Raw genomic sequence first — 71,493 nt, 5'->3', positions numbered from 1 at the left:
TCGAAGTAGCAGCGTTTCGAACGAGAACTCATCTCTTACAAATGGATTTCATTTTTTTGAACTTATTTGAACTCCATACTTTTTGTGTGTTCAAAATGCACCATTCAAAGGCACATCACAAAATTTCAACAATTTCTGACTTCAATTGGTATATTTCGTGCATTTACTTATTTTTTTGAGCTAGTTGACCCTGAAATTGAAAAGCACTACAAATGAACTCTGAAAATGTTGAAAGTTGGCATGCTATCATCATTTAACCCACATAGCATGTGTTAAAAAGTTGAGAGGGCTACGACAAAAACTGGATGCAGTTCGTGTATAAAACAGACAATCTCTCTCGAAGTAGCACCGTTTCGAACGAGAACTCATCTCTTACAAATGGATTTCATTTTTTTGAACTTATTTGAACTCCATACTTTTTGTGTGTTCAAAATGCACCATTCAAAGGCACATCACAAAATTTCAACAATTTCTGACTTCAAATGGTATATTTCGTGCATTTACTTATTTTTTTTGAGCTAGTTGACCGTGAAATTGAAAAGCACTAGAAATGAACTCTGAAAATGTTGAAAGTTGGCATGCTATCATCATTTCACCCACATAGCATGTGTTAAAAAGTTGAGAGGGCTACGAAAAAAACTGTGTGCAGTTCGTGTACAAAACTGACAATCTCTCTCGAAGTAGCAGCGTTTCGAACGAGAACTCATCTCTTACAAATGGATTTTATTTCTTTGAACTTATTTGAACTCCATACTTTTTGTGTGTTCAAAATGCACCATTCAAAGGCACATCACAAAATTTCAACAATTTCTGACTTCATTTGGTATATTTCGTGCATTTACTTATTTTTTTGAGCTAGTTGACCCTGAAATTGAAAAGCACTACAAATGAACTCTGAAAATGTTAAAAGTTGGCATGCTATCATCATTTCACCCACATAGCATGTGTTAAAAAGTTGAGAGGTCTACGACAAAAACTGGATGCAGTTCGTGTACAAAACTGACAACCTCTCTCAAAGTAGCAGGGTTTCGAACGAGAACTCACCTCTTACAAATGGATTTCATTTTTTTGAACTTATTTGAACTCCATAATATTTTGTGTGTTCAAAATGCACCATTAAAAGGCACATCACAAAATTTCAACAATTTCTGACTTCAATTGGTATATTTCGTGCATTTACTTTTTTTTTTTGAGCTAGTTGACCCTGAAATTGAAAAGCACTATATATGGTGGACACTAGCTCACCTGATTTTTCAACCGTCGATGATGGTCGCTACTCTGACTTCCCCTAGTGCATAACCAATATCTAGCACAAGGAGAAGAAGGAGAAGCGACCCCCACAACAAAAGTGGTTCCGCGGCACGCCACGTGGTTCCGCTGCATGCCACGTGGGACTAACGGTCTTTCATTTTTAAATGATTGTTTTAATCAAAAACAGATCTGTTACAAAAGGGATTTTATTTTTTGAACTTATTTGAACTGAAGACTTTTTGTATATATATGTGGTTGAAATGCATGATACCATGAAGTTAGAAAGGGCTAAACCATTCAAAAGTAGCAAATGAAGTTAGAAAGGGCTAAACCATTCAAATTTGGAAACTGTAATGGCACAAACAGAAACTAGACATATATAAATTGGTCCAAGAAGTACATGATACTAGTCCAAACAGTACATAATAATAGCTACAATAGATATATATATACAAGTGTTCGACGTTAAGAACACTACTCGTCTAAATCATCTGAATCAGAATGTCCACCTTCCTCGAGGTGACGCTGGCCATAGTGGACGACTCGAATCTTGCGGTACAACTCGTATGAAACATATGCATCTTTTGTTGCATACTCAATGTTGATATCATCAAGTGGGCCCTTCTCCCAAAGTCTGTGCTGAGACTTTGGGAAACTGGTCTTCATATCAGCATATGAATCGTCGATCAAGGCAACTATCATATGAGCCATCGAAGTCCTGTCATGTCGAAGCCTGAATATCGTTTGGATATCAACGAGGCGACCAGCTGGTATCTCAATACCGAAGTTGTGCCTCATCTTCAGCTTGTCGTTCCTTATGTCAACGGAAGCAAAAGTGATGCCGCTGCGAAGGAAGTTCATGAGTTCTGGACAATGCTTGTCACTCCTGCAACAGAAACAAATTAAAATGGAACAAATGTTACATACTGCTGCAATAAGGAAACATGTTTCACTACAACTAAAGAGAAACTTATCTTTAGGATTCAAATAGAACATATGCAATGGAACCTAGAGAGATCACTATAGCTATCCAATGGAACCTAGAGAGATCACTAGCTATATGCAATTTTCATGACTATGACATATCATATTGCTATCCAATGGAACCTAGAGAGATCACTAGCTATATTCAATTTTCATAACCTTGGATCAAAGAACACCGCATAAAATTGTATCACTATAACTATGATTTCAATGAAACATATTGAACCAATCATATTTTTCAGATTATGGAACACTATCCAATCAGATTGTGTTCCCTTCAACTAATCAAAATTGTTTCACTACAACTATTTGAAGCAAACCAACTATGATTCCATTGGAACATATTAAACACTAGGTAATTCTAATACGATTTTTCAGATTATGGAACACTATTCCAATGAGATTGTGTTTCCTTCAACTAATCAAAATTGTTTCACTACAACTATTTGAAGGGAACCAACTATGATTCCAGTGGAACATATTAAACACTAGTTGATTCTAATACGATTTTTCAGATTATGGAACACTATTCCAATGAGATTGTGCTCCCCTTCAACTAATCAAAATTGTTTCACTACAACTATTTGAAGGGAACCAACTATGATTCCAATGGAACATATTAAACACAAGTTGAGTCTAATACGATTTTTCAGATTATGGAACACTATTCCAATTAGATTGTGCTCCCCTTCAACTAATCAAAATTGTTTCACTACAACTATTTGAAGGGAACCAACTATGATTCCAATGGAACATATTAAACACTAGTTGATTCTAATACAATTTTTCAGATTATGGAACACTATTCCAATTAGATTGTGCTCCCCTTCAACTAATCAAAATTGTTTCACTACAACTATTTGAAGGGAACCAACTATGATTGAAACAAATAAACTTACAATGTCATTATCTTGAATCAAAGAAAGCCTCAAAACTTACTTCGCCCATTGGAAGATCAAGACATGGCGTTGGAAGCATAGCTGGATGACGGCAACACCGCGTTGATCGGCCGTGTACTCCAGATCAAGCCCCAAGAACTTCTCATGATCCGCTGCGTGGTCAAACCATTTTTCCTTCAATTGTTGAAGAAAAAACGGCACCTCGTTGCTCAGGTTCGTGTACACGACATCGAGCATCGTCGTGCCATGTGCGAGCACCTTACGAAAGCTAGTTGGCATGGTGGAAGAACAGAGGAGAAGAACAGAGGAGAAGAACAGAGGAGAAGAACAGAGAGGGCGACGCGAGAGAGAAGAAGAACAGAGAGGGCGACGCGAGAGAGAAGAAGAACAGAGAAATGGCGACTGTACGCTTCGTTTCGTGCTTTTCATCGCCCGAAATGACGCGGGATGCAAACCGTTTGGGCCCCTAGTCCCGGGTTGAGCCACCAACCGGGACTAAAGGGGGATACCAAACGGTTGCCACCACTACGGCAGGCCACGTGTTAGGCCTTTAGCCCCGGGTTGAGCCACCAACCGGGACTAAAGGGGGATACCAAACGGTTGCCACCACTACGGCAGGCCACGTGTTAGGCCTTTAGTCCCGGTTGAGCCACCCAACCGGGACTAAAGAGGTATACCAACGGCCGCCACCACTACGGCAGGCCACGTGTTAGTCCTTTAGTCCCGGCTTGACCCACCAACCGGGATTAAAGGGCGATACGAACGGTTGCCACCACCACTGCCCGCCGCGTAGCCCTTTAGTCCCGGTTTGCGACACGAACCGGGACGAAAGGCTGCTTACGGGCCTGGACTAAAGCCTCGAGGGAGGCATTGAGAATTGGGGCGACGTGGCCGGGCCTTTAGTCCTGGCCCAGAGGCAGGCCGGGACTAAATGGTCCAGGCCAAAGGCCCGTTTTCCACTAATGTTCTAGCAGTAGCGCAACGACGAAGGAGGGGAACAACGAGGGGGTGGGTTGACGGACGAGCATATCATTGCACCGTATCCTGACCATTCTAAGAGGCTTCATGATTCGAGCGTGTCATGTGGTTGTTCCATGTCGGTCTGCTAGGAATAGTGTGTAGGTTTCATGAGTAAAGCCTGTTTTAAACCTTCAATGCGTATGACTCGTCAGAATCATACCACTACCTCAAGATCCCTGAAATTGACACTCCCTACTTCCTGTTCCCGGTCTATCTCGACCATAAAACCCTGTCTGGACTAGTTTGCCATGCTAAGAAAATGACGATCCCCACCGGGATCACTCTCTACTCTCACCGACCTCACGGGTCCGCATGTCATATCCATCTTCTTCGCGTAATTTTTATCTCTCCCGCCAAGAGTTGTCGTGCTTGTTCAGAACAATGAGTTTTAGGCAGAGGAGCGATGGGAAGGGAGAATGACACATGGGAGCTTGTATTGTTCGCCATTCGCACCGTCCACGCGGCACGATGAGCGGCATGCATGTGTTTGGCATGGCTTGCACTGAGGCAGAGCAGCGGCCTAGACTCTAGAGCAAGCGTTGGAGGGAGAAATAGGGTGAAGAGAGAGTGATTGGAGCCCATCCACTTACGTGTTATGGAAAATGAGAGTCGCGGGAGTTCGAAGTGGTGGTCGGAGTGAGCTCCAAGGCGAGGTGAACTATAGGGGAATGCGTGCACACTAACTGTTAGACAGAATGTTAGTGGCTATGCGAGAAGCAAATGACCAAGCTCTTGAAACATGCTTTCATTCCGTTTTATATATAAAACAAATGGCCAAACTAAGAGCGGGGAGGCAAGCTTGTGCTATACTCCCTCCGTATCACAATACTTGTTGTTGGGAAGAACAAGTCTAGTTTTCTTTAACAACAAGTATTTAAAAACAAGGAAGTAGTTGTTAGAGAATAATAAGGAAGAGTGAAGAGGAAGAGATGGTTTTTTGGAGGACCTCATCGTGAAGCGGTTCAAGCCGGGATGAATTGTTGTCTGCGTGCGTGCGTCCGTGGATATGTTCGGCAATGGCAACCGTAGCACGGCGTACAGACGGTGTCTCTCGTGTCCGAGTCTTCACATGCAAGCATGCACTGCACACGCGCACCCACTGTCCATGCGCCTGATGGTGAGTTGACAATGAATGCAAGAGCCCACTGCAACATGTTGTTACATACCGTATTCATTTACCTAGAACGGCTCAAGTGATCGATTATGCTACTCAAGGCGTGCACTTGCAACCGCCAACCAATACTAGCATATGATGAAAACTGCTTCCAAACACATCCAAAATCTACGAGGAGGTGGACAGGTCGTCGCCATGGCGAGCTCAGTAGGTACCACACGTCGAGGTCGTCGTCCTCTGCATCCAAACATGGCGTACGTGAGGAACATGATTCTTTATGGTCGCACCAAGGCTGCGAGCTGAAGGACATACGAACGACCGTCCACCTGCAGCAGGATGAAGATAAATATGACAACCGGTATGAAGATAAACATGACAACCGGGACATAGATGTCAGTGAGAATGGCCTCAAATCCTGGCCGGGATCAACTTTTCCCTGGTGTGCCAAACAGATTCGGGGTTGATCTTGACGGGGATTGATCAAGTATAGAGTACCGGTTTCAAGGATTAGAAGGTCAGGGTTAAATTTTGGCAATGTTTATGAGTTTAAGTTTTTCTTTCAGACTTCACCCGTGATTTGTCGTATGCGTACATGGGTGGAATACAATGTAACCCGTCGTGGAGCAAGATAGAGTTTCAATATGGCTGGCATATAATAGTACTTCTTCCGTCCGGGTTTATTAGACACAGAGACCACTTCTTTTATACAAGGCACATATGAATGGGGGGTGAAGGGGTGGCGGCGCGGCATAGATCTAATCACCCCCGAGCCCTACGGAAGGCAACCCTTTGCTTGGATAACATATTACACAGATCAAACCTTAATATTATCAGAGATTACTCGGATTAAGCCAGAAACTACCCAGTCACAAATAGTACTATCCAGTGTAGAAGGGTTGCATGCCAGTACATAGTAGATGCCGAAGCCACATACAAAGTAGTTAAACATACTAGTCGAATGCCCGTGCCTTGCTACGGGGTAAAGAAAAGATATGCGTTGAGAAAAATGGATGTAATTCAAAAAAGGTGTGTCAAACAACCAATAATGATTCTATCGTGTTTATTTTCTTCTAAGTAGTCCTTGTGTCTCCTTGACCACCATATCGTTACAATATAGAAGGACGGCTTTAAGAGTTGCTCATCTCGCCTGAATATCACTTGGATCCCCATCTAATAAGTTTAGCAAATACATAAAATAAGCATCACTTATCACCAGAGATGATGATTTATCGAATGTATTGATTACGAATACAATGTTCTGACCTACCGCGAAACATGATAGCATATTAAACTCCTTATTCATAATCAATGAAAAATGCACTTTAGTGATGCAGAAATACAATTCAAAATACAAATTATAGTAGCCAATGTTCATAGTGGAATAGAATATTGTATACAAATGCCTCTTACATGAGAGGACCAACCTTGTTATTGACCCATAGTATGGTCATAGGCCTACACGGTGTGGTTCAGCAAAGTGATACAATACATGAAAATGACGATGGGTACCCAACAGTGTGTAAAAATTGCTACCCTAAGATGTCAACCGAGAGTTAGCTTTTCATTGTCACCTGATTTAACATTATTTCTGACATAACCCATATTTGTTACAACACAACCATCACAGAAATTGCGGTGTACCATCTGCAGGAAATCACCAAGACAACGTTATAAAATGTGAATTGAATTTGTGCCACTTGTCAGTAGAAACTCATGGAGATGAAAATCTGTGCACTCAATTTAACGCTCATGGGGCTTGAACTCATGTGGCAATTTTCCAGCTGCCAAAACCAAAATTTGTCAAGGCAACACTGATTATAGTTTAAATCGGTAGACTATATAATGATCACACTTGCTATAAACATAACACCAAGAAAACTCAATACGCAGTGAAGATGAAGCATAATTTAATACTACTTCGCACAAAATGAAAAATCAAATAATATGCAACATGACATTATTTCATTGAAACTACAAGACTACATCACCCTTATTATTACTAACTGAGAATAAACATTCGAATGCAAATGGATGCCCCCTTCCATAAATTGATAAATGTGAGATTTCCTCACCTTTAGATGTGTGAACTGTTTTTCACCGTTATGTCTTCTGGCCACTGCACAAAAGTTGCGTGCTTGAGATTTGAGTGTTCGCTCAAATATCACATTCCTATGTTCCCTTAGTATAGTAGCTTCCCTTTTTTGTCCCTACTGTCCTTGCCCCGACATAGAGTTCATTGAATCATCAGACAATTCAACTGAAATAATATTCAACATAAAATATGTACAAGGCATCATATAGATTGTGACCAAAAGATTTAGATTGTATACTTACTAGTTGGATGCCCGTACGTTGTCACGGGACAAAAACATTTATGAAGGTAATAAGCTATCAAATTACAACAACTATAAATGCTCAGTGTATCTCCGCTACACGCATCGTGTGTCATCTCGTCTTAAACTCTCCTCTGAGTCGAGTATTGAGGTAGGACACTAATAATATGATCATGTACTAAGAACCTCACATTAACACGGATAATGACGGATAATGAATGGTTAGACATCCGGCGGCAACATCTACTACTACACGGTTGGTAGTTGTTGCCATGATAAATTAAATATAGAAATCATGCTCGGGTTCTTCCTATAATTGATAGTCAAATCACGAATCTTTACTTCCTAATGCATTCCTCTCAAGCATGAAAAAAGAACTCCATTATTTACCTTTATAGTTGTTCCCTTTGTATCATGTATATGAAATACAATAAAATACTCCCACAATGCAACAGATAAGAAGATACCATGCAGCCATTTATTAGTTCACAGGAAGATTGTATAATGGAGATTAAACTTAGTGATATGCAATAAAGATCACGCAACAAAATGAGTTAGTGCTACACAAACTATTTATCTGAATTATGGCTTTATTTCAACTATAAAAAGGGAATCCCAAGATTACATCCGGCTGGCTACAACTAAAATAAAACACAAGAATATAGCATTAAAACTCCGCAACTTACAACTCACTTCAAACAGAGTTGCTTTCCCCTCCGACAAAACTATCTGTTAACACGAACAGAAGCATCGGCACCTTCGGAAACCAGAACAAAGAGGATTGAGTGTCGCCATATATATACAAGCAAGGGTTGGTAGTACTCATCTTTACGGAAACTTGAAAAATGCCTGAACAGTCTCATAAACAAAATCATGCATGAAAATAAAATTGTTCGGATGCGTTCTAATTATTGAACAGTAAATAATTAAACGAATGTGTTCATCATTAGTTGTTGGTGAGCACATGGTCGTGAGTGCCCAAATTTTATTTATTTTCTTGAACAAAAGGCACCCACATTATAGTTCATTATTATAGTAGTGATCAGATCAGCATCAGGATCTTGCAGTATCTTCAACATGACACCTGTGTCACCCTCCCTGCTTGATCGAAGTAGACCTCAAAGAGGTCGGGGTGCGATGGCTTCCTGGACATCAGCTCGTACACATACACCAGCATCATAGTATTAAGCACCAACATAATATAAGTTGGACGTTTGGAGTTTTTCTTTTTTTGACGGGACGTTCAGAGTCCGTTAATTATCAAGCGGGCTGCCCACTTTTCAGATCAAAATGCCATGAACATTGTTTATCAGAGTAAATCATTTTTTTGACAGGACATTCAGAGTCTTTTTTTAGATCTTTTTATAGTCCAAGCTATTTTTTTAGATTCCATGATTTTAATCCTTAATCTCTTGCATCGGACAAGTGTTCAAATTGTAAGTTTCTGTTGTGAGTGTAGGAAAGAACTTCAATCAAAAGAGCAGAGTTGGATGAACAGGGAAACAGAGTTCTTATATTAGGCAGAAATACAAACAACAAGTTTGATGAACATTTTTAAAATCTTGGCTACACCATGACAGTTCTTTCATAAACTACCAGATAGGAATATTCCGACCTACTTAGCATACAAATTACAACAAAGTAAAGAAATTATATGTCACCTTGTAGCTATGTTGCATTTGGTTTTTCTTGCAAGACCGAGATTACATAGATCCATAGGAAATAGATTATCTGAATCGAAAACACTAAAATATATAGCTCTTTTACCTCGTCACGCAGCCATATAAATCCATCATATAATGTCTGCATGAAACTGAAACAAATCATAATTATTACACAATTCCAGGAGCAAATGGGTAAACAACAATATAGAATCTTGCAAACAAAAATCAACACCTACATTAGTAAAGTTTTATAATACACACCTGCAGATCCTATCCCACTCCTTTTCTTATCCAGCAATGATTCATATACCACAACCCTCGAAAATTTCAGAGACCTCTTTTGAACGATAAACTCATGTTTCCTCAGTGTCGTCGTTACTTTGGTTCAACATAACAACATAGAGTGCAGCGTGGTTCCTTGAAACATCATATAAATTCTAGCAAATGCAATATTTCTATGCACTTTATTTGTTTTTGTTCTACAAGATTGGACTGCACCGATGAACTAAAATGAAATTTTGGAATAGACACCACAAATAAGCACTGGCAGCTCCCAATACAATAACCCACTCGATAAAGAGGCGGAATTAGCTAACAACTCAAAGTAGGATATATGCAGCTGCAATGCTTCTCTTCATTGGAGGTAAACCCGGTTTCTGCTCTACCACAACAGGATTATGCTTAGATATAGCTCTTTTACCTCGTCAGGCAGCCATATAAATCCATCATATAATGTCTGCATGAAACTGAAACAAATCATAATTAGTACACAATTCCAAGAGCATATGGGTAAACAACAATATAGAATCTTGCAAAAAAAAAATCAACACCTACATTAGTAAAGTCCTACAATACACACCTGCAGATCCTACCCCACTCCTTTCCTTATCCAACAATGATTCATGTACCACAACCCTCTAAAATTCCAGAGACCTCTTTTGAACGATAAACTCATGTTTCCTCAGTGTCGTCGTTACTTCGGTTCAACATAACAACATAGAGTGCAGCGTGGTTCCTTGGAATATCATATAAATTCTACCAAATGCAATATTTCTATGCACTCTATTTGTTTTTGTTCTGCAAGATTGGACTGCACCGAAGAAATATAATGAAATTTTGGAATAGATACCACAATAAGCACTGACAACTCCCAATACAATAACCCACTCGATAAAGAGGCGGAATTAGCTAACAATGCAAAGTAGGATATATGCAGCTGCAATGCTTCTCTTCGTTGGAGGTAAACCCAGTTTCTGCTCTACCACAACATGATTATGCTTAAGTGTCGTGCATCGACACTTTATAACCCCCACGGATTAGAAGTACACTGTACACAGATGCATAGACACTCTCCTAATTAGTAAGCTTATAGTGCCTTAACTCTTAAGTGCCTTTCGAATCTAACATAAATTGTGTACTTGCATAGTTCTCACTTGTGTTGTTCAACGAAAGGCTAGTAGATGGATTGTTGAATTAAGGCACAAGGGACAAAGGGCCATTCAGCAACCTACGAATTATAATATGTGGGGAAGTTGGCAATCTACAAATCAAAGCAGTGAGAGCACATCGTGGTCACTTCATCATTCTACGAATCAAAAGGACGAGAGCTCACACAGCTAAGAAGAATAACACAAACGTTTCCTTCTTCACCTTATCTACATGCTCATCGCCCTTTGCAGCATAGCCATCGTACACATGTTTGGATGTTCTGAGCATCTCTGAAAATTCCCAACACAAACAAACACACATGCATGCGTATGACATTACCAAATTTTCAGGTTTGTTGAACACAGTCATAGAGGCATAGCTCGATCTTGTATATCTTCAGGACGTCGTACATCACCATACTATCTCAACCCCGTGGCGGCTTTACGGGCCTCTCGGGCTGCCGTGGTCGAGCGAGTCCTTGAGGCTTCTCCCTTCCCCATTAACAAGGCATAGGGGTGCTGAGACAGACGCCATGCACCTATCTTGGAGCAAAGGAGGATGTGGTATGTGGCCTAGTTGAGCATCGGGAAGGAGAGGCCTTGGAGGCGGGTGCATTCCATATTATATGTATTGTCCAATTAGCATAAATAAGAAAGAAAAAAAAACATGACGACAGCAAATACATGAAGACAGAAATGTATAAATTACTCTGAAGATGAATTAGCTGACATGCATGGATGGATAATGTACGTGGGAGCTGAGGTTGACTATTCCATGGTTCAAAAAGAGATGAAGCGTGGCTGGCCAGGCACCTCCAGATTGGAGCCTCCGCTTGCATTCCTATCCTCCAGGCTCCAGCGCGGGCGCAGCCACCATGCGGGAAGGCCGCCGTGTTCTAAGTGACACCAATTGCAGGTTCTAAGTGATCCTAGGAGCTACTGCACTGTTGCAGGTTGCATGAATTAACATGGTCAAATTAATTGCAATTAAGCCAGTGCGACCATGAAGCAACCACAAAATCAAATAAAATGTAATTAGATGAGAATACCATCACCAGGTAGCAACATTCAGACACACAAGTTATATAGTATGTATGGATACGGAAGAGCAAACGAACCTAGAGTCTTGGAGTGGGATCCAGGACCAGTACTCCGGAGTGTTCCCCCACATGATGAAGAGGTTCCTGACGGACATCATGTAGCACTTGGCACCGGTCTCCCTGTCCAACCACACGCTATCAATTAGCAATCGACCGGCAACAAATCTGTTAGTACAAGAGATTGGGTGGGGATAGGCGTGAAGGCGCGTACCACGAGCCTGACCTGGAGAAGCGCGGGGCCGGCGGAAAGGCAGAGGAAGAGTTCCTTCTTGGATGAGGGCGGGGCAGGGCCCGACGGCTCACCATCGGCGAGCGACGGAAGGCCGTCGGGGGACAGGAAGCTCGCCCAGACATCGTCGGAGTCGGCTGTGGCGCGGAAGGCCGGGGAAATGGCGGCGTGCGCGGGGACGTGCGGGCCAGCGCCACCAAGACGAGTTCCTCCGGCAGGCGCGCGATCTCCCAAGCCACCCCCATCGGTTCCTCTGCCCGTCGGCCGGGCGGCCGCTGCTTGGTCTAGTTTCCTGGGGATAGCAATGAAGTTTTTTCTATGAAGCGAGAGAGAGATGGGATTGAGAGCGACGAGGTGGGGGTTCGAGAGATGAGGAGGCCGGGTGCGTTGGAGACGTGCGTTCTTGGGTAGTTGATCTATTTTCTTTGTTTCTTCATTTCTTTAAGGCGGGGCCTAGGAGAAAAGCACGGGGGAAGGGGGGATCGTACGCGGGAACGGGAGATGGTCGAACCATCGATCTGGTTGAACCATCACGACGTTCGATCCTGCTTTAATAGTAGAGATACTTGGCGAAGGAGCATTTACCTACAGGCCCGACAGGATCAATTACGGATCAAACTCGTTATACAGAAATTCGTCGAGTGCCCGATAGAATGCACTCGGCGAAGAATAGGAACTCGGGACAAAACACGATTCTAGTAGTGAGGAGAAAAATGTAATATAAGAAGCACATTTGCATTACTATTGTGCAAATCATCATAAAAGAAAGAGAAAAGGATTACTAAATAACAATACAAATCGGAAGCATACCCCTAGTGAAATGGCAGTTCGAATCCAACAACCATCACAAATGATAGATTTTTTTTCTCCCACCGACCTCTCGCATTCTTGGCATGCCAGTTGATGTTTCAAACATATATAACCATTTTCCATTTGTGTTTGCTGCAAAAGATCATATTACTATATTGTGATAGCAGTGTGAGGAAACTGAAATACAACAACGGTCCATCGCTGAAACGCTTTGTCACAACCGATCTGGGCAAAGATTCCGGACATGACATCTTTATGAACTTCTAATTTTTGAAACACGTAGTAACACAGAATTATAAGCTTAAAGATTTGCCATCCATGCATAAAAGCTCTGAATTTATGATGTTGTTCTCTTTTACCACTCGGGCATATATTAGTGTACTAATTTGCATGAGAAAGACTGCGAACTTTCGATTCACTACAAGCTGAGATCATATTCGATAGACATATACTCATACATGAGTATAACATCCAGGTCCATTATTTGACCCATTATTGCCACACAAACGCTATTGAGTACACAATGAGGCCTACTGATTATTTTGAAACTACACGAGGGAGGCTGCTGACTTCCAATATGATGAATTATGACACATCCGAATCAACTGTATCCATGCTATTTCAATACGACCCAACGCCAAGAAATCAAAAAGGCACATGCATATACTAACTTTACAATTCTGCAGTGACAATGTAATTAAGGATTTATAGATCTATAAACAAAAAAGAAACACCCACAAATCCTGTCAAGATGGAAAGAAACAGTCACATGCTTTTCCAAATACAGCAGATGCCAAAATACAACCATAATACTGTTTGCCTAAGAACTAATCTGGTTTTTCATATGTTTTCAGCCATATACAGTCCTCAGCTAATAAATTTTATGCATTGTCATCTCAAGTGAAAGCATGACATCAAGGGAAATCACCTGCGAGGTAGAAAACATGTTCGCCTATGATGCTGTAGCAGAAGGTATATGTTCCATAAGTAGCCCTTACTCATGTGGCTTGGGCATGAGCTCAATTCACAGACCTACCAGTTCCGAGACCACACTCTCCAGCGGGTGGTCTTGTTGCAGAATTAATTGTGTGAAAATCTGCACTTAAACCAAATACATGGAAGAATCAGAGGTCCCTGTCGCCTGGGAGGTGATGACGGGCTTGTTGTAGCGTGGCAGACTCGCTGGGGAGCTTCTCGAACATGTTGTTGATGAAGGAGTTCATGATGGACATGGCCTTGGAGGAAAAAACAGTGAATATTAAAGATGTATTAACCTTTCACAACAACAACAACAACAACAACAAAGCCTTTAGTCCCAAACAAGTTGGGGTAGGCTAGAGGTTAAAGATGTACTTCCTCCGTCCCAACATTCTTGTCTTAGGTTTGTCTAGAAATAGATGTATCAAAATACTAAAACATGACTAGATACATTTATATCTAAACAAATCTAAGACAAAAGAATTAAGACGGAGGGAGTATTAACCTTCAACAAAAGACAAAACTCAGGTCTAAAAAGTATGTAAGTATATGGAAGAACAGCTCACAAACATGGTGAGCGGCCCTCTCTTTATCACAGTACAGTGATGTTCTTGATATCCCATGGGGCTGTCCAGTTCGTGTTCATGACAGATTTTACTCCATTAACTGTCGCAAGCTCTCCATTGCTGACAAAACCCCTGCCGCAATAGGCCATAAAAAAATCTCTTTAAGAAGAGAAAGGTGTGACAGCACCCGGGTGCCTAGGCACCCTCCATAAACAGTAAAATCAAAAGAAATAAAAAATAAAATCAAAAAAATCTGAAATTTTGCAGCATCAAAGATGATCAAACTTTGTACATTTTTGCAAATTATCATGCCAAAATATCTTGTAGAGAAATATGTATAAACAAGTTTCAGATTTTGATGCTAAAAGTGCTCAAAACTTCAATCATTGAAATATTTTTCGTGTGTAGAGCTCCACGAATAGTTTTTTGGCATGAAAATTTGCAAACATCTACAAAGTTTCATCATCATTGATGCTGCAAAGTTTCAGAATTTTTTGATTTTGATTTCTATTTTTTTAATTTTACTGTTCATAGAGGGTGCCTAGGCATCCGCGAGCTAAAAATCCTTTAAGAAACCGAAGAAAGGCTAGGGATTCACATGCATCTGGAACATCTTTGGTTTAAATTGCTACTGATATCTTATCAGACATACTACCTGGAAAAGCTAAGTACGTTGATTTGGACGTGGAGAGTAAGGGGAGAGGAAGGTGATAAGCTTACCGGTGAGAATGTGGTTGCCGCAGCACCGGCAGCGCGAGCGCCGCTGAGTTCACGCTGCCCCCATCTACCTCCTCGTCGTCTAATTGTGGGATGGGGCGTGCCGGCGGCTAGGGTTAGGGTTACTGCAAGGCTCCATGATAGCATATGTTTTGAGTAGGGCGGTTAGGCTGGGGAAACGACCATTTGCTACGGCTCGTTGTCTCATTGCTGTTCTCATGATCTCCGCCGTTGCTGCAGAATCACGATCGGGGAACGAGAAGAGGGAGTATAACATCAGGGAGATTACTCGGATTAAGTCATAAACTACCCAGTCACAAATAGTACTACCCAGTGCAGAAGGGTTGCATGCCAGTACGTAGGAGTAGATGCCGAAGCCACATACAGAGTATAATACATAGGCACGAGTTAAAACAACACACATAACAGCGAGGGTAACCAAATGCTGTTCCTTGGGAACCTTCCTTAGTCTTTGTTTGTACCAACCGCATTGACAGTCCCACCATTGGAATCTTCATCTGAATCAAGCCCCGCACGTAGGGCCGCCTCCGCCTCCGCCTCACGGGCAGCTAAGTCTGAATGAAGCACATGGGCAAACGCACCAGTAAAAGCACTCATGAAGCCAATGCTAATCAAAGTCTGCTTCATTTCGCTCACCCACACGGCCCTCTCGAGGGCCTTCATTTCCTGGCTAATATTGAGAATAAACAAATAAACTCTCCGGGCAAATAATGAGAATGAACAAATAAACTCAAATAGATGAACGAGAAAAGTCAATGGAAGTTGGCTCAGCTTAGTGCCTTACCGGATATCAACATACCGGCCCCCCAAAGGATGCTTAGCCTACACATGCATTGCACAAACTGTCAAAAGATAGCAGTGATTCCAAAAGAAAGTGATTAATTCGAATCGTGATTGGACGAGCCTCAAAAAACAAGTAGTAGTACAATATAGTGAATGATTGCAATGCTTTGTCCGAAATCAGATATGGTAATTAGAGCATGTTTGGATGGGTTAAAAAAGAGAAAAGTTTCCCACAAAATTTTACCAAGAAAAGAAAAGCCGGCATGTGTATAGGCAACCTTCTTTTTTTAAGCTTCAATGTGTATAACCAGTGGGTAAGGGCAGCAACATATTGTGGTCACCGCATAGTTGCCCACTAAAAAACTAGACTGGTTATGGTGTTCATCCCAGACTCCAACTGGATCTCTAAATGAGACACAAAAAGTTGGCGCAAACAGAGGTATAAATATGTCTGCTTCTGCAGCCCCTAAGGCCACCTATCGATTCATCCAGGTCTAAATCCCTACGGCAACGAGAGGTAAATTCGTCGCGTATCGCCCATCCAAATCGATAATCCTTCAACAAAGGTGCCGCGAGCTAGCGTATCCACATCAAAATCTCAAATCTCTACGATAGGGAAGATGGCAGCATGGCAATCTCAATTCGAAAGAAGTCAGTTGGAGCAGGCATGGGTAACAACCTATCGATTCATCCATCTATCCCCATATAAATCTCAATCCCTAGGGCAACGGGAGGTAAATTCCTCGCGTATCGCCCATCCAAATCGAGAGGAAGGTGGTGCCGCAAGCTCGCGTATCCCCATTAAAATCTGAAATTTCTACGATAGGGAAGAAGGCAGCATGGCGAATCGATCGAGCCGGCAACCTATCGATTCATCCATCAATCCCCATACAAATCCCGATCGATCCCTAAGATAGCGTGCGATAAATTCGCGGATGGCCGGCAAAGATGAGGACGCAGCATGGCAATTGGATCGATCGACTGGAGTCAAATAAAAGGACAGTCAGAGATTGCGGTAGGAGCGATGGGGGCCGAACCTGAGGACGGAAGACCGCCCATGCCTGCTTGAGAGAGGCGACGGGGGCCTTGAGCTTCGCGGCAACGGTCCGCAGCGCCATGGCTACCAACAAACCACAAGATGGTTTCGACGACGACGGCAGCTAGGGTTTCCTTCCGTTCGACCCGGCCTCGCGAACTGAATCGACGGCGACTGATTGGGAACCGCCAGATTGCTGGGCTGGGCTCGGGCTGGGCTCCTCTTATCCGACAGCTTCTTGATTCTCTTCTTAAAAAAACAAATACGACCTTCTTTTGCTAAAAATAAAAAATAAAATCCGACAGCTTCTAGGTCCACAGAATATATCCTGCTCCCTCCGTAAACTAATATAAGAGCATTTAAAATACTACTTTAGTAATTTAAACGCTCTTATATTAGTTTACGCAGGGAGTTTTTTTATTTTTATTTTAAAAAGAACACATCATATTTTTCTCCTCCCTTTTGTATTTTTATCATGTTTTTATGTATATAATAAATAATAAAAACACTAACTCAACTCGCTCACATCTTATTCAATTTAGCAAATAAATATATAAGTTTCTTTTGGTTGCTTATAATGTTGTTTGCGTTGACTCGATGTGTCACATGCAATCCAAGCGAGTGAAAATTTCCCACCTTCTTCCTCCACGACATCTTGTTGTTTTTAAGCTAGGCCAACCGTTTTTTGCGAGAAAAACATTCAATCTATTCATCTTCAATCATGGTAGTACAACAAAAACTATAAGTAATAGAAATTACATCCAGATCCAAAGACCAACCTTTATCAAGCTACATACATCAAAGGTGGCAGTGATAACTATGAGAGTGCAAATGGCCAGCTAATAAATCGGCATACGTGCTTGATCCAGTTCGACGTGTCATGCCTAGAAATTACCCAACAAGAGATCCAATGGGAATTGCATATCCAAGTCCAAGATTTTGAAGCACAATATTTAGGCCTCCCGACTTCGAACGGGCTGGTGCACAATGATAAATTCCAAAATCTACACGAAAGGCTAACTCAGCGTATCTTGCTCTCGGGGACACCTTCTCTCAAGATGGGAAGGAAACATTGATTGAGGCTGGAGCTTAGGACTTGCCCACACTTACACAATGGAGAACGCCATGGAGTTATGCTCAAACTTCAGCAGCATGGAAGACCTTCACAAAGAGTCGCGCGATGCGGTGAAGAAGGCGACGTCGGAGGAGTTAAAGACGTTGATCCCTGACCCAGCGAAGGACGCTATGTCAGTCGACATACTTCCCCGGGCCATGACCCAAGCCGACTCCGGTGACGCTTGACAAAGGGCAAAGTGGGCCGAGTACACAGAGTACCGGCGTCCTCATGACCATCGTGCCGCAATGTACTTCATAACATGGAATGTGGAGCTGCTGGAGGAGGAACAAGAAACGGTGGCGATGGAGGTGGAAGAAGAAGATGTGGTGGCTATGGTTGTATGGGCGTCGGAACCAGCACACTGAAGCATGCCAATCGAGTTGGACACCAACGAGGAAGAAGAGAAGGTGGTGCAGGTCGAGGAAAAGAACAAGGCCAAGGTCACCCATCGCTCCAACCACCTCCAGGGCCGACAGGGCTAAGATGTGAGACTATTGTGTAAGATTAACCCCCAATCTCAATTTCTCTTGCACTCAAATCTAGATCGAAAACCTCAAATCCACCCCCTGGGCGCGCCCTGTTGCCTCGTGGGGGGGCAAAAGGCCTCCCGAGCCCCCTCTTCTCCTATATGTTGTATTTTGACCTCGAAAAATCATAAGCATACTTTCGGTACGAAGCGCCACCGTCTCGAGGCGAAAACCTGGGCAGAGGCCCTTTTGCTCTCCGATAGAGAGACTTGATATGTCCATTTTGCATCATGTTTTGTTATTGTTATTTATAGTGTTTTATGCATCTTGCCACTTGGTGGAGTAATCCTAATGCCTTTTATCTCATAATATGCAAGATTTACATCAAGTGGGAGAATGCCGGTAGATGGAATTCTGAACCTGAAAAAGCTAAGTCACATATACCTATTTTGCACATCTCCAATTGGGCTGAAAAATTATAGAGATTTATTTTATAATAAATAAAAAGATACTAGAGTGAAGAAGTACTGGAGGGGGGGCACTAGGCACCCATTAGACACCAGGGCGTGCTAGGCCCCCCTGGCGTGACCGGATGTCTAGTGAGCCACCTGGCCCACCTCTTGTGATCATCTTCTAATATAAAATCTCTTTTACCATGAAAAAATTAAGGGGGGAATTTCGGTACGAAGCGCCGCTGTCTCGAGGCGGAACCTGGTGTCGGTGTCAAAACTAGCGGATCACGGGTAGGGGGTCCCGAGCTGTGGATCTTGAATCGATGGGTTACAGGGGATGAAGGAGACAATGTTTACCCAGGTTCGGGCCCTCTTGAGGAGGTAAAACCCTACGTCCTGCTTGATTATAATGATGTGGATGAGGATTAGAGAGTTGATCTACCTCGAGATCGTATGAGCTAAAACCCTAGATGAGTCAACTTGCCTATGCGGATGAAACCCTCTGGGTTCCTAGGGTTACATACAACCGACCTCTAGCCCGGGGCAGATGCGCCAATCTATCCTACTTACATTGGATGACACGCCAGTCTTTGGAGCTTTGCTTCCTGAAAATGAGGCTGTCACGCAATACGGTCTTTAATAACATGGCCCATTAGGTCGGGCTGTAAGAGATGGGCCGACCGCTCGAGGTCCCCTTAGTCACGGACTCGTTCTATTCGAATGGGCTTCCGGAAAAGAAGGAATTCCTTATTGATATGATTACTCTACCATTCCTATTAAGCGAGGCTATCACATACACCCCACTCAGAGGAACCGACGTCCTCGTCGGGTCACAGGAACGTTCCCTCTTGCTACATACGCCTGTGCGTCCAATGCAGTACATGTGCCATGCCGTGTGCCACGACGGGCCACAAACATCATGAACAACATGATCGCGCACCTGTCGGCAAACATCCGTGTAGCGACAAGGGTCGCCTCTGATACCAACTTGTAACACCCAAGATGCACCCGCCGGTGGTCGTTACTCCTAGCGGGATCTAGACTAGTGATATGTGTCCAACGTATCTGTAAATTTTGATTGTTCCACGCTAATATATTATCATTCTAGGATAATTTTTGGGCATTTATATACCAATTTATAATATTTTTGAGCAGTGTCCAGTGCTAGTTCCTGTTTTCTGCGTGTTCTTTGCTTTGCAGGTTTACCCTACCAAACGAAGTCCAAATGTCTCGAAACTTTAATATGATTTTTTCTAGATTATATGAAGACCTGCAAGCATCGGAAGTGGACGAGAGGCCACACATTAGCCAAACAGGGAGGGGCCCAGGGCTTGGTCACGCCCTGATGGCTTGTGGCCCCCCCGGATGCCTCTCGACGTCCCTCTCTGACCTATAAATTCATAAATATTCCAAAAACCCTAAGGCACTCCCGTAACTTTTTTTCTGCCGCCGCAAGTCTGTGTTCCGACGGAAGGCCATCTAAACCTCCATTCCGGCGATCTGCCGCAGGGGATATCAATCACGGAGGGCTTCTACATCAACCTTGCTGCCCTCACCATGATGTGTGAGTAGTTCACCATAAACCTACGGGTCCGTAGACAGTACCTAGATGGCAATTTCTCTCTCTTATGATCATCAATACCATGTTCATCGCATCTTCGCTTTGATCTATCTGATGTAATCACTATGTATGGTGTATTTGTTGGGATCCGATGAATTGTGGGTTTATGTTCAGATTATTCATGAAAAGTATTTGAGTCACCTCTGATTATTATGATTCTTAATTGCATATACTGATGTAATAGTTGGATAAAAGTGTTTGCTAAGGATGCTACTTGTTGGATAAATTGCTTGTTGATATTGTTGATTTGCTGCTTGTTGATGTTTGTGGCACAAAATTATTTGCTGATGTTGTTGCTGCCTACTAGGGAAGAAGATGCGAGTATACAACATGACATCTTTTAGCTTTCTTCATCATCATTTGAGCATTGTTGATGTGTGTTGCTTGTTTATTTTAATTATCGTCATGTTCATAGGGCAGAGTTTCTATTTATCGTTATGAGAAAAAGAAGCTCAATGTAGATTGTGCTTTCTATATCGTTATGAAAGAAGAACTTTTAAAACTTTGGGGAAGAGTAGTACACCCTCCATTGTGCTACGGTCCAAATTAGTTTGGGACAGTCCGTGGTCGCACAAACCCCCTAGATGATAGTGAGATTTTTAAAATGAGAAATAAGGAGGCATGAAATCAATTGGGAAATCAGTGGTGCGGTATTCTCTGATCACATCTCACAAATTTTATTATGTTGGTTTTCATTACATGTCATTTTATTATTATTCATATATGTTTGCTGTCTTGCTGTTTTTAGAACTTCGTAGACTGAAAGCTGGGATCCACACGCAGGTATGGAGCTTTCCATCTCTTAGTTTTCAAGAGAAAGGTTCGACCCACACATACGTATATATGGAGCGTTGCCCAGCTGCTGTTCAGGTCTTGACGAAGAGTTAAGAGCGATGACTGAAATTGACTCAAACTGTCAAACATACCATAAATAAGTGTAGGACAGATTCGTGTCATTTGTCAAGTTTATGTACGAGCGTCTACTTGCTTGCCAAAAGCATAATTAACTCGATAGAGATTTCACATCTGTCCAGCCACCACAGATAGACAATACTCAGATACAGAGAATGCAAGATGACAGCAGACACACATGCAAGATAGCCAGCTTCATAGGTAGTTAAACGATAGGCAGGGAGATAGCTAGCTTTTAGCTTGATAGGTAGCTAAACGATAGGTATTCTCGTTAGATCAACGCATGGCAAGGAGAACACAGCTTGTCGTGCCAGTCATGAAAGCAAGTATAGCAGCAGTCTCCTTCATCCGCTTCCTGCTCGTTATCTTTGCGGTCTCCTCGAGAATACGGCTAAGCAATGCAGATATGTCAGACAAATAAACAATGCAATGCAATGCAATGAACGAACAAATGAACAAAAATATGCGGTTGCCTTACCGAATTTGTGGGTCCGAAAGATCCAAGTCAAGATCCTTAGAGAGCTTGGGACCCTTGGCCAAGTCAAGATCCTTAGAGAGCTTGGGACCCTTGGCCTATCAAAGATAGCAGTGATTCCAAAAGGAAACGATTAATTCGAATCGTGATTGGACGAGCCTCAAAAGACAAGTGGTAGTACAACATAGTGAATGATTGCAATGCTTTGTCCGAAATCAGATATGGTAATTAGAGCATGTTTGGATGGGTTAAAAAAGAGAAAAAGTTTCCCACAAAATTTTACCAAGAAAAGAAAAGCTGGCATGTGTATAGGCAACCTTCTTTTTTTTGAAGCTTCAATGTGTATAACCAGTGGGTAAGGGCAGCAACATATTGTGGTCACCGCAGAGTTGCCACCCAAATCGAGAATCCTTGCAGGAAGGATGGTGGTGCCGCAAGCTAAGCTCGCGTATCCCCATTAAAATCTCAAATTTCTACGATAGGGAAGAAGGCAGCTAGCATGGCGAATCGATCAAGCCAGTTGGAGCAGGCAGCCTATCGATTCATCCATCAATCCCCATAATACAAATCCCGATCCCTAAGATAGCGTGCGATAAATTCGGAATCGCTGAACGCAGCATGGCAATTGGATCGATCGACTGGAGTCAAATAAAAGGACAGACAGAGATTGCGCGCGGTAGGAGCGATGGGGGCCAAACCTGAGGACGGAAGACCGCCCATGCCTGCTTGAGAGAGGCGACGGGGGACTTGAGCTTCGCGGCAACGGTGCGCAGCGCCATAGCTACCAACAAACCACAAGATGGTTTCGACGACGACGACGGCAGCTAGGGTTTCCTTCCGTTCGACCCGGCCTCGCTTCTTAAGAACCGCCAGATTGCTGGGCTGCGCTCGGGCTCCCCACGCGCGCCGGACTCCTCTTATGCGACAGCTTCTTGATCCTCTTCCCAAAAAACAAATACGGCCTTCTTTTGATAGAAATAAAAAAATAAAATCCGACAGCCTCTAGGTCCACAGAACACTAACTCAACTGGCTCATATGTTACTTGATCAAGCCATCCAACATTTGGCTGCGAGGAATAAGGCCCTATTTGAAACCACAATAGATTATGATAATCTGAATTATGAAGATAGATTATATAATCTGGTTTATAAAAATAATCTAGATGAACATGTTTGAAAGCCAGATTATATAAACTGTAATCCGGGTTTTACATTGCATAATGACCTGTCTGCCCTCTGTTGTTTTTTTTAAAAGAGGAGGGTGGCGATGGTAGGAATGTAATTATCTCTAACTTTACAAGGGTAATGGGTCATTAGCAATCCATAATCTGATTTTAGCTAGTGGAGAGTAGATTATGAGTTTTTAATAATCTGTTCATTTAATTTTTATAATCTACACCATAATCTGTCATGTTTGGAGACATAATCTCTCCCTAATAATAAAGCAAATAGGGTTTCTGGTCGTCCGTCGTGGCAGTTTTGCAAAAACACCCCTCTGTTTTTTCATAATCAACCCGCGATCCTCCATTAAGTGGAAAAAACTTTTCGTTTTTCCGGAGATCCGGCAGCCGCTCCTTGCCCCGGCCAGATCCAGTCCCCTCGCGAAAGGATCCAGCTATCCCCGGCGGTCCCGTCGCCTGCCACCGGTCCCTGTCACTCCCCTGCGCCGCCTTGGTCTCGTCGCGGGAGGAGGACGAGGGCGCTCCGCTCGCCCCGCTGACCCGCTCGAGCAGATCTAGGCGATAAGAAAAACCTAAATTAGTTTTCTCCTTACCTCATAGCTCATGTCATCAATGTCGAGTCTCATGTCCCAGTGATGGCGGACTGCCGCGCGCTGGAGGTGGTGCCGCTCAAGGGCGCCATGACCAACGAGGTGTACCAGGTGTGCTGGCTCACCGCCCCGGCCGAGGCGGGCGCGGGCGCGGGGCCGCTCAAGGAGAGGGAGGTGAGGAAGGTGCTGGTGCGGATTTACGGCGACGGCGTCGACCTCTTCTTCGACCGCGAGGACGAGCTGCGCACCTTCGAGTGCATGTCCCGCCATGGCCAGGGCCCCCGCCTCCTCGGCCGCTTCCCCAACGGCCGCATCGAGGAGTTCATCCACACACGGGTAGGTGCATATCGCGTCTAATGAACAAAATAGCTATCAAATTGCTTCTACCTTCCAGTCTTTCTTGGTTCAGAGGCCATTTCAGAACTGGTATCCTCTGTTTCTTGGCGAATTTCATCCTCTGCCCCTCCTCTCCACCGACCGGCTCCCCGGAGCATCTGGTGATGGAGGAGATCCTCACCGACGGGGGTCACCGGCGTCGAGGTGGGTCTCTCCCGGCCATTTCCTTGCTATATAAGCGCTTGACACTCACTTGACTTGGCCACAGATCACAGATCCATCCATTCCATTCAGTACTAGCAGTGCAAGAACAGAGAGACAATGAGTTCCTCGTCTCCGAGATGGGGTTGGAGCCGACTTACATTGCTCAACGGTCCGTAATTCTCTGTTACAGCCTAGAGGGCCGGCTGAGACCCCGTCATTATGTTATGAAGTTCCTTAAGGAAAACGGATTGCAGAAGCATGATCGGAGCTACTTTGCTACAGTCGTAGTGAGCGATACCGATTTCATAAAAAAGTACATACGCCCTTACTTGGAAGATGTGCCGCACCTAGCTGAAGACTATGATGCCGCTTGCAAAGGGGAATTGCCAACTAATTTCAGATTCACGTAAGCCAAGAAAGGGCCATGAAAATTCCTAACTGTGTGCTGGTTGTCCGATGTTGTATGCTTGTTAGATGTTGGGTTGGTGGTCATTGCTAATGTGTGATGAAACTGATAATTTGATTCCTGAATCCTGATATGTAATGCCATCATCATTCAGTAGAGAGGAAGCCATGGCTTGGTTATGAATTTGTTTGTCCTTGTTCATGTTTTTAAACACACGTATTGGTTGCTGGTGCATTCTGCATTGCATTAAATTGCCGTTTTTCAAATTAGTTGCTGGTGCATTGAGAGGCAATGAGCCAAGGTAAGGCCCCCTTCTTGTGGGTAATACATTCGTACTGTTCCATACTGTTTTTGCAATTCATAATGGAATGATCAATTGGAATGATCAATCTGATGCCCGTTCCAAATTTAGCTAAATAGTCTTTTTGGAATGATCAATTCACCTGGCTTTAGCCAGATCAGTTTGGTTTGCTCATATATGCAGGTTCTTAGCGATTCATCTTTGTTTTAACTAAGGATAAACATATTCATTCAATTAGGGAAGTGTCTACAAGCGAGTTCTCCTTTAGTTGGATCAGAAGTAACGATTTGGAGACATTGGTCGTATTACAACTAACTACTTGGCTGTAGGATGAAATGTGCAGGACTAACATCTGTCAAGGTTATCTATTAAAGAGAGATGCTCACTTAACTAAACATGAAACTTTCAGATAATGGAGGAGGGCTAGCATCATTTAAATTTAAGTAAAGTTAGGTGTCTCTTGTTCATTTTTATGCTAGCAATGTTACTGACACAATGGAGAAGTACTTGCTGCCAGTAATGTTATCTTGACAAAGAGGCATTAATTTTGTATTGTGTGTATTGTGGATTTTCATGCTCTGCACCAAATGGAGAAGTTGTTTGTGGTATAGATAAAAAAAATACATTTTGTGCCAAGCAAAAAGTGGCCGGGAAATATATAGGAGCATACTGAACTCAGGATTTGAATGAGAGGTGAAAGTTAACTCAGAATCTGTGTGTGTCTTAACATGATGGCTAAACTCTGCCCTTACACCCTGGTTGACAATAGCTGCCTTCCGGTCATCCCTTCCTCTTGACATCAAGGATGTTTAACTGTATCTGGAAGTATGTTTCTGATCCAAGCTTTTATCAGCCTGCTTAGCAATTGACAGTGTCATTCATGCAGAGCAAGCATTTGTGTTCCTGTTACTTATAAAGTTGTGACCATCCTGTAATTTTGCAAGTTTATTTTGCTGTTTGTGATGATGTGACTACATGCTCCCCAAACTCGAGTCCCGTTGCAGCTTGCACTTGCCCCTGCCCTCAATCACTCTCTGTGTAGCTAAGAGCATCTCGAGCCGTGCCCTCAACAGCCCCCTCCAGGCACCTTTTTAGTCGCCGGCTTATGTAAGCATTACATTATATTTTAAAACTTTAAAAGAAACTCCTTTCGTCCAAAAATAGATATCTTACATTTAACATTATAATTTGCATTTAACATTTAATGGAAAAAAAAAAGGTTTTGCATTTTTTTTCTAGCCCGGTGCAACGCACGGGAATTATTACCACTCAATAAAAATGATAATTATTATTAAAAAATTAATCCAATTTTTATGTAAGCATTACATTATATTTTAAAACTTTAAAAGAAACTCCTTACGTTTAAAAATAGATGTCTTACATTTAACATTTAATGACAAAAAAAAGGTTATGCACTTTTTTCTAGCCCGGTGCAACGCACGGGCATTTGTACTAGTAGATTATAAAAATTGGATTATATAATCTCGGTGGTTCCAAACAGGGCCTATGTGGTTTCAGAATGTATGGTAGGAGTGGCTCCCCTTCGTGAGAGGCCCCCTCCCCGAGGGCGACTCGGGCGGCACCAAATCCTCACGGCACAACCCCCTCCCCCTTCGGCTTCTCCTTCCCTGCCGTCGCCTAAAGCATTCCCCAGCAGTGAGGTGGCGGCTCGCTGCTGAGAGCTAGGCTGTGCATTGAAGGCGGAGGTTGCTGGAGGATGGCCGGAGTGGTGCTGATGTCGGACTAGCCGCTCTGGTCAGCCGCGTAAGAGAAACGTCGGGCGGGCTAGGCTATGGCAGGGGTCTTCCCTTGCCCCGGTCTGGTCTGGCCACAGGGTGGCAGCAGACGGGCGGCGACGGCTCCACCCTCAGCAGCGACGTGTCTCAAAAACTGGGTGGAGTGGGTGATGCTACGGGTGAAAGCCCTGTGTTGACCTCGGTCAGCATGGGCGGCAGCGGCGTTCTTTGGCGTCGGATCCCTCTTTGGAGGTGTTGTTGTGGGTTGCGTTGGTTTCACGCCTACTCTGTTTATTCTCTGGACGAAAGCCTTAGATCGAGCGGCGGGATCGGACTGCGGCAGCGTCCTTGACATCGTTTTACCACCTTGGTGGCGCCTGTCTTAGGAGATGCTGCTCCGTGGTGCTTGCTTGAGATTTGGGGGTGGTGTTTGGTTGGTTGGAGGTGGGTGGACACGAGCATATCTAGCACCACACATAGTGTAAATTATTGTGCTGATAGGTCATGCATTTCACCTAAAGATCCCTCGACAAATGTTTGTGGTGATATGCCTGCTTCCTCGTGTCCTCTTGATCAAAATATCTTGTTTCTCCCTAGTTGCTCTATGACTAATCATTTAGGGGAAATCAAGAAATATGAAGTACTTTTGACTAATGAAGAATCTGATTCACCAAAAGAATCATCATCAACTCCTCCAGTTCACATGTGCCTCATGGCAAGAGGTAATAATGAGGTATCATCTTCCCTGTGCAATAACGATGATATTTGCGATGAGGATGATGATGATGATTTGACCGAAAATATCTATGAGATCAGTAAAATTCTTCATAAAGCTAAAAATAACGCTCTTCAAAGATTCCAAGATGTTCTTGCTTACTTTGAAAATTGTAATGATTCACTTAATCATGAACAAGCTAAAAGTGAACAACTTGAACATGAACTTGAGAAGAGTCATCAAGCATGTAGAGACTTAAGATCTTCAAAAGGAGAGATTGAAGTTGCTCATGATAAACTTAAAAAGGATTTTGAGGTCCTTCTCCTTGAATGCAATAACGTCAAGGGAGAGCTCATCAAAACCTCTAAGATCTATGAGGAGCTTCAATCTACTCATGAGAAGTCTCTATTTGCTACTTACTCCTCTCATATTGTTGATGATACTTGTACATCTAACTCTACCTCATTTGAAGTATCAACATTGAAAGAGAATATTGAGCTACGTGCTCAACTTGATTTACTAACTAGCAATTATGGGAAGTTGGAAGAAAACCATGTAATGCTCACAAGCTCTCATGCCGATCTTCTAACATCCTATAATGTGCAAAAGTTAGCTCATGAGGCTATCATCACCAAGGTAACATCAAATAAGCCTCATGTGGACAATGGCACTACTTCTAGTCAAAGTACTATATTTCCATGTGTTAGTCCTCGTAATTCGTCTACTCATAATGTTGCTACCTCGTGTGATGAATTACTTTCCTTGCCTTGTTGCTCTAACAATGAAACTTACACTTCCTCTAGTATTTGCATTAAAATTAACCATGCAGAGGAAATCGAAGAGCTCAAGGCCCAAGTCACTTCTTTGAAGAAAGACTTGGAACAGTGTCATGAAGGGATGTCCACACTCAACAACGTCCTGTGTGAGAAAACATCTCCGAATGACAAAAATGATGTTGGAGTAAACTCAAACAAGAACAAGAGTGGCCTAGAACGAGTTAAGAATTCGGCCAAAATCATTTGCTTCAAGTGCAAAGTTAAAGGGCACCATGTTAGATCTTGCCCTTTGAAGACGAAGTCTCAAAGTCACAAGCAACAAGGGAAGCGGCCACAAACTCAATCACACACTCAGCTACAAGTTGAAGGAAGGCCTCTTCCCAATAAGACCCAAGCCAACACTCCCCAAGGTGAGAAATCAACTGGGAAGAAAACAAAGGGTAGATGTTGCTACTTATGTCGTGAGAAGGGTCACGTCGCTTCGTCTTGCACGAGAGGTAACTTATCCAACCCAATCACTATTGATGATATCTATTCCCTTGGGAAGGATAAGGTTGGCAATGTGTTTGCCAAGTTTGTTGGTACTCAAAATGGTGTCAAGAAAAAAACCATTTGGGTTGCCAAGCCTATTGTGATTAACCTCTTAGGACCCAACATAGTTGGGGACCAACAAGCTCAAACTTGATCAATAGGTGACTATGGAGGACATTAGAGACTTGGATACATAATGAAGAATTAAGGGGTCTTCATCATTCATATTATCTCAAGCCAAGTCATTTGGATTATCGAGTTTCTATCTTATATCCAATGTGCCTCCTTACGGTAACTTATACTTAAACTGTTTACATTGTTAGGTGCTTGCCCCTTTGCATGTTGTGGTTTTGTACCTTGCATGCGTTTGTATATGTTGTGCTTCCAACTTGCTTATCTTGAGTAATCGAGTATGGGTATGTTGGTTTGTATATCATGTACATGTGAGTCTTGTATTGAGCCTTTTTGCATCTTGTTTATATTTTTTTGGGTCTTGTGAGAGACTAATGGATTATCCCATTGTGGGGGAGTGATGTGCTTTGCACACCTCACAATCCTATAAATGTGTATACATGGGGAATACCACTTAGTTTTGATACTTCAAGATTATCTAGTTTCTATGTGGTATGTCTTACTCGTGAGAATTTCAAATTCTATATGGTCCATTAAGTATCTCTTGTTGGTTTTAATTTGCCACTTGTTAATGTTGTTGGTTTATCACATTATGGGGGAGTAATATGCTATGTGCATATTACAAACCTAGAAAATATGTACATTTGACGTGTTGCCACTTAGTGTTGATATTGTAAATTATCTTGTTCCTAGGTGGCATGTTAGCTCTACAAGTGTCATTTGCTTGCGTTTTATGGGTAAAGATGATCTTGGATATATTTGTGATCTACCAATGAGTATCACTTCGAAAATACTTCTTGTCCTTGACAATTGGTATTCCCATCATGTGATAGGAATTCCTAATCATCTTTACATTGGATTTTGTGTTTCGTTTGTCTTCCTTGCCTCTTATGGATCTATTTTAACATGTCTAGTGTTTTTATAGACATAGAGAAAGTGATGATCCCATCATGTGCATTTTGTATTTAAATGCAAATTCTATATAATGCACGTCCCTTGGGGGAGCTATCCTATTTTCTTTAGAACACTCTCTTTATTCACCCATCATAAAATCTTTTGATCCCCATCAAGTGTGTGTTGATGGGAGGCAAGTCTTGCTCTTTATGATGCTTTGTGCCATCATGAAAATTTGTCGAGGGCTTGGTTTGTTGGAACCTAGCTCTCTTTTGGAAATTAGATACCTCGTGTTTGTTTTCCTTCAATTGGTTTCTTGTTTCCTTTTATTTGGCATGTGTCAATGGATATCTCATTCCTTGAGGTATCTTTTAGTTGATATCCTTCAAGTGATATTTCTTTTTTGTTTAGGATCTTATTATCACTTGATACCTTGTCTTTTGGTGACTTATCAACTTTGTGTTGAGTTGATTCTTGAGAGTCTTGAGCATGCATATCTACTATATACAACTTCTTTTGCTTGCTTTCCTTCTTTGACCCAATATATAAGAAAAACTCTACCTTGTCATAAATTGGGTAAAGTGTGCATGAAATTCAAATTCATATCTATATGAACATATGTATGTGGAGTTTGTCCTATGTATTGCTGGTTTTCTAACTCTTTGGTCCCAATGAGTTTGGGCACCATTTTGTTTGTTTTGCTGTTCCAGGAACAACTGGAGATGCATTGGATGCTCGGCTCACCTATAAGGAAGGTGTTGAGACCATGTGATTATTGGAGCCAAGTTAGGATGATCAAAGAACAACATTCTACTACACCAATCCAATGTTGTCTCGGTAACAAGTATCCACTTCATGCATTCTTTTCTTGCGAAGGCCCCAACCTGTCTTTTCTTTTCCAGGTTGCATCATGGCATGAATCTCTTGATTCGTTCTTGTAGTACTTGTTTGCTTTCTCAAAGCATCCGAACGATGATGTCTTACTACTAGTTGGGATGTCTTTGATGTTCGTATGTTGGAAGTTCATATTATACAATAAGAAAATATTAGGCCATGTGCTATGCTTCCAAGCAAAAGATCTCATTGATATATTTATGACTTCCTTTTGGATATCTAGTTTGTTCCTTCTTGTAACCATTTCGTGTGTATATCCTTCTTTGTGGATCTATATCATCATGATTGTCTTCTACTTAGAATCTTTTGCACATGAGAGAAATTACATCTAATTGGTATCCTCTTTTCTTTCACGTCCATCGTTACATTTCCTTTTTCAGTTTTTGGTGGCTTCGTGAAAAGATTTGTTTTGAGTGCGTATCTTATTTTCCTACATCTTGATGCACTCTTTGGCCGTGAAGATTATTTTTCCTCATGCTTGTCTTGATGAGGGTTTTGCCATTTCAATTAGTATCCCTCCTCTTGATAAGGTTCTTACTTCCTATCTTCACAATGGGTTGCCACAAGCGTTGGTTCTTATTTTGTTTATTAGTAAGCTTGTGAACCCATTTTCTAGTATGTGTGTGTGGGAATGATATGTCTTGCACTTTGTATCTCATTTCATCAAGACTATGTTGATGAGTAATGCTCATCCTTATCTTAGTCTTCTCAAGTGCTTTGCCATGACTCACACACATTACTTTGGTTGAGCCTATTCTTAAGTTGCTTCTTTTACATGTTGCTCAACCATTTGTTTTGTGCAATCGATATGCTTATTGTCTCATCATCTTCTTGCACTCGTTGTGTGTTTTATTAATTTTGGGGGAGCAACGATCCTATTTTGTGCACCTGTATCAAATACAAAAATCTCGTATTAGTGCACAAATCATGGGGAGCTTCTCTAGTTTTTGATAAATCACTCTGTTGCCTTTATCATAATATCTTCTATTCATGTGGTTCGAAGGACCATATGATTGTTTGTTCCATCTGGAATCTTTTGATTGCTTGCCTCTATTTTTGTATGTCCTTGTGGCATATGATCCTTTTATTTGCAATCTTTGGGTCCTCAATATAGTTTGTTTCCCTCCAACTACTTATCATTGTATTTGTGTATTTCTCTGCACTCATTTGCTGAGAAGTACACACTTTTTGGAGGACCACCTACTATATTGGCTTTCTAAACTTTTCGTCCATTTTGGCAATCGATGCCAATGGGGGAGAAGTTTAGAGAGTTTACTTTGGATATGTTTAGAGGGTTTTGCTATTATTGCGTAAGCATTTACATCTTGCACGCATGCATTATTACCTTGTATGTGTGCGCTTGGTTATGCTTATTACCTTATATAAACTCTCTTGAAGTGGTTGTCTTCAATTACCAAAATGGGGGAGATTGTTAGAGCATATATCTCCATATGTGGTTTTTGTAATTGATGACAATTCCTATGGACTAATGGTTGCCTTAAGTTATATTTATAGGATTTGTCCATAGGCACTTCTTGAAGTCCATCTGTTGAGTTCAAGGAGTTTATATGATGACCAAGATGGTATTCAAGGTATTATCCAAAGAATGGTCATAGAGACACTAGGTTGATCAACATCTCAGACAAAGAGTAAATCAAGATGATCAACACACAAAGCGTATAAGATGTACCGAGAGGGATCAAGTGATCCCATGGTATGGTAAGCATTGTCCATTACGTGTTTGTGTACTAACCCATGGTCTTTGTGAGAGTTCTATGTGGGGGTTAGGTGTGCTTCCATGGGCTTGCGTCAAAAGGAAGATCTCATACGACCCATGAAGGATGACGTCAAGTGGCGATCGTCATCAAGATTGTGGTGTGCAAGTTCAAGTGGATGAGCAAGAATATATCATTGAAACTATTGTTAATGATCATGTGTTGATAAGGACAAGCTCATGTGCTAACAAGGACAAGATCAAGATAAGCATTCCTGAGCACTACATGCTTGATTCTTGTGGATGTTCACATGGTGGACAAATGAAGATGAATACATAAGCTAGGCTTTCCACATTGTGTATGGGAGAGCTACTTGAAGACTTCATCATACCTTGCTTTCAACTTGAGCCAAGAAGGAACAACAACATCAAGCTCAAGTGAAAGGGCTAACTCAAAGGTATCAGTTCCTTTGACGTTAGTTGTGCGGAGTGATGATCAGCGAATAAAAGTATACACTCAAGTATGGATCATCGGTACCCCTTTTACAATTCTTGAGTCTTTAGGGATCCTGCACTATTAAGAGGGGATCACAGGTTTTGCGATGAACTTGCTCAAACTACATCTCCACTGTTCTGCTTAGACCACATATTCTCTACTCTGTTCCTATCTCAAAACAGGTCTATTGCCTCGGACTTCCGGCTTCCTCCGGACGTCCGAGGGCCGGACGACCGGGAGGCTTCGGAAATCCGGAGCCCTCCACCAGAAGTATTTGAGTCATATAACTCGGAATTCCGGCTCCCTCCGGACATCCGAGGGCCGGACGTCCGACCAGCTTCGAAAATCCGGAGCCCTGCACCAGAAGAACATGAGCTCTATAAATCGGATTTCCGACTCCCTCCGGACATCTGAGGGCCGGACGTCCGTCCCCTTTCGGAAATCTGGAGCCTCCCACCAGAAGAAGTTGAGTCGAATAACTCGGATTTCCGGCCTTCTCCGGACGTCCGATCATTGTTCAATTCATAGTGTTTCCAGTCATAACTACAACCCTCGGACGACCGACCCCTGTCAGACGTCCGACCCCTTGCGAACGCCCGGACTTCCGAGAAGTGCCGGACGTCCGGACCCTGTGTGACTTAAAGTGTCCCCAACGGCTGTTTTTCTCTCCCCACTATAAATACCCCTCTCCCACTTCGTGAGAGGGTGCCCAACACAGCCTTATCCTCATAAGAACACATTTCTACCTCACACACATTTGCTCACACAAAATCTTAGATCCCAAGAGCATTTGTGAGCCCCTTTGAGAGTTGTTCCAATCAAAAGATAGATCGTCTCCCTCTCCTCCTCTCAACCCAAGCTATTTGAGATTTGAGCAAGTTTTGAGCATTCCCCGTGATCTTGTTACTCTTGGAGGTTGGAGACTCCTAGGCGGTAGGAGTTCTTCGGAGAGGAATCAATCCGTGTGATTACCCCCCGGAAAAGTTTGTGAGGGTTTGGAAGCCAACTCAAAGGCTTACCACTAGTGGTTGAGAAACGCCTTCGTGGTGTTATCTCAAAGGGAGAATAGGGTGAGCCTTCGTGGCGTTGGTATGCCTTCGTGGTAACACCCACCTCTCTAACGGTGACTAGCTTCCCTCCAAGGAAGTGAACATCGGGATACATCTTCGTCTGAGTGACCTTGGTTATCCTTAACCCTAACTCCTTACTTGTGGTTTACTTGTGTTACTTGAGCATACATACATTGCATATTGTTTGTGCTCATTATATTGTGTTGGCTATTTCTTGTACAAGATTAATCATTCAAGCATACCTTCTATATCCACACGTTCATACTTGCAGTTTTTGATATATCGTGTGATATAGTGTGATCTAGTATCTTGTGTTGTTCACCTACTTGTCGTGTGATATAGCTCAAGTAAGTTTGTGTAACTTACTTGTGCTTGTTAGTAACTGTATTGTGTCCATCTTGGTAGATCGTGTTGTTGATACACGCTGCAGTGCCTAGTGCATTTAGGATTTGTGCTTGACAAGTACCCTCTTAGTTTATTTCCGCATTAGTGTCAAGCCAAATCCGTAGAAGTTTTTAAATAGCCTATTCACCCCCCCTCTAGGCGTCATCGAGGTCTTTTCAATTGGCATCTGTTTTGTATTTATCTCTTCTTCCTTGTGTCCTTTGTACTTTTGGTTCGTTTGAACCTATCTTGCGAGGCTGCAAAGCCTCACAGGCAAAATTATATACAATTCAGGTGGAGGGCTTGCCCTCCCCTGATGACCTTAAAAAAGAATGTATGGTAGAATCTAACTAGTTTCTTAGATTTGAATTTCTCTAAGCCAAGAACTCGAAGCTGATGCGCCTTTCAAACAACATGTAGTGATTTTAGTAGAATACTAGCTGGACTATGGCACGGCACACGCCGTGCCCGTGCAAGCATCCGTCATTAATTAATTTGTAGTTTCATTTGTTGGTTTGTGTGTTTATGATGGTAGTCTACTATGTTTTGGTAAGTAACATTTGTATATATTTGCAAGCTGATATGTTTATGGAAAGACAATGAACAATAGAGTAGACAATCTGAATTATTTGAGTTCAACCACATGTCTAGGTAGCATACATGCATGAATGAACAAACAAATACAACATCATGGACAGATAGTCGCAGATAAAGAGTAGAACTAAGTGAAGTAGAACATGTCTAAGTAACATACGTGCTTGTTAGCATTCTGGATGATAGGCTTTTGATCTCCACGTCTTGTCTTCACTTTCTTCATCACAAGAGAGAAGACTGTTTCGTCCGGGGTGGTTGCCAGACATGTACATTTCCTTAAATTCTTCCTTTACTCGGCGCCCTATTTCCTCAAGCCCTAGGAGCTGGCATTTTTCGTCGCAGCGAGTGATGCTGAATTGGCATAACATACAGAAACAATGGAACAAACACTATGGCTATAAGTGTTTCATCGTCATGAGTATACGATAAATATTTTAGGACTTCAACAAATGCTCAACTACTGCTCCACTATACATGTCACCGAAGGGATTTTACTCAGGGGAGCAAAGCTCACATGAATATAAAAATCTGCCATAAAATAAAACAAAAGCATATCTTCCCCTACCTTACAGGATACCAATAACCTAGAAACGCTATGAATCACTCATTAAGTATATGATGTACAGGGGAAAAGGATCTCTTAGTACGAAATAGATCAAGCAGTCGGAAAGCTTAGCCTCTTACCACCTTATGTGCGTAGCTATAAACGTCTGTTGTACATCCATAGAGGGAACAATAGAACTTGAAATTGCATTCATCTTCAGAGTTCTGACCACTAAGCAGGAAGAAAGAGCACGTCATACATGACCCAACCTCTACTCGGCTTGGTGTCTTCACTCCGTCTCTTCGGCAAATCTATGTGACAAATCGTTTGAGTGTCTTTACAAACTTGAGCTATTATCTGAGTTGATCTTACCGATGGCCTGAGAGGAAATTTGAATTTGTATAAAATTGACAACAACATGAACTTTAAATCTGAAATATTATCAGCTGCATGTCTGAAACACAACCAAGCAGAAATACATTTTCCCACGAATAACTCATATATTTATGAATAATAGACATATTGTATATGCATGTTAGATAACTGAGAGAGGAAACATAGTGTTCAATAAATTTCAGCAGAATACATGTGCAATGGATATTTAGAATGAAAGCTGATATGATACAAAATATAAACACTAAATATCTAATTGATCAGGTCGATTAGTTTTAAGTTCTCACCTCATTGTCCACTGCAAAATGTGTCATATAAAAGTAAATTCCAATGCTGCAAAAAAATGAGATCAACCTTTTATTGACAGTAAGAAACAAAAAGTAATCAAATTGATCAGAATTGTTCCAAATAAATAAATTTCATTGAAACCACACAAGGAAACACATATGCACAAAACTGTATTTATCTGGAATACTGAAATTAGTATAATGGAATTTTTCAGATGAATTTCACAATCATTTATCTGGAATTCATCTGAAAAATAATACAACACTATAATGGAGAGCATATCAAAACATGATTTGGGAGTATATCAAAAGATACATATATACCTTCTGCATAACCAAATTTTGTTTTTAGGAAAAAAACATGAACGGCAAATTAGAAAATTCACTGTACCTAAGAAAAGTAATGACCCGGAATTTGATTTCCTACAGTGGCATTAACACAAACAACTAATCGGAAAGCAAAAGACATGGAAGTACAATTTTTTGTACAGACACACTTCACAAAGGTGAATTCAAAACACACACAGAGAGAAGGAGGGAGGGAGGGAGGGAGAGAGAGAGAGATGGCGCTGAGTGCCAGCACGGAGCGAGCCAATCCAGCTCGCTCAAGTGGGAGCCGCCCGAGGCAGTCCAGGCGCAGGACTGTGTCGAGCAGGTGGAGGGTAGCTAGAGTGACAGTGGTCGAAACGGCAGACGCGTTGCCCGTCCTACGTACTCTTTCCTCACGTCGTCTTCCCTCAATGTGGGTGAAGCTTGTCCACCAATGAACTGCAACGAGGCATCCCATCAACTGCTTGAGGTCTGCTGGGTGGCGATGATGTCACTCATGAGCAGCAAGAGCAGCCTCGGCAAGGTGGAGACAATACTGCTCTTTGCTGGGCAGCGCTGACATGGGACTCCATGCTTGCCAGGGACGCCAGATCCCTCGACGGGAGACCTTGCCAGCGGGAAGGTGCGCGTGTGGGGCCGGAACGACGCGACTGTCAACAGGAAAGCGAGGGACCTTCCCGCGCTGCCTGACCGTCGTGTAGGCTGTCACTGCCTCCATAGTCCATAGTCGATCCGTACCGGCACATCTAGTCCCCTCTCCTCCTGCTTCGGATGCTGTCGCCATGGCCACACCTCGCCCGTCCAGGGAGGGGGGGAGGAGCGGCAGGGGGAGGTAGTAGAGGAGTGAGCCGGCGGAGGGACGGTACGCGGCAGCGGCAGAGGAGGAGGAAACGTGTGTGAACAATTTTTTTAGATGAGCGGTCGTGGAGGAGTAATGTACGGGTCTTAATTTTTTTCGGATGAGGATACGGATCGTAATTTGTACTCCCTCCGTTCCTAAATATAAGACCTTTTAGAGATTCCACTATATACTACATACGGATGTATGTAGTCATATTTTAGAGTGTAGATTCATTCATTTTATTCCGTATGTAGTCTATAATCAAAACTCTAAAAGGTCTTATATTTAGGAACGGAGGGAGTACAAGTTAGGAGAAGGGGAAGGAAGGTTCGGTCAAAGCGGTGAGTCCAATCACTCGAAATCCAGCCGCATACATGCGGATCTTAACGCTCATGTATAAATGATCAGCAACAATAAAAATAAAGTAAAAAAAACAGAAAAATCAAAGCCTTGCCGGTTTAGTATTGTTACTTATTATATACTCCCTCTGTTTTATAATATAAAAGCGTTTTTAATACTAGTGTGGTATTAAAAACGATATACTTGTGAGTTGTGATCCTTTTCCTTGCGGAAAACCTCATTTTCTTTTCTTTCTAGACAACTGTGAAACATAACAAATTTCACTATTATGATTTTATTGCTCCTGCCGTAAGTAATATGCAGTTAAACAATGTGTATGGTTGAGAAGTCCTTGGGTGAGTGTTCTCGAAAAAATGAAGGTTCCTTTGGGTGGGTTATATTCGTCAGGTACCTCTTTTTCTTTTATCCTCTGTACCAACGTGTGATTGTACTGACTTGTGAGAAGCCATGCATATTTGTTTGACTGTTTAAGATTGCATTTGTCCAACTAATCGGTTACAGATTTAGTATCGACAATGATACCACATGCTGAGACAAATATGTCTCTGTACATGGGCATCATGTTATCGATGCTTAGTGAACAGTATCATCTTAAAAAAAGCATGAACAAAATTGACCAAATATTGCAACAAATTGGCAGTACTCCGCGTTGGTGCTAAGTTTGAGCCGGTCGGTTGCTAGCCGTCCAATTAGCCGCGTCCCACCGTTGGATTTGGATCCCCGCGCGTTGCCTTCTTCCTTTCTCCTCGTCTTCTTCCTTCCCCGTACCGGCGGCCGTCAGCCATGTACGGCGCCACACTCGCCAGCCACCCCTGCGTTGCCTTGCTCGCCCTCGCTGATCATGCGGTGTTGTTCCCGTTGGCTGCCATGACTGCCGCATCTCCTCACCACCCCCTGCTAATTCTCCTCCTCGACGCCGCATCTCCTTCTCACCCCTGCTCTCACGCCATGGTAGCTCCCGGAGCGTCGTCACCGCCCCCTCACTGTCGAAGCTGGCCGCACGGGGTCGACTGAGCAATGGCCGAAGAGTCAACTCCGTTCATGGATGTAGCAGAAAAACGCCGATAGTAGCAAAAATCATGGATGTAGCAAAACCCCTCAACGGTAGTAGCAAAAACCAACTATGATTGCAGCAAAATCATCTTGTCGCCGTCGCCGGTCCCATCTCCGCCATGATGGATGTAACAAAAACCCTCGCCGATAGTAGCAAAATCCAAATACGGATGCAGCAATTCATCGTGCAGCAATTCATCTCGATGCCGTCGTCGGTCTCAAGCCATAATGGATGTAGCAAAATACCACACCGGATGTAGCAAAAAATCGCCACCAGTTGTAGCAAATAGAGAGGCCAGTTGTAGCAAAAAAAATGATATAGTTGTAGCATAAACAAGCTATGTTTCCAACTTGCTTCTTGGTTGCTGCAAAAAAACAACTATGGTTAGAGCTCTGGATTTCGCCGGTTGAAGCAAAACGAAATGCCGGTTTCAGCATTGTTGTCTGCTCATTGGCATCGCAACCTTCACCGTGGTCGATCATGGAGACTTGTTGGCACGGCTCACAATTAATGATGTCCTCCCCGCTATGGTCCCAACACCTTTGCCGCGACGCCCCTGGCACGGTCCCAACACCTGTGTTGCGGGAGCATCTCTCCACAAGGTGTGGATCGGAAAAAAAACGTGTGGTGGAGCCATCTTACAGAGCGCTTCTCGAGGTAGGGGATGACTCGTTGTAGCAAACGAGTGAACTGCATTTGTTTTGGAAGGAGGTAAGGTAGAAGAGGTGACGGGTTTGGTAAATTACATCCAATGTAATTTGAAGGTGTGTGCAGGTCCGTCCAAAGCGTTCGGCCGGGGCGTTGTATCCAATCGTTTTCCATTTTAAAATCAACTATACGTCCACATCCGAAAAAAATAACACGGACTCAACTGGCTCACATCTTCTTGGAATAGCAAATAAATACTCCTTTCGTTTTAAAATAATTGTCTTAAGCTTAGTATAATTTTGTATTAAAGTTAGTACAAAGTTAAGACATTATTTTTGAAACGGAGGGAGTATATGTTGTTTGCGTTGATTCGATGCGTCACGTGCAACCGAACCCATTGAAAGTTCGCCCCCGGGCACCTGGTGTTTCCCACCTTCTCTTTGCACACGACACCTTATTGTTTTTAAGGCCGACCTTTATCAAGCTACATGCATCAAAGGTGTCATCATTAATACTCCATCCACTTTTAAATATAAGTTTTTTTAGAGGTTTCATAAGAAACTACAAACGGATATATATAGACATATTTTAAAGTACAGATTCACTTTTTTACTCCATATGTAGCTCCTAGTGAAATCTCTAAAAAGACTTATATTTAGAAACTGAGGGAGTAGTAACTATGAGTGTGCAAACGGTCAGCTAATAAAAATAAATCTTCATGCGTGCTCAATCCAGTTTGTGCATCATGCCCAGATGTTGACGAAAAAGGATTTTCTTCCGCTTTGTATTACAAAGCAACAAACCAGAAGATTCGATGATAGATGTTGGGGCGAAAACAACACAATCACGTTCAAAAGAAATGGAAAATAAAATACAAACGAAACAAATGCCGACACCGACGGATTGACAGAAACACAAAAGACTCGCGATCGATGCGTCCACCAAGAGTCTTCCACCAAGCTTCAGGACTCCGAAGCGTTGGTACCCATCAGCACCTCCAAGAAGGAATGTGACGATGACGACGCTGCTGCAAAGGGTTTCCCCCGGTGCGCGACGAGGCGCAAGGAAGGGTAGCCCCGACGCCCTCCAGGAAGGTTCGGCGACACCCAAGGACGTCACCGCGTCAGTGTCGGTCGGGCCGACAGGGGTTTCCCCCAATCCCAACCTGCACCTCAGGCGCTCCGGAGCCTGGCACCAAACCACCTGACACCCTGCACCAACACGGTCGTGAGGCCCCTGCGCCGTCTCACCACGACACCATAAGGAGAAGCCTACACAACGATGAAGAGGAGCCGGGACAAGGAGCGGCAGCACCGTCGACACGCGGGAGGGCTCAACCTCCACCGTCAACGACGGTAGCCGACCATACGCAATAGCAAGAGCATACCAGGCCCGTGAGCCCACAGGCCCGGCCGGGACCCCCCCCTCCCCCCCGTAAAGCTCCTGCCATCATGCTGCAACCGACATGCCGTCGGCAACGCCGCCCCCTGTCCAAGCTGCTCCGCCTCACCACCATGCAGAAGACACTGCAGCAACGCCGAGAGCCGGCCCGCTAGGACCTAGATGGGCCCCACACTGCCCAGATGTGGGCCGGGGGTGCGCCGGCAGCCACCCCGCACCACCACGCCGCCCTGCCGCCAAGGAGCAGTGCCACCACCTCACCCGTCGCCGGCCACCACCACCGGGTCGTCGGACCGCAGCCGGCCAAACTGCACCACCGCCGCCCTACCCCGGGAAGGGGAAACGCGCGCGAGGGGAAAGGAGGGCCCGCCGCCGCTGGCACCACCCGAGCTAGCGTCGGGGGCGCTCGCCGACGACGGCTGGGGAGGAGACGATGGAGGAAACGCTCGCGGGGAGGAGCTCGCGTGCCGCCCTGGCCACCTCCCGGGGAGGCGGCTCGAGGGCAGACTGGGAGGAGGGGGGGACGGGGGCGAGGGAGGTGGAGGAGGGGGCTGACTGGCGGGCGGTGACGGGAGGGCGGGCGGCGGCCGCTACAAATCTCTCTTAAAATAGGAGTGTTGGCTACAAATCACGGCAGTAGAAAATATCTCATCTAAAAAAGGTTTCCCATGATTTTTTATGGCAAATTATATTCGTTCAGGATGACAAGCTTAGTTGGCGAACATGACGAATTTACCTCAATTCAATTATTTTTGCAAAAGTTTCACGCCTAAACTAAAATTTTCATCCCCGTGTCAATACAAAATGCCGTAAAAAAACGTTTGATTTGCAATGCCTAGAACTCTTGACATCAGAATTTTGTTTTAGCATTTCCCAAAGAAGTCCCACCCTTCGGCTAAAAAAAAAAAAAAAAAAAAAAAAAAAAAAAAAAAAAACTCCAAGAGGAGAGGAAGAGATAAGGCGCGCGCGCTCCTCCTCCCCGCTCACGACTCCACGGCCATGGGCTCTTCTTCTTGCCCGCCGCCGTCGCAGGCCACGTCGTCGTACGGATGCTGCTGCCACCGCCCCCTCCTCGCGTCTACCTCAGCTCCGGCGAGGAGCAGAGGCGCTCGCCTCACGCTCTCGCTCACGCTCCGCTCCCCGTCCCTCCCGCTTCCCGCCGGCCCTCTCAGCAGGTGAGCGGCGTTTCTTGGTTTCTGTCAGGGACATGCATGCATGAAGCTTTTCTTAGAGTGCTCATCACATCCATTTCACATTTGCACGATTCCATGGCGCTAATCCAAGGTCGAGGAGCCGGAGGGTGGCATGCCGAGCGGCCGACGAGCCTGAGCCAGCCGCCAGCAACGGCGACGAGGTAAGCAAGACACAAAGCTCCCCCCCTTCTTCAGAGCGTCAGCCAGTACTAGCACATATGCTACCATTGGCAGCAGCGTCCAATTAGGTTCCCGTACAATTCTGCAACAAGTTTGATCAATCAGCTTTGGGGAAAACAAAACGCAGTCAGTAAAGCAGGCATTCGTTTATCTTTCTTCCAGGAGAAAAAAGGGGCTGTAGATGACGCTCCATCGCCTCCAGCCGACAGTGTTGTCCAAGCAGATGCAACTGCAGAGACCGGCTCCGGTGCAGATAATGTAACCATCTCTGCTTTCACGGTTTCTCAAATTTCAGTCTGACTGGAATGCGCCATGCCTTACCTTATTGATTACAGCATCTTCAGCGTGTGATTTCTTATGCCTGTTAGACCTAGGATTCTAGCTAGATGGATCGACATGTAAGTAACTGAACTATAAGTATTTAGCTTTCCCATGCCTCACCAGACGAAAGATGAATCCCCGAATGCAGAGCAGCTAAACTCCGCTGCCACGTCACTTCAGAAGATCGAAGCGTATGTCAGTGCAGCCGCTGACAGCGCCGCGCAGGTACGCTCGTAGTTTATGCCGGAAAAAGCATTGAGGACGCAATTAATCATAGTAGCATGTCTGACATTATGTTAAAAAAACAGACGAAAGGTGAATCCCCGAAAGCAGACCGGCTAAACTCCGCTCTCGCATCACTTGAGAAATTCCAAGGGTATGCTAATGCAGCCGCCGACAGCGCTGCGCAGGTACGCTCGTAGGGATGTAGTCTACGCCAGAAATACATTGGGAACACAATCAAGCAGCATGTCTGATATTCTGTTAAAACAGACGAAAGATGAATCCCCGAATGCAGAGCCGGTAAGCGCTAGTGACACGGCTCAGAACATCGGCAGAGATGCTACTGCAGCCGCCGACACCGCTGCGCAGGTATGCTTGCAGTGATCTAGTAGTGTAGGCAAGAAATATATCGAGAATTTAGTCATGACATGTCGGATATTCTGTTAAAAAACAGGAGCAGGTGGTGGAGGCTGATGTTAATGTTGCTAGTGGCTCCCCTTTGCCTGGAATGAAGGTAAGCGCTGTTTCCATATCAGTTTGTATGCTCATAAGTTGAGTGAAAACTCAGAAATCAAAGAGATTACTGCTTCTTCCTCATAATCTCCATGGTAGAGTGGTTATTAAATAGAGAATTCCTTTTAAAACTTTTGACTGTTCAATGTTTCTGAAATCTGAAACCCGGTGAGGTAGTGAGCCTTCTTGTTTACCTCTTAAAACTCAATGATCTGCAGCAACAGCTTGAAGAAGCTGTGAGTATCCCCAAGGCTACAGTAGACATTCTAAAGGATCAAGTTTTCAGTTTTGACACGTTCTTCGTGACCAGCCACGAGCCTTACGAGGTGAGCGTCTCAGATGCCATGTTTTATCTTCATGTTCATACGGCAGATTTTATTACTACTTATTCCAGTGAAATATCAATCTCACTAGCAAGTTGCTTATTTTTGTTTACTAATTGTGTTTATAAAGTAGCATCCATGCTCGAACCGATACGTGGCGACATGACCAGGCATGCCGTTGGGCCAAATCAACCAAATATTCTTACATAATATGACTGTTCTGTTAAACTGATCATGTATATGATTCATATTCCCATTCAAATGACAGCATGTAAATAGGCATCAAATGCTCAAAATGACAGATTGTTATTGTTACCTTCACTTTTGTACATCAGGGTGGAATACTATTTAAAGGGAACTTGCGTGGTGTGCCAGCCAAAAGTTTTGAAAAGATCACAACTCGACTAGAGGTAACAACATACTTGGATAGTAGATCCTTTCACAGATATAAGTGTGTGCAAATATGTGAATGTTCTGATCTGTGTGCTGCTCCCGGTCATCCACAGAACAAATTTGGCGATGAATTTAAGGTTTTTCTTCTCATCAATCCAGAGGACGAGAAGCCAGTTGCAGTAGTTGTACCTAAGCAGACAGTCGAGCCTGCCACTGGATGTAATAGTTCTTCCCTCATATCTTCACCAGTCAACGCTACATAAATTGGTCAAATATTTTTCTTATGTCAGACACCCAAAGTTTTGCATTACTATGTCTGCGTTTTGTTTTGAAACTTGCTGATCCAACTGTCGGTAAATTATTTTTTCAGCCGTCCCAGAGTGGGCTGCTGCTGGTGCATTTGGACTAGTTACCATCTTCACTCTTTTGCTTCGAAATGTACCTGTCCTTCAGGACAACTTGCTGTATGAGGTTTCTCTTCCATTTATTCACCATTTTACTTTGTCTTCTGTTCTGATAACTGTTGATTTCTCTGTACTATAAGAATTTTAAGGTACTAGTTAATTTACAGTTTCTCTAGCTTGATGTCATCTTCAAATGGCAGTACGTCATTATACCTTTGTGTTAAAACAACTTTGAAGTCTCATCTGGGGCCAAGTGATGTTATCTAGGCAGTTGGCAATACAATGCTAAAACTTCTGTCTTCATGTCATGATGAAGCATTCCTAATGCACGTGAAATTTGTTTTGCCAACTACATTAGTTATACATATCGATTCATGCAATAATTTCTACTGATTCCTTTACTTTGGAAAACAGAACTGTGTATTTCCTCGTATCATAAAGAAGACCATAATAGTCTGCTACTTCTTCTAACGAGACATTCTTCTCCAGATCAACATTTGATAACCTTGAGCTATTGAAAGATGGACTTCCCGGTGCCTTGGTAACGGGACTCATAATAGGGGTTCATGAAATTGGACACATCCTGGCTGCTAAGGATGCTGGGGTCAAGCTTTCAGTACCATATTTTGTTCCTAGCTGGCAGGTAAGCTGCAAGCCTGCAATTTCAACTAAGGAATATATGTTTTAATTGTCAGAAATTATCTCTCGCTTAGAAAATTGTCAATTTTTTGTATAAAAGGAAACAATCTTGGATGATTTTCTTGCTTACTTATTTCCTTTAATTATATAACATGCTATGAGACAAAATTAGAATAACTTTGTTAAACTTCTCTTTTTTTTTTGAATTTCCTATTTGTAATGCAAATGTTCGATCTGAAATGTGCTTTTAGCATAGAAAACCAACTATTAATGAAGGCCTTCTACAAATACAGGAGTACTGGGAGAGTAGATCATAGCTTTGGCAGTAACATTCATTTTTGCACCATTCCTGGCTCATCTACTTGACCATAATGTATGAGCATCTCATTTTTGTGTTTTCTGTAGATAGGATCTTTTGGTGGCATCACCAGAATAGTCAATATTGTGCGCAATCGCGGGGACCTACTCAAGGTAGCAGCCGCTGGACCGGTGGCGGGGTTTTCCCTCGGATTTGTTCTTCTACTGCTGGGCTTCATATTACCTCCAAGCGACGGTCTTGGTATCATCGTAGATCCCGCCGTATTTCATCAATCATTTCTTCTTGGTGGTCTTGGTAAGGATACTAAAACTATGCACCATCCTCGTTCTGTGTGTACTGAGTTCTGAACTGCACAAAACCAGCATGCTTTTGAACTATTTAAACGGCGATTAACTTGATATTATCTTTTCTTGGTACTACAGCAAAGCTTATCCTTGGAGATGTTCTAAAAGAAGGAACACAGCTATCCATAAACCCACTGGTATTGTGGGCTTGGGCTGGTCTCCTGATCAATGCCATCAATAGCATCCCCGCAGGAGAGCTTGACGGCGGCCGCATAGCGCTCGCCATGTGGGGAAGAAAGGTAAAGATGCTGCTGCTTAAAGAATAAACAGGATGGAAGGCTACCTGAAGCTATGAAGAACTTCTGTGCTTGCTTTTCTCACCATTGACTTGTAATGCACCCCCTGATGAACCCAACCTTGCATTTTTGCGACAGGTATCATCTCGGCTTGGTAGCGTCACTATCGCGTTGCTCGGGCTCTCGTCTCTCTTCAGCGATGTTGCGTTTTACTGGGCGGTGCTCATCTTCTTCCTGCAGAGGGGCCCGATCGCTCCCCTCTCCGAGGAGATAACGGAGCCCGAGAACAGCTACATCGGCCTCGGCGTCGCCATTTTGTTCCTGGGGCTGCTGGTCTGCCTGCCCTACCCGTTCCTTTTCGACCCTTCGCAAGTTACTGATTTCAACTTTTGACTGAAGAGTTTCGAAACTCGCCGCGGCTTCTCTTCCTCCAACTGTATCTGTGAGATGTTTTGCCATCTTCGTGATTCCTTGTGATCATAAGAATAGCTTGGAGCCTTGTGATGCTCCAGTGCTCCTTGCAGTAGCAAAATAAAAAAGCAGGAGTTTTTTCTTGTGGTAGCTAGTGAAAGTTCACCTTGTATCAGAGTAGAACAATGTAGTCCAGTTCATAGCTCCGTGTGTAACTGTTCATCTGTTCAATTCTGCTGATGAGTTCATGCAGATTTCTGCAACATTTCAGTAGCACTAATGCAGCAGCCCTGACATTGTGGGATTCAACATTCGGTAAGATGAGCTACCATAACTAGCAACTCCAAAATCATATACTACTTCAAATAAACAGCTACTGAATTTACATCGCAATACAACAAAAGTCAACACAGTTCAGCCAGTGGGGCATGCTTCGCTACCAGCATAATGAACTGGTTGAAGAAAGAGCATATAAAAGATGGATCCTTATCGATAACATAAATGGATTAACATTGGATATGGAGCAACCCACATAGCATAAATGGATGAGCACTGGACACTCAAAGAACCTACATATGAGAATAGAGCTCATCAGAGATGATCTTCCATGCTGCCGCTCTTAACATTTTGCGGTCGTGAAAATTCATCAGATTCAGAACTTTGTACTAGCAAAGAGGCAAATCATCGTGCATAGTGTCCTGCTCTATCGCTGCACAGCTCCTCGTCAATGTCGATGCTGTCAAAGCACATCAGGTTGTTGTTGACGCTCGGCTCAGAGCTGGCATTGCTGCTAGTCGCGAGAGGGGAGTCCGAGACACTTATCGGTCTGCCCCTTGTGGAGCCAGACCGGCCGCTATGCACAGATGATGCTGGAATGCTCGTCATAAGAGGCCGTAGATTGTTTGGAATGCTGCGCCGTATGTCCTGCAGACCAAAATTGCATGTCAAATTTAATTTAACCAAATGGAGAAGTTTCTGTCATTTGCTAAACTGAGAGAGTAACTAAATTACCATGTGCCGAAGTGCCATGTCCAGTGACTTTTTTGAGAGTGACCGACCGAAGCCAGAGCTATCTGGAGAATTTAATGATTTTCCGGAGAGACTATTGAGGCTGGACCTTTGATCATCATGTTTTGGAGGAACTAGCCTTCTCATGTTCACTACCCTCTCAACCATCTTATTGCCCATTTGAACTGGGTTCACACTGTCACCTCCGTTAAGATGTGATCTTCTCACTGCCGGCATGGAACTCCCTGAAGGCACACTGCCATTTGAAGTCCTCCCTCTTGAAGGAGAGCAAGACTGGCGTTTCGGTCGAGCAGCTGGCCCAGGCTCCACAGAGGAAGATCTAGAACTAGGTGCTCCAGGTCTACCACGAGTAGCAGAGGTTGGTCTTTCCGGCAGCGAAGTCCTCAGATTTGGAGGTGCATCAAGCGAGAAGCCGGGCATTTCAGATGGTTTCCATGGTCTTGATTTGACTGTAGGTGAGCTGCCCCTTGAAGGTGCTGGCGCTGTTGTTGTCGCTGCCGATGCAGAGCTTTTGGACATTGTAGGTCCTGGTCTGGAGATTGAGGAGGATCGAACTGGTCCGGGCAAATTACTGTGCTGGGTGTGGGTGGGTGGGGCAGAAGACCGCCTTGTTGGGGTTGATGACCTTGATGCAGGCTTGCTTTGTGCTGGTAAGGAGGGCCTTGACAAAGGTGTAGTTGACCTAGCAGCAGGCATTGATGATCTTGAAGTAGGCGTTGATGATCTACTAGCAGGTGCTGATGCTCTGCCTGAAGGAACTGATGTCCTGGTAGCAGTAGCAGTGGCAGTAGCAGGGCCAGATGTCCGTGATGGAGTTGTTGACCTTGATGAAGGCACTGCTGACCTTGTTGAAGGCAGTGTTGACCTTGTTGAAGGCAGTGCTGACCTTGTTGAAGGAAGTGTTGACCTGGAAGTGGGCGTCGAAGATCTTGGGGCAGTAGGTCCAGTCTTGGCAGGCAGAGTTGCCCGAGCATTGGGGGATGAAGGTCTTGAACCTTTGGACGCGGTGGTCGATGCAGCACGTCCAGTTGGTGTTGAAGGTCTCGAAGAATTAGACGTAAGCCCTCCAGATGATGTTGGCCGCCGAGTTGTCGCAGCTGAGTTCAAGCTGTTTGACGATGTTGTTCTCAACGGATGTGTGGTTCTTGATGGAGGATCTAGATGATTGGCCAACTAAAATACCATGCAAGAGCACACAGAAAGAAACTTATGAGGATACATCTTATTTACAGAACGCAATGGAACCCCAAAACTAGATTCTAAAGAACATCTTAACCACTGTACCGACATAGGCAAGTAAAATCTTCAGTCCAATACATCACAAATGAATAAAAAAGGTACTATCTCTGAGATACATCCATGATGAAGCTATGAGACAATAGATAATACGTATATGGAGAGCTTGTCTGCTTGAAAATCCAAAATAATTCGAAAGACGCAAGGAAGTATAATCGTATACCGTAAGCATACAGGTTCAGTTAGACCATACTTTGTATCCAGCATGAGTGGAAGTTTGTGGTATTATGTGGATTGCTGAGAAGTTCACCACAATAGGTAATCGTGTAGAAACCAAGTAATGCTCATGTTCCAATGACTCACCCTTGATTTTAAAAGGAAATTATTGAAGAGTACTCATCATACTTAAAAAGGCAGTTTACCCCAAAAAAGCTAGATTCTAGAAGACTTCTTAAAAATGGAAACAATTAATTACCAACTCCGTAAAAATATAGACAAATAAAACTGTTCAGGCAAATACATTACACACTAATCAAAACTCAAAAGTGCTATCTCCGAGATAAAGAAATCCACTACGAAGTTATGAGACGAGAAAGTATTATCTTGGAGATAAATCCATGGAGAGCCTGTTTGTACAGATTCAGATAATATCCGTATACTATAAAGTGGTGTGCAGATTCAGCTAGATCATATCACTTTATATCCACCATGATAGCAGGTTTGTGAATTATGATGGTTGCTGAGAAGTAGTATTCACCACAATAGGTAATGTTGTACAAACCAAGTAATGGTCATGTTCCAATGGCTCACCCTTGATTTCAAGGAGTTCTGGCGAGTCTTTGGTGATCCTGTTTGGCTCACCGGAGACCTTTTTGGCGCAGCTTCATGAGATGGGAAGAGTGGAGTTCCAGGTGGAGTGAGAAGCCTGAAAGTGAACAAGTTCCTTAGTCAGGAAGGTCAGTAAAATACTCCGAACTGCAGCCCAGCTGTGCTCTCCAAATAAAATGTAAGGTGTAGCAGAATGAATTTAAAGAAGTTTGAAACCGCGAGCAACAAAAGGATCAAATGTGTAACATGCACCAAAAGGAACCACTTATCGGACACAGTGTCTGTTATTGAGCACTTTGAATGAAAGAGATGGGCAATGAGTAGCTGAATTATAAAATGCCCACTCAAATCCATTTCATGACTCATGCTAAAACATGTCACTATCACCAAGTAATTGCATCCCTACAAAGTCAAGCAACCAATCAAGACAGATATCATGTGAACTTGTTCCATGGTTCACCTGCCGCCTACCAACCAATCACCACCAAACAATCCAATAGCCCTCTAAACAAAAAGAATATGCTTCAAATGTTAAATGGCTGCCTAGAAATCTAACACTCGCACACCTGCTGGCAAATTAATGATTGCACAGGCATTAAGGACAAAAACCTTAGCAGATAAGTCCAACCATGATAACCAAATACAGTTCAAATCAACTAGGGCTAAGCTAGGTAGCTTGCTGGGGCTAAGGTATTGAATGTTGAAATTTATGTGTCTGGCACTAATCTATTCCAGATGAATGCAAAAAATTATTGAAATCACAGAAAGCTCATGACATGATGGACTCACTAGCTAACCAACCAAAAAAGCAAAGACAAGAAACTGGGGCCAACTAAAGCTCAACAAATTGACAATTCCACAGACAGAGGTTTCCAGAAGATCTCACAATCACCTAAGACCCAACCCATCCAGATTGCACGTCCTAAAGCGCAATAGCTAAAAGGAAAAAAGCGCAACTTGATTACAACACATTAACTAGGCAAGCGATCAAAGAAAGAAGCGGCAGCTAAGGGAAACAAGGGAGCCAACTGTTCCTCCAACAACCAGCTAAGAAGACCCAGCCTTTCCAACAATAATAGCTAAACTCTAACTAACAGCACCGAATCCAGGAGATAACCAAACTTTATGGTTTGGCATTGAGGTTTGGTAGCGTGGAGCGTAGCAGCAGCAGCTGAAAGCACATTTTGCTATGCAAGCCAAAAATCTTATACTTCTAGATCACTGCACATAAAACTAACAGCATGGGGCTAAAGCCAAGCTTTATGGTTCGGCGTTCAGGTTTGGTGGCGCGGGCCGCAGCAGCAGCTGAAAAGCACATTTGCTTTGCAACCTAAAATCATATAAATCGCTGCTGCACATGTAACTAGACATTAATTTGCAACACACAGTAGTGCATTAATGTAGCTCAAACAGAAGGATGGGGCCTCTGCTAAGACCATCTGGAGCAGAACCCCTCAATTAGCAAGGTTGGGAAACGGAGGAACCCCTACCCCCTACCTACATTGCCAAAAGAGTGGAGGCTCAAGCTTTTGTAGGGTACCAACACCAACCAATCCGCGGCTTCAAGCCGGCTAAACGTAGATTGAATTCACAATGGTGAAGTGCCCCCAACCTTGTCCCACCAATGATTGTGTTGCCCGCAACGGAAAAAATCACAAATTTGTCAGTGAAAGGCAGCGCCGGGGGGCACCTACCAGTCGTAGTCGGTCTTGTCCCCGGCGTCGGAGTGGAGGAAGTCGTCGGCCCCGCCGGGCGCCCGCCTGAACCCGCCGGCCATCCTGTACGCCGGCGCCGGCGCCGCCCTGGGCTCTGTCACCAAGCCATAAACCCGTAATACCGGGGGTGAGCTAGGGTTTTCGCCAAATGGGGGGAAAAAACGGCGGCGATAGGCAATAGCTAGAGGAATGGTCTGGATAGGAAGCGTGCGGCGGAGCTCGTCGGCCTTACCGGCAGGCACCGGTACCGGAGGCGGCGGGGGCGGGGGAGGGTCGAGCAGCAGCAGCCCGTCGTCCGCGTCGCCGGCGAGCAGCAGCGTGTCCGCGGCGGCCCGCTCCTTGTCGCGGCGGCGCATCTCGAGGAAGAGCGCCAGCTCCTCGTCCTTCTCCCTGATGACGGCCCCCAGCGTCCTCCCCCCGCCCCCGCCGCCGCCCTCCGCCATGGCCACCCGGTGCATCGCTCGATCCGGCCCCGCGCGTCACCCCGCCGCCCGCCGCATTGCAGGGAGGGCTCGCCGCCCTGCCAGATCTGGCGCGAGCGCACGGCGTCCTTCCTTCCTCGGCGGTGGCGTGGTGGGCGCGCCCGTGAGCGAGCGAGCGAGGGGGGGAGCAGTGGGAGTGAAGCGAAGGGCAGAGCGAGTGGGGATGGGAGAAGGAAAGGTCTCTGCTTTCTTTGGGGTGAGGGTTAAAGGAGAGGGTTTGCGAGTTTGAATTTGGTCTGGGGGCGTCGGGGTTAATTAATTAATTAGCGGCGTCGGCAGCATGGACCGTTTGAAATCCATTTGCGTTCTTTTGAAATGGACTGTTCTGTTTAATCTGGTCTGTGGAGGAGTAAATGCTGCGTGCACACCATCTCCTTCGCTGTGGAGTGGTAGCGAGGTGGAGTGGAGGCGCCTCGAGTCCACTTGTCTTCGCGATCAAACCTCTCTGCATCGTTTCAATTTTATCGGATATCCGTGAAAGGACGGGGATCAAACTTCTAGTTTGAGCGTCGTGGTTATACTTGCGGAATGAAACTTGACCTTCGTGTTCCTATGGCTAGATATTCTTCGGTAAAATACAAGTTCATGTCTCATGTGCTTCAAATGACAAGTCGAGGAAACACGTACAAATAGGGAATTTTCCTAAGAAAAAAGACTCGCTCGTCCACGAACCATCCAAAATGCACAACACTTGTCCACCACGCATGCAGGCACATAATCTCTCCCCTGGATTGCAGGGTGTGTGCCCTGTAATTTTTATATGTAGGTCTCTACTAATTTCTGCCACCCCCTTCCCCATAATTTGAACGGCCGGTCCTCCCTACTCTCTACTTCCTCCGTTTTGAAATATAATACATCTTAAAAAAATTATTATGGACTATATATGGGTGTATATAAACATATTTTAGAATGTAGAAAATCTCTTTCTTATATTTAGGAACGGAGGGAGTAGTAGCCGAGCCCGTTCTTCTCATGTGGGAGTATCTGAGCCTTTAGTTCAAAGGAATGTACCAAATGAAAAGTGAAGGAAATTTTTGTTTGGTCTTGCTTTTAGAGCAAAAAACACGAATTCGTATTCATGAAGAACGGGTGTGAGATCCTTAGTACTCCCTTTTGTCGTAGTTTAGAAGGCGCGGTTTCATTTATATGCATTTCCAGAATAGAAGAGGATTAAGAAGCATGATATTTACTGCTTGATTAATTAGGAGTACTAATAGGTTGCATGCATAGTGGAAACGCTGGATGTGCATGCGGGATGGAAAGGTTCCATGTATGAAGACTCCTCAGTGGTTTTTGTTGGGGAACGTCGCATGGGAAACAAAAAATTTCCTACGCGCACGAAGACCTATCATGGTGATGTCCATCTACGAGAGGGGATGAGTGATCTACGTACCCTTGTAGACCGTACAGCAGAAGCGTTAGTGAACGCGGTTGATGTAGTGGAACGTCCTCACGTCCCTCGATCCGCCCCGCGAACTATCCCGCGATCAGTCCCACGATCTAGTGCCGAACGGACGGCACCTCCGCGTTCAGCACACGTATAGCTCGACGATGATCTCGGGCTTCTTGATCCAGCAAGAGAGACGGAGAGGTAGAAGAGTTCTCCGGCAGCGTGACGGTGCTCCGGAGGTTGGTGATGATCTCGTCTCAGCAGGGCTCCGCCCGAGCTCCGCAGAAACGCGATCTAGAGGAAAAACCGTGGAGGTATGTGGTCGGGCTGCCGTGGAAAAGTCGTCTCAAATCAGCCCTAAAACCTCCGTATATATAGGTGGGAGGGAGGGGACCTTGCCTTGGAGCTCAAGGAGCCCCAAGGGGGTCGGCCGAGTCCAAGGGGGAAGGCTCCCCCCCCCAAACCGAGTTGGACTTGGTTTGGTGGGTGGGAGTCCTTCCTTCCCTTCCCACCTCCTTCTTTTTTTTTCTTTCCTCTTTGATTTTCTTTCCTATGCGCATAGGCCTCTCTTGGGCTGTCTCACCAGCCCACTAAGGGCTGGTGCGGCACCCCAAACACCCATGGGCTTCCCCGGGATGGGTGGGCCCCCCGGTGAACTCCCGGAACCCATTCGTCATTCCCGGTACATTCCCGGTAACTCTGAAAACCTTCCGGTAATCAAATGAGGTCATCCTATATATCAATCTTCGTTTCCGGACCATTCCGGAAACCCTCGTGACGTCCGTGATCTTATCCGGGACTCCGAACAACATTCGGTAACCAACCATATAACTCAAATACGCATAAAACAACGTCGAACCTTAAGTGTGCAGACCCTGCGGGTTCGAGAACTATGTAGACATGACCCGAGAGACTCCTCGGTCAATATCCAATAGCGGGACCTGGATGCCCATATTGGGTCCTACATATTCTACAAAGATCTTATCGTTAGAACCTCAGTGCCAAGGATTCATATAATCCCGTATGTCATTCCCTTTGTCCTTCGGTATGTTACTTGCCCGAGATTCGATCGTTAGTATCCGCATACCTATTTCAATCCCGTTTACCGGCAAGTCTCTTTACTCGTTCCGTAATACAAGATCCCGTAACTTACACTAAGTCACGTTGCTTGCAAGGCTTGTGTGTGATGTTGTATTACCGAGTGGGCCCCGAGATACCTCTCCATCACACGGAGTGACAAATCCCAGTCTCGATCCATACTAACTCAACTAACACCTTCAGAGATACCTGTAGAGCATCTTTATAGTCACCCAGTTACGTTGCGACGTTTGATACACACAAAGCATTCCTCTGGTGTCAGTGAGTTATATGATCTCATGGTCATAGGAACAAATACTTGACACGCAGAAAACAGTAGCAACAAAATGACACGATCAACATGCTACGTCTATCAGTTAGGGTCTAGTCCATCACATGATTCTCCTAATGATGTGATCCCGTTATCAAGTGACAACACTTGCCTATGGCCAGGAAACCTTGACCATTTTTGATCAACGAGCTAGTCAACTAGAGGCTTACTAGGGACAGTGTTTTGTCTATGTATCCACACAAGTATTGTGTTTCCAATCAATACAATTATAGCATGGATAATAAACGATTATCATGAACTAAGAAATATAATAATAACTAATTTATTATTGCCTCTAGGGCATATTTCCAACAGTCTCCCACTTGCACTAGAGTCAATAATCTAGTTCACATCACCATGTGATTCCAACGAATCCAACACCCATATAGTTATGGGGTCTGATCACGTCTTGCTCGTGAGAGAGGTTTTAGTCAACGGTTCTGAAACTTTTAGATCCGTGCGTTCTTTAGAAATCTTTATGTCATCTTATAGATGCTGCTACTACGTGCTATTCGGAAAAGCACCAACTATATACTCTACTATACGAATCCGTTTCACTACTCATAGTTATGCGGATTAGTGTCAAAGCTTGCATCGACGTAACCCTTTACGACGAACTCTTTAACCACCTCCATAATCGAGAAAAATTCCTTAGTCCATTAGTTACTAAGGATAACTTTGACCGCTGATCAGTGATTCAATCCTGGATCACTTTGTGTACCTCTTAACAGACTTGCTCCAAGGCACACATCAGGTGCGGTACTCAGCATGGCATACTTTAGAGTCTACGGCTAAGGCATAGAAGACGACCTTCGTCTATTCTCTTTATTCTGCCATTCACACCTTACAACGCAACCAAGAACTCCTTCTTTGCTGATCTATTTTGAACTCTTTCAAAAACTTGTCAAGGCATGCATTTTGTTGAAACTTCCATTAAGCGCTTTCGATCTATCTCCATAGATCTTTGATGCTCAACGTTCAAGTAGCTCAATCCAGGTATTCCTTTGAAAACTCCTTTCAAACAACCTTGTATACTTTACAGAAATTCTACATTACTTCTGATCCACAATATGTCAACCACATATACTTATCAGAAATTCTATAGTGCTCCCACTCACTTCTTTGGAAATACAAGTTTCTCATAAACCTTGTACAAACCCAAAATCCTTGATCATCTCATCAAAATGTATATTCCAACTCCGAGATGCTTGCACCAGTCCATTTAAGGATCGCTGGAGCTTGCATACTTGCTAGTATCTTTAGGATCGACAAAACCTCATGGTTGTATCTCATACAATGTTTGCTCAAGGAATCCGTCGAGGAAACAATGTTTTGACATCCTACGTGCAATATTTCATAAATAATGCAACAACTACTAACATAATTCTAACAAACTTTTAGCATCGCTACGAGTGAGAAAGTCTCATCATAGTCAACTGTTTGATCTTGTCGGAAACATCTTTGCGACAAGTCGAGCTTTTCTTAATAGTGACTTATCACTATCATCGTCTGTCTTCCTTTTAAAGATCCATCTTTACTCAATAGTCCTTTGACCATCAAGTAGTTCTTCCAAAGTCTACACTTTGTTTTCATACATGGATCCTCTCTCGGATTTCATGGCTTCCAGCCATTTGTCGGAATCTGGGCCCACCATCGCTTTCTCCATAACTCGTAGGTTCACTGTTGCTCAACAACATGACCTCCAAGACAGGGTTACCGTACCACTCTGTAGTAGTACGCGACCTTGTCAACCTACGAGGTTTGTAGTAACTTGATCAGATGCTAGATGATCACCATCATCAGCTTCTACTTCAATTGGTGTAGGCGCCACAGGAACAACTTCCTGTGCCCTGCTACACACTGGTTGAAGTGATGGTTCAATAACCTCATCAAGTTCTACTACCCTCCCACTCAATTCTTTCGAGAGAAACCTTTCCTCGAGAAAGGATCCGTTTCTAGAAACAAACACTTTGCTTTCGGATCTGAGATAGGAGATGTACCCAACTGTTTTGGATATCCTATGAAGATGCATTTATCCGCTTTGGGTTCGAGCTTATCAGACTGAAACTTTTTCACATAAGTGTCGAAACCCCAAACTTTCAAGAAACGACAGTTTAGATTTCTCTAAACCTTAGTCTATACTGTGTCATCTCAACGGAAATACGTGGTGCCCTATTTAAAGTGAATGCGGTTGTCTCTAATGCTTAACCCATAAACGGTAGTGGTAATTCGATAAGAGACATCATAGCATGCACCATACCAAATAGTGTGTGGCTATGACGTTCAGACACATCATCACACTATGATGTTCTAGGTGGCATGAACCGCGAAACAATTTCCACATTGTCTTAACTGCGTACCAAAACTCGTAACTCAGATATTCATTTCTATGATCATATCGTAGACAGTTTATCCTCTTGTTACGACGAACTTCACTCCGAAACAGAATTGAACTTTTCAATATTTCAGACTTGTGATTCATTAAGCAAATACTCTAGTATCTACTCAAATCGTCATTGAAGTAAGAACATAATGATATCCACTGCGTACCTCAGCACCCATTGGACTGCATACATCAAAATGTATCACTTCCAACAAGTTACTATCTTATTTCATCTCAATGAAAACAAGGCCTTGCTCATGTGGTATGATCTGCATGTCACTAGTGATTCAAAATCAAGTGAGTATAAAGATCCATCAGCATGGAGCCTCTTCATGCAATTTATACCAACATGACTCAAGCGGCAGTGCCACAAGTAAGTGGTACTATCATCATTACCTCGTATCTTTTGGAACCAATATCATGAACATGTGTAACACTACGATCGAGATTCAATAAACCATTGAAGGTGATTATTCAAGAAAAATAGAGTAACCATTATTCTCTTTAAATGAATAATCGTATTGCAATAAACACGATCCAATCATGTTCATGCTTAACGCAAGCACCAAATAACAATTATTTAGGTTTAACACCAATCCCGATGGTAGAGGGGAGCGTGCGACGTTTGATCATATCAACCTTGGAAACACTTCCAACACGTATCGTCACCTTACCTTTAGCTAGTCTCCGTTTATGTCGTAGCTTTCATTTCGTGTTACCGATCACTCAGCAACCGAACCGGTATCCAATACCCTCATGCTACTAGGAGTACTAGTAAAGTACACATCAACATCATGTATATCAAATATACTTCTTTCGACTTTTGCCAGCCTTCTTATCTACCAAGTATCTAGGGTTGCTCCGCCTCAGTGACTGTTCCCCTCATTACAGAAGCACTTAGTATCGGGTTTGGGTTTAATCTTGGGTCTCTTCATTAGTGCAGCAATTGTTTTGTCGTTTCACGAAGTATCCCTTCTAGCCCTTGCCTTTCTCGAAACTTAGTGGTTTTACAAACCATCAACTATTGATGCTCCTACTTGATTTCTACTTTCGCAGTGTCAAACATCGCGAATCGCTCAAGGATCATTGTATCTATCCTTGATATGTTATAGTTCATCACGAAGCTCTCACAGCTTGGTGGTAGTGACTTTGGAGAACCATCACTATCTCATCTGGAAGATTAACTCCCACTTGATTCAAGTGATTGTCGTACTCAGACAATCTGAGCACACGCTCAACGATTGAGCTTTTCTCCTTTACTTTGTGGACAAAGAATCTTGTTGGAGGTCTCGTACCTCTTAACAAGGGCACAAGCATGAAATCACAATTTCATCTCTTTGGAACATCACTTATGTTCCGTGACTTTTCAAAACGTTTTCGGCGCCTTGCTTCTAAGTCATTAAGTATTTTGCACTGAACTATCGTGTAGTCATCAGAAACGTGTATGTCGGATGTTCACAGCATCCACAGACGACGCTCGAGGTGCAGCACACCGAGTGGTGCATAAAAGACATAAGCCTTCTGCGTAGCAACGAGGACAATCCTCGGTTTTACAGACTTAGTCTGCAAAGTTTGCTACTATCAACTTTCAACTAAATTTTCTCTAGGAACATATAAAAACAGTAGAGCTATAGCGCAAGCTATATCGTAATTCACAAAGACCATTAGACTATGTTCATGACAATTAGTTCAATTAATCATATTACTTAAGAACTCCCACTCAAAAAGTACATCTCTCTAGTCATTTGAGTGGTACATGATCCAAATCCACTATCTCAAGTCCGATCATCACGTGAGTCGAGAATAGTTTCAGTGGTAAGCATCTCTATGCTAATCATATCAACTATACGATTCATGCTCGACCTTTCGGTCTCATGTGTTCCGAGGCCATGTCTGCACATGCTAGGATCGTCAAGCTTAACCCGAGTGTTCTGCGTGTGCAACTGTTTTGCACCCGTTGTATGTGAACGTTGAGTCTATCACACCCGATCATCACGTGGTGTCTCAAAACGAAGAACTGTCGCAACGGTGCACAGTCAGGGAGAACACAATTTCGTCTTGAAATTTTAGTGAGAGATCACCTCATAATGCTACCGTCGTTCTAAGCAAAATAAGGTGCATAAAAGGATTAACATCACATGCAATTCATAAGTGACATGATATGGCCATCATCTTGTGCTTCTTGATCTCCATCACCAAAGCACCGGCACGATCTTCTTGTCACCGGCGTCACACCATGATCTCCATCATCATGATCTCCATCAATGTGTCGCCATCGGGGTTTTCGTGCTACTCATGCTATTACTACTAAAGCTACATCCTAGCAAAATAGTAAACGCATCTGCAAGCACAAACGTTAGTATAAAGACAACCCTATGGCTCCTGCCGGTTGCCGTACCATCGACGTGCAAGTCGATATTATCTATTACAGCATGATCATCTCATACATCCAATATATCACATCACATCGTTGGCCATATCACATCACAAGCATACCCTGCAAAAACAAGTTAGACGTCCTCTAATTTTGTTGTTGCATGTTTTACGTGGTGACCATGGGTAACTAGTAGGATCGCATCTTACTTACGCAAACACCACAACGGAGATATATGAGTTGCTATTTAACCTCATCCAAGGACCTCCTCGGTCAAATCCGATTCAACTAAAGTTGGAGAAACCGACACTTGCCAGTCATCTTTGAGCAACGGCGTTACTCGTAGCGATGAAACCAGTCTCTCGTAAGCGTACGAGTAATGTCGGTCCAAGCCGCTTCAATCCAACAATACCGCGGAATCAAGAAAAGACTAAGGACGGCAGCAAAACTCACATCACCGCCCACAAAAACTTTTGTGTTCTACTCGAGAAGACATCTACGCATGAACCTAACTCATGATGCCACTGTTGGGGAACGTCGCATGGGAAACAAAAAATTTCCTACGCGCACGAAGACCTATCATGGTGATGTCCATCTACGAGAGGGGATGAGTGATCTACGTACCCTTGTAGACCGTACAGCAGAAGCGTTAGTGAACGCGGTTGATGTAGTGGAACGTCCTCACGTCCCTCGATCCGCCCCGCGAACTATCCCGCGATCAGTCCCACGATCTAGTGCCGAACGGACGGCACCTCCGCGTTCAGCACACGTACAGCTCGACGATGATCTCGGCCTTCTTGATCCAGCAAGAGAGACGGAGAGGTAGAAGAGTTCTCCGGCAGCGTGACGGCGCTCCGGAGGTTGGTGATGACCTCGTCTCAGCAGGGCTCCGCCCGAGCTCCGCAGAAACGCGATCTAGAGGAAAAACCGTGGAGGTATGTGGTCGGGCTGCCGTGGAAAAGTCGTCTCAAATCAGCCCTAAAACCTCCGTATATATAGGTGGGAGGGAGGGGACCTTGCCTTGGGGCTCAAGGAGCCCCAAGGGGGTCGGCCGAGTCCAAGGGGGAAGGCTCCCCCCCCCAAACCGAGTTGGACTTGGTTTGGTGGGTGGGAGTCCTTCCTTCCCTTCCCACCTCCTTCTTTTTTTTCTTTCCTCTTTGATTTTCTTTCCTATGCGCATAGGCCTCTCTTGGGCTGTCTCACCAGCCCACTAAGGGCTGGTGCGGCACCCCAAACACCCATGGGCTTCCCCGGGATGGGTGGCCCCACCGGTGAACTCCCGGAACCCATTCGTCATTCCCGGTACATTCCCGGTAACTCCGAAAACCTTCCGGTAATCAAATGAGGTCATCCTATATATCATGGAGTTATTGTGTGAGCATTTGCAAAAGAAAATTAGAGTCAATCATGATTCACCTTGATCCTAGAGATTGCTCATGTGTGCCTTCTAAACTATGATGGAGGGAGTAGCGAAATAACATATCAATTATAATACATTTTAATGTGGTTTTGACTTTTCTTTGACCAAATTTATTATTGATTTCTGTGCCTTTCTGTTCATGTGGACCAGACATGTAAGTCTGCATTTATTTAATGTTTTTTAGTTCTCTATTTTACACATGCGTTTATATTCAACTTTTGCATTTTTAGGCTGGCCATAGTGGGAGTATTATGCATATGATATTATTGGATGATAGTACCTCCATAATGCATAGTATCATAAACTAGTATCATAGATGACATCATTTATTGACATGCATGACACATAGTACTATAGCATTTAACATGTTATATATCTACCTATGTTACTCTATCTCTCTTTCTTCTTTAATTGTCTGTCACATCGGCATGTTTGTTAGTCTCAAGTACATGATAATAACTAAGTTACCCCTCTATGTCCAGCCTTACAATTTATGAACTACTCCATCCATTTCTAAATAATTATAGTTAGGAAGAACTAGTCTAGTTTTTCCAACTACAATCATTTAGGAACAGAGGGAGTAGATGAGACCTTATGGGAGGTGTTTGGCCCTTACCTTATGGTTTGAGCTATGGGAAAATGGTGTGCCGGGGTGAATCAATATTTTCTACTCCCTCCATCACAGTTTAGAAGATGCGTTTGGAAATTCTCTGGAACCTAGATGGTTATTGATTGGCTGTGAGATGGGGTGAAAAATAGCATTCACATTACACATGCATATACAGGTAGTACAATGAAGTACTAATGTTGCCTCATGTTGCCTCATGTTGCCTCCGAAGCCACCTCCCATGCCACCAAAGCCACCTTTCATGTTGCCACCGAAGCCACCTCCCATGTTTCCGGCAAATGCACCATTCACAACACCTCCTATCATGTTCATGTAGCCATCCATATTGGGTTTCATATTCTTGTGACACATACTTGTGCGACACATAATCATCATTTGTCACATTTGTCGTGTGCATGAAAGCTTCATCATCAAGACTACAAATTGGACGTACAAACATTCAACATCACATTCAATCTGAAACAACGAGCACGTTTTTTTACCTTTGCGACATATCATCGAACATGTTGGTGGCGGTGGCCGTCGGTGTGGCCACATCTTCTTAAATAATTAGGCACCATGAGGTTATTGTGTGAGCACTTTCAAAGAAAATTAGAGCCAATCATGATGCACCTTGGTCCTAGAGATTGCTCATGCGTGTCTCTAAACTATGACGGAGGGAGTAGCAAAATAACATATCAATTATAATACCTTTTAATGTGTTTTTGACTTTGATTTGACCAAATATATTATTGATTCCTATGCCTTTCTGTTCATGTGGACCAGACATGTAAGTCTACATTTATTTAATGTTTTTGAGTTCTCTATTTTACACATGCATTTATATTCAACTTTTGCGTTTTTAGGCTGGCCATAGTGGGAGTATTATGCATATGATATTATTGGATAATACTACCTCCATAATGCATAGTACCATAAACTAGTACTATCATAGATGGCATCATTTATTGACATGCATGACACATAGTAGTATAGCATTTAACATGTTATATATCTACCTATGTTACTCTATCTTTCTCTCTTCTTTAATTGTCTGCCACATCGGCATGTTTGTTAGTCTCAAGTACATAATAATAACTAAGTTACCCCTCTATGGCCAGCCTTACAATTTATGAACTACTCCATCCATTTATAAATAATTATAGTTAGGAAAAACTAGTCTAGTTTTTTTAACTAAAATCATTTAGGAACGGAGGGAGTAGATGAGACCTTATGGGAGGTGCTTACCCTTATCTTATGGTTTGAGCTATGGGAAAATGGTGTGGCAGGGTGAACCAATATTTTCTACTCACTCCGTCACGATTTAAAAGACACATGCTTGGATATTCTCTTGAACCTAGGTGATTATTGATTGGCTTTGAGATGGGATGAAAAATAACATCCACATTACGCATGCATATACATGTAGTACAATCGAGTACTAATCAGCTCTTAGAAGTAAAATGCAATATATCCTAAATCATGTCTATTGCGAAAATGCACGTGAATTTAACCATACCTTCTAAAGTGTGATGAAGGAAGTAGTTACTTGTATTACCTACCCTAAACCTTTTAGGAAGGGTAATATTAAGCATTAAGCATTACCTACCCTAGATTTAACCATACCTTCGATAGTAACTACTTTATTCGTCTCAATATAAATGTTTTAATTTTATTATAAAATTATACTCCTAAGTTTGAGATGTTTATTTTAAGACAGAGGAAAACAATAGCAAAAATCAAGGAGCATAATCATTTCGCTTCGGACTCACTCGCGTGTGGGCATGGCAATTTCAGCTCCATTGACTGCAGGTCCACCACGCAGCGCGTGCACCTATCACGGGAAGCCACGTGCCGTCCCACCGAGCGAGGCGACCGGACAACGCGAGGCGAGCCCCACGCGTGACGCACGGCCCTGTCCCGTCTCAGGCCTTTTCGCACCGGACGCCCGCCTTACCCGCTCGGCGACGCGCGGTGGGTCGTGCCGCGTGACCCGCTTGTCAGTGCGTGGGGTGCGGCCAATGCCCTGTGAGGCGCTACGGGCGGCTGCCCTTTCTGGGACGTCAGCGACGTGTGCTTGCTTCACGTGATGAGTTGTTGCGGCTCGATTTGACGGTTTTGCCCATCGTTTCGAATTGTTCACGCCTGGTTTGGATGGGCACTGCTGTCATTTCGTGTGAGATGGGCAATTACGGAGATTCTAGTTTTTTTCTTTAACAAGTTACAGTCTTACATGCTCACATACAGGTACATGCATCAACCCCGCAAAAGAAAGTACATACATCAACCCTACGAATACATCACAAAGAACACAACCAAAAGATTATAGTAGTAGTCAATGATGTGTGATTATCTTGCATTCACCAGTTTACCCTCATTAGTTCAAAGATTTTATAGGATCTGAGAATAAAAAAAAGCTAACATAAAATTCATATGTATTTTAAGAAAAGAAAAGTCTATCGCAGGACTTTAAATTAGGGAAGCCTTTACAGCAAGCAACAAGACCACAACGCATACAACCAACTATACATCATCCAAAGGACAACGAAATCGGCATTAAACGGATAACCAAATGCACATAAACAAACTGTACCTTGTCCAAAAGATCATCGGAGTTCATCGTCGGACAAGTTCTTAGCAATTTCAACAACTAAGAACGACAATAAACATAGGAGGAGGAGCGTCTTCACCACTTCCTTGCCGGGCATTTGCCCTTCCGGTCACTAGCACAACTGTAGGCGTCCGCTTGTGGTGGAGGATCCTGGTCGTCGGAGGAGGAGGCGGAGTTGTGGTCGTCGCCGTCATCGAATGAGGATTCATAGAGGACGATCAACCCCTTTATCTGGTGGACGACCCTCTCCTGCTACTGCTTCAACTTGGACACCAAAGCCTCCGCCTCCGCTGCCTCTTTCATCTCACGCTCCGATTGTTCAATGGCAAGCCAGAGCGCCTTCACGTTCTTCCGCCGTAGGCGGCAAGCGTCATTCTTCGCCGTCATCAACAATAGTCGGTAGACCCAAACGAGGAGCCACTCGTCCTCGTCGGGCTCTGCCGGCAACCCGCAATGGCGGCGCACGACCTGCTCCACCACGTCCCTCTCCCTTGTTCGCTGCCTCTCGCAGCGGGTGAAGCGTGCCTCTCATTCTGGGGTGCACATGCGGTCCGTCGATGCGGACACTGGCACCCATCTCTACTTGTGTGGAGCTGCGGCCAAGAAGGAAACGATACGATGCGGGGGCAGAACGGAATGCACTACCCTAATGGAGCTGTGCATGGGCCGAGAGGGACCATCTCTGGCATCCGCGCATGCGCGGGAGCGACGACGGTGCAGATCTGAAGCCTGCCCCAGTGTCCACCTTGGACCGCTCCAAGACAATGCAGAGGGACAACTCCTCGTAGTCGAGGTTGGAGCCAGGGTGGTTGTCGGAGCTTGACATGTAGCTGGATAGGATTGGAATTGGAGAGGAAAGAGGAGAGGGAATAGAGCGAGAGAGGATAATGAGTGAGCTAGGGTTCGAAGGAGGAATAGATTGGTTTTTTGTTGGACAACGGTGCGGCCGGTGGTGGGTGGGTTTGTAAGGTCCGACATGGCGGACGGGCCCAGGCATACCTACTGTCCATACCCGCCCTACAATTGGGCAGTATATGAGGGGTGCCGAATAACCCGGACATTTGAGGCCGGTTTAAGACCCCCGGATGGGTGTGTTTTTTGTGACCCTTCAATGATCGATCGCCCACCAAGACGCTTGAGACCGGTTTGGAACATCCGCCTGTAGATGCTCTAAGGCCACTTATCATTGTTGGATTGATATACTGTGTTCCCTAAATTACATAGAGCTTAAGAAAATAGCGCTTTATGACTCTTGTGCATCAATATTACATGAACATAGCTATGAACCATACATGTCTATAAAGAGAACACATAAACAAGTATTTATATTAAGAAGCATTTGCATATTTTAGTTAACATTAGCAAAAGAGGTTGTGTGTTGCAACGGGAGAGAAAAACCACTACACTCCCCTAACGCAATAACCATGAGTTAAGATCCCAATAGGTTCATGTCCTGTCTTTTAACACATGTCATCCTACCTGTGTTGTCATGTATCCTCCTGCTCACCCTTGCCGATGGTGGCTTTTATACTCACACAATCACAATGTATTTGAATGTTGGCAATCTTAAGGCGTCTCTCTCTCGATCAAAAAAAGAGAGATTTTTTCTTGTAAGATTTTGGCGAAGCGTGCATGCGTGGTTAGAGATGGTTTATTTTGTCTCCAATCCTAGTTTCACTTAGGTGTTCATTCTCTATCTGTATTAGAAAGAAAGACTAGTCATATTCTATCGATTAAGGTTGCAACATAAATAGTACTTTTAAAATGGTTAACATGTAAAATAACATCATATCCAGATTCTAGACATTTTTCTAATCAAATTTCATATATAACGTGTCAAATTTGAAGTTAAGTTTAAAAAATATGAATATTAAAAAAATATTTGATATGTGTCGTGGGTTGATTAACCCAATTATCACCGGTTTTCTGCAAAGAGAAAAACTGACTTAAAACTGAACCACGGGTTGATATCACAAGCATCAAAGGATTTTCTGTAAAATAACATGACGGATTAGGAATACATATTTTCTTTGTTAGTACGTATAGATTCTTTTTTTTTTTGCCTTCCTTTGACCTAGAAAAAGCTCCGCTCGTTATTCATGGGTATTAATGTATACAAGGAAGAGTTATAAACTCAATTATTAGCATTAACAAAGCTAATTAAAAGGCTGCAACGCTTGGTTATTCGTTCATGAAATTGTGGTTAGGAAATATCAAGCTCGTGAGAAAAGCGCCAAGCAGATTCAAAAAGGAAAAGGAAGGATCCCATATTCAAGAATACATAAAAGAATCAAGAAGTTACCGCAATCCTTTCGAACGAGGAAGACCACTTAGCCATATGCCACAAATGCAACTCCTAGAAGTCTGTGTTAGATCAAAGCTCACTCCCTTGTAATCCATTGTATAATCGTGCTCATGGGACCATCCAACGTATGGTTCTCCAAAGTTTTGCCTATGTAATCAACCACTTACAACGCAATCAATAAACTTGTGCACTTTCTGTTTTTAAAATGTACAAATGCATGCATTGGACTAACTAGTGAAAAGTAATTAAACAATAAGGTAGACAGGTAATTAAACATATAATACGACACTACCAGTTATAAAACCAATGTCATCAAGGTTAATCAGACGTTGCTTCCTTCAACCGTCTATTCTTCTTTTGAATCCTGGTTTGAACCAAGAGTCGTGTGGGAAGCTAAGTCTAAATAAAGCGCATATCTAAATGCACCAACAAAAGCACCAATTATACCACCACTAATCTTATCCTTCCGTCAGAGCGCCCTAATGACCTTCTCGAAAATCTTCTTATCCTTATCAAATGCCCCGACCTCCTTCGCATATGCCTCATACACCTTATCAAATTCCCCGATCTCCTAGCTAAGAACGAGAATGAATTTGTAAATGCAAATAGATGAACAAGAAAAATATTAAAAGTGTTTAGCTGGGCCTTCCAATGGTTTGGGATGCTTAGCCTACATGCATTGCATAAAACGTTAAAGATGGTATTGGTGATTCCAAAAGCACATGTACACAAAAAACATGCGAGAGCGGCTTATCATGGTATGGGTATAGATTTAGCAAGGCAATGCTATTCACAGGTAACGTTAGACCATTGTTTTTTTTGAAACGGGGGGCAAAAGCTTTGCCCCTTTTCATTAATTAAGGAAGGAGGAGTTTGACAGAGTTTATCGAAAAGATAGCAGCAAAAAAACTCTACTCTCCCAACAGAATGCGTCCCAAATGCCTTGCTCATGCAGTCACCCAAAGTTATACCACCGATTGTATGGTGTGAAGAAGGATGAACGGTGGCGCGTTTGTGGAACGGAAGACCTTGCATTTCTCTCATCCCAAATCATCTTGCTCACTAACATAGTCAGGGAGGCCATCACCCTTCTATGAATCCCGTGGGAGGATGCCATGTCGTACCACCAGTCTTTAATGGTCCTGTGGGCATGCCAATCAGAGGCGTCCAAGCTAACGAGTATTGGCCGGGGGCGATGGGCAAGGTATCAGACAACTTAAGAGCTCGCTGCTAGGGCAGGATTAACTATGTGTAGTTTTTGGACAGTTCTATAACATATATCTCAAAAAAATTATATTTTTTGAGTGACAAAATACCAACATTTTCTTTAAACTTCAAGCTCACGTGCCCACACCATGCGAGCGAGTGTCGAACCCTAGTGGATAGCGGCGGGTAAGGGATTCTTTGGAAATTTGTAATTTCAAAATGTTTTAGCTTTGAAACTAGACTCCATGTTAGTATGTCTCGATACATTTTGTTAACTTTTTAATTTGCCACTAGTTCAAGGAGTTGACTACGATGAGACTTTCTCACCCATATCGATGCTTAAGTGCATCAGAATCATGGTTGGCGTGACAACCTTGATGGCAACACGATGATGGAGATCATGGTGTTGTGCCGGTGACGATGGAGATCATGTCGGTGCTTTGTAGATGGAGATCAAAAGCACAAGATCATGGCCATATCATGTCACTTATGATTTGCATGTGATGTAAATCCTTTTATGCACCTTGTTTTGCTTAGGACGACAGTAGCATTATAAGGTGACCCCTCACTAAAATACCAAGATAAAATTATGTTCTCCCTGAGTGTGCACCATTGCGAAAGTTCGTCGTCTCGAAGCACCATGTGATGATCAAGTGTGATAGACTCTACGTTCGCATACAATGGGTGCAAGACAGTTTTGCACATGCGGAACACTCAGGTTAAACTTGACGAGCCTAGCATGTACATACATGGCGTCAGAACACAAGAGATCGAAAGGTCGAACATGAGTCATATAGTAGATATGATCAACATGAAGATGTTCACCATTGAAACCACCTCATCTCAGGTGATGATCGGACTTGGGTTGGTGAATTTGGATCATGTATCACTCGAATGACTAGAGGGATGTCAATTTGAGTGACAGTTTTTAGTAATATTATTAACTAAACTCATTATCTTGAACAATAGTCTAAGTAATCTTCGCAAAATTATGTTGTAGATCAATGGCTCGCGCAGTAGCACCCGTGAATTTTAATGCATTCCTAGAGAAAGCCAAGTTGAAAGATGATGGAAGTAAATTTGCATACTGGGCCCATAATCTGAGGATTGTCCTCATAGTTTCCCAAAAGGCTTATGTCCTTGATGCACCGCTTGGTGATGCATCCCCCCGGCGACTGAAGACGTTATGAACGTCTGGCAGGCGCGTTCTGATGACTACTCATTAGTTCAGTATGCAATCTTGTATGGCTTAGAACCCGGTCTTCAAAGTCATTTTGAAAGTCATGGAACATATGAGATGTTCCAGGAGTTGAAGTTTATCTTTGAAAAGAATGCCCCGACCGAGAGGTATGAGACCTCAATAAGTTCTATGCTTGCAATATGGAGGAGAACGGGTCTGTCAGTGAACACATACTCAAAATGTCACGGTATTCCAACCGTGTGGCTGAGTTGGGAATTGTTTTCCCATCGGAGGCGATCACTGACAGAGTTCTTGAATCACTGCCACCTAGCTATAAAGGCTTTGTGTTGAACTATAACATGGAAGGGATGAACAAATCAGTCATCGAGCTGTTTGCGATGCTGAAAGTCACTAAGTCAGAAATTCAGAAGGAGCATAAGGTGTTGATGGTCAATAAAACCACTAGTTTCAACAAAAATGGCAAGGGCAATAAGGGTAACTCCAAGAAGAGTGGCAAAGCAGTTGCCCCTCCCGTGAAGAAACCCAAGGCTGGACCCAAGCGAGAAACTGAGTTCTTTCATTGTAAGGGGACTGACCATTGGAAGCGGAATTGCCCCAAGTATCTGGCCGGCAAGAAGGCGGCCCACACCAAATAAGGTATATATGTATACATGTTATTGATGTGTACCTTACCAACTCACGTTGTAGTGCCTGGATACTTGATACTGGTTCTGTTGCTCACATTTGCAACTCAAAGCAGGAACTACGAAATAGATGGAGGTTGAAAGGATCGACATGGTTGACTAGAGGGGGGGGTGAGTAGGCAACTACCAATTTTTAGCTCTTCTTACAAATTAAGGTTAGCAACAAAAGGTTCTCTAGATGAACAACTAGGTGAGCAACCTATATGATGCTAACAACAATGACAACAAGTGCAAGCAAGGAATACACCACAATAATAATAAGTACAAGGTAAAGGTAAGAGATAACCGCAAGTGGAATCGTTGGAGACGAGGATGTGTTACCGAAGTTCCTTCTCTTTGACAGGAAGTACGTCTCCGTTGGAGCGGTGTGGAGGCACAATGCTCCCCAAAAAGCCACTAGCGCCACCGTATTCTCCTCACGCCCTCAGACAATGCGAGATGTCGTGATTCCACTATTGGTGCCCTTGAAGGCGACGACCGGACCTTTACAACCAATTTTGGGGCTATCTCCACGCAAAGCTTGGAGGCTCCCAACAAGACCACGAGGCTTCACCACAATGGAATATGGCTCCGAGGTGAGCTCAACCGTCTAGGGTGCTCAAACACCCAAGAGTAACAAGATTTGCAAGGGATTAGTGGGGGGAATCAAATATCTCTTAGTGGAAGTGTAGATTAGGGCCTTCTCAACCAATCCCTAGGAAATCAACAAGTTTGATTGGCTACGGAGAGAGATCGGGCAAGAATGAGCTTTGGAGCAACAATGGAGCTTGGGGAGGTAAGAGGTAACCTTCTCAGGGAAGAAGACACCTTTATATAGTGGGGGGGGGGGACAATCCAACCGTTACCGACCCCCACTTACTGCACTAGCAGAGCGGTACTACCGCTGCTAGGAGCGGTACTACCACACGACAATTCACCAACCATGGTAGTAAGAAAATACTACCGTGCCTACCACTACTGAGGCAAAAGGATGCGCAAAAAGTCAGACGGAACGTTAGTAAAAAACTACTACCGCCCAGAGAGCGGTAGTAAAAAAACTACTACCGCCCCGAGGGAGGTACTACCGCTGTGCCAGCGGTACTACCACTGACCGTTTTGCACATACAAGGAACAACATGGTTGGAGCTCCATTTGAAGCAAGGGAAAGGTGGTGCAATAGAAATGTGTACGTGTCGATGATACTTCTCCAACGTATCTATAATTTTTGATGGTTCCATGCTATTATCTTGTCAAACTTTGGATGTTTTGTATGCCTTTTATATCTTTTTTGGGACTAACTTATTAACTCAGTGCCAAGTGTCAGTTCCTGTTTTTTCCGTGTTTTTGACCCTTTTCACAGGAGGATTTTAAACGGTGTCCAAACGGAATAAAACTTCCGAAAAGATTTTTTCCGGAACAGAAGATACGCACGACACTTGAGAACCAAGGCAGGGCCCACGAGGAGACCCCACAAGCCCCCTAGGCACGGCCAGGGGTCCCGCGCCTAGCAGTCTCGTGGGCCCCCTGTGGCTCGTGTGCCCTACCTCTTCCGCCTATAAATTCAGAAAAATTCCAAAACTGCGAGAGAGATCCACGAAAATACTTTTCCGTTGCCGCAAGCTTCTGTCTCTGCAAGATCCCATCTGTGGCACGTTATGGTGCCCTGCCGGAGGGTGGATTCGGATAAGGAGGGCTTCTTCATCAACACCATGACCTCTCCGATGACGCGTGAGTAGTTCACCATAGACCTTCGGGTCCATAGCTAGTAGCTAGCTGGCTTCTTCTCTCTCTTGGATCTTCAATACAAAGTTCTCCATGATCTTCATGGAGATCTATCCGATGTAATCTTCTTTTGCGGTGTGTTTGTCGAGATCCGATGAATTGTGGATTTATGATCAGATTATCTATGAATCTTATTTGAGTTTCTTCTGATCTCTTATATGCATGATTTCATATCCTTGTAATTCTCTTCGAGTTGTGGGTTTTGTTTGGCGAACTTGATCTATGATTTTTGCAATGGGAGAAGTGTTTGGTTTTGGGTTCATACCGTGCGGTGACCTCTCCCAGTGACAGAAGGGGCAGCGAGGCACGCATCGTGTTGTTGCCATCAAGGGTAAAAAGATGGGGTTTTCATCATTGGTTTGAGTTTATCCCTCTACATCATGTCATCTTGCTTAAGGCGTTACTCTGTTCATCATGAACTCAATACACTAGATGCATGCTGGATAGCGGTTGATGTGTGCAGTAATAGTATTAGATGCAGAAAGTATCGGTCTACTTGTCTCGGACGTGATGCCTATATGTATGTTCATTGCCTTATATATCATCATGACTTTGCGCGGTTCTATCA

General features: G+C 43.7%; 5 protein-coding genes across 6 annotated transcripts; 2 read left to right on the top strand and 3 right to left on the bottom strand.

Annotated features, from left to right (window-relative positions):
• Positions 1 to 11,611: 11,611 nt before the first annotated feature.
• Positions 11,612 to 12,290, bottom strand: LOC123441377 (putative F-box protein PP2-B12). The gene is made up of 3 exons (XM_045117843.1): positions 12,004 to 12,290; positions 11,811 to 11,912; positions 11,612 to 11,636 (listed from the first exon to the last, which is right to left on the bottom strand). The coding sequence occupies exons 1-3, from the start codon at positions 12,264 to 12,266 to the stop codon at positions 11,612 to 11,614; spliced, it is 390 nt and encodes a 129-aa protein (XP_044973778.1). The 5' UTR covers positions 12,267 to 12,290.
• Positions 12,291 to 15,410: 3,120 nt separating this feature from the next.
• Positions 15,411 to 17,082, bottom strand: LOC123439298. The gene is made up of 3 exons (XM_045116035.1): positions 16,934 to 17,082; positions 15,898 to 15,935; positions 15,411 to 15,783 (listed from the first exon to the last, which is right to left on the bottom strand). The coding sequence occupies exons 1-3, from the start codon at positions 17,012 to 17,014 to the stop codon at positions 15,558 to 15,560; spliced, it is 345 nt and encodes a 114-aa protein (XP_044971970.1). The 5' UTR covers positions 17,015 to 17,082; the 3' UTR covers positions 15,411 to 15,557.
• A 6,710-nt stretch (positions 17,083 to 23,792) lies between these two features.
• On the top strand, positions 23,793 to 24,104 carry LOC123439297 (probable choline kinase 1). Its single transcript, XM_045116034.1, has one exon. It carries the CDS (start codon positions 23,793 to 23,795, stop codon positions 24,102 to 24,104), a length of 312 nt encoding a protein of 103 aa, XP_044971969.1.
• A 17,625-nt stretch (positions 24,105 to 41,729) lies between these two features.
• Positions 41,730 to 46,595, top strand: LOC123442612 (probable zinc metalloprotease EGY2, chloroplastic). Its single transcript, XM_045118702.1, has 15 exons — positions 41,730 to 41,963; positions 42,073 to 42,142; positions 42,324 to 42,419; positions 42,606 to 42,707; positions 42,791 to 42,892; positions 42,975 to 43,073; positions 43,159 to 43,218; positions 43,436 to 43,543; positions 43,876 to 43,950; positions 44,047 to 44,152; positions 44,304 to 44,397; positions 44,827 to 44,980; positions 45,382 to 45,589; positions 45,718 to 45,878; positions 46,014 to 46,595. Exons 1-15 carry the CDS (start codon positions 41,788 to 41,790, stop codon positions 46,266 to 46,268), a joined length of 1,866 nt encoding a protein of 621 aa, XP_044974637.1. The 5' UTR covers positions 41,730 to 41,787; the 3' UTR covers positions 46,269 to 46,595.
• A 7-nt stretch (positions 46,596 to 46,602) lies between these two features.
• On the bottom strand, positions 46,603 to 51,762 carry LOC123442610 (endochitinase A). Of its 2 annotated transcripts, XM_045118701.1 has the most exons (5): positions 51,327 to 51,762; positions 51,074 to 51,188; positions 49,362 to 49,476; positions 47,298 to 48,488; positions 46,603 to 47,210 (listed from the first exon to the last, which is right to left on the bottom strand). In XM_045118701.1, the coding sequence occupies exons 1-5, from the start codon at positions 51,550 to 51,552 to the stop codon at positions 46,968 to 46,970; spliced, it is 1,890 nt and encodes a 629-aa protein (XP_044974636.1). In that variant the 5' UTR covers positions 51,553 to 51,762; the 3' UTR covers positions 46,603 to 46,967. The 2 variants fall into 2 exon arrangements, with proteins under 2 accessions (XP_044974636.1, XP_044974635.1); XM_045118700.1 differs by having other exon boundaries at positions 51,074 to 51,762.
• Between the last annotated feature and the right edge of the window lie 19,731 nt (positions 51,763 to 71,493).

Source organism: Hordeum vulgare, chromosome 3H (genome assembly GCF_904849725.1).
Source record: "Hordeum vulgare subsp. vulgare chromosome 3H, MorexV3_pseudomolecules_assembly, whole genome shotgun sequence".
NCBI classification, from domain to species: Eukaryota; Viridiplantae; Streptophyta; class Magnoliopsida; order Poales; family Poaceae; genus Hordeum; species Hordeum vulgare.
This window is presented reverse-complemented; position numbering and strand designations above follow the sequence as displayed.

Coding starts and splice junctions, on each gene's coding strand:
- LOC123442612 (XM_045118702.1), top strand. CDS start 41,788: ATGGGCTCTTCTTCTTGCCCGCCGCCGTCGCAGGCCACGTCGTCGTAC. Junction 41,964..42,072: donor CCCGCCGGCCCTCTCAGCAG/GTGAGCGGCGTT, acceptor CGCTAATCCAAG/GTCGAGGAGCCGGAGGGTGG. Junction 42,893..42,974: donor CCGCCGACAGCGCTGCGCAG/GTACGCTCGTAG, acceptor CTGTTAAAACAG/ACGAAAGATGAATCCCCGAA.
- LOC123442610 (XM_045118700.1), bottom strand. CDS start 51,552: ATGCACCGGGTGGCCATGGCGGAGGGCGGCGGCGGGGGCGGGGGGAGG. Junction 49,477..51,073: donor GACAAGACCGACTACGACTG/GTAGGTGCCCCC, acceptor GTTCACTTTCAG/GCTTCTCACTCCACCTGGAA. Junction 47,211..47,297: donor ACATGGCACTTCGGCACATG/GTAATTTAGTTA, acceptor TTTGGTCTGCAG/GACATACGGCGCAGCATTCC.
- LOC123439298 (XM_045116035.1), bottom strand. CDS start 17,014: ATGGCGCTGCGGACCGTTGCCGCGAAGCTCAAGGCCCCCGTCGCCTCT. Junction 15,936..16,933: donor GGGCGGTCTTCCGTCCTCAG/GTTCGGCCCCCA, acceptor ATGCATGTGTAG/GCTAAGCATCCTTTGGGGGG. Junction 15,784..15,897: donor GGCCGGTATGTTGATATCCG/GTAAGGCACTAA, acceptor TCTCAATATTAG/CCAGGAAATGAAGGCCCTCG.
- LOC123441377 (XM_045117843.1), bottom strand. CDS start 12,266: ATGGGGGTGGCTTGGGAGATCGCGCGCCTGCCGGAGGAACTCGTCTTG. Junction 11,913..12,003: donor TTCTCCAGGTCAGGCTCGTG/GTACGCGCCTTC, acceptor GTGGTTGGACAG/GGAGACCGGTGCCAAGTGCT. Junction 11,637..11,810: donor ATCCCACTCCAAGACTCTAG/GTTCGTTTGCTC, acceptor AACCTGCAACAG/TGCAGTAGCTCCTAGGATCA.
- LOC123439297 (XM_045116034.1), top strand. CDS start 23,793: ATGGCGGACTGCCGCGCGCTGGAGGTGGTGCCGCTCAAGGGCGCCATG.